This window comes from Hemiscyllium ocellatum, chromosome 16, assembly GCF_020745735.1.
Source record: "Hemiscyllium ocellatum isolate sHemOce1 chromosome 16, sHemOce1.pat.X.cur, whole genome shotgun sequence".
In the NCBI taxonomy this organism is placed as follows: domain Eukaryota; kingdom Metazoa; phylum Chordata; class Chondrichthyes; order Orectolobiformes; family Hemiscylliidae; genus Hemiscyllium; species Hemiscyllium ocellatum.
This window is the reverse complement of record NC_083416.1, coordinates 68,983,900-69,055,988: the sequence shown is the minus strand read 5'-3', so window position 1 is coordinate 69,055,988 and position 72,089 is coordinate 68,983,900.

Here is a 72,089-nt window from a genome sequence, read left to right as displayed (position 1 = left end):
CTCCCAATACCTCGACACGGTCCTGTCCCCTTTAGTCCAAGAACTCCCCACCTACGTTCGGGACACCACCCACGCCCTCCACCTCCTCCAGGATTTTCGCTTCCCCGGTCCTCAACACCTTATTTTCACTATGGACATCCAGTCCCTGTACACCTCCATCCCCCATCACGAAGGACTCAAAGCCCTCCGCTTCTTCCTTTCCCGCCGCACCAACCAGTACCCTTCCACTGACACCCTCCTTCGACTGACTGAACTGGTCCTCACCCTGAATAACTTCTCTTTTCAATCCTCCCACTTCCTCCAAACTAAAGGAGTTGCCATGGGCACCCGCATGGGCCCCAGCTATGCCTGCCTCTTCGTAGGATATGTGGAACAGTCCATCTTCCGCAACTACACTGGCACCACCCCCCACCTTTTCCTCCGCTACATCGATGACTGTATCGGCGCTGCCTCGTGCTCCCACGAGGAGGTTGAACAGTTCATCAACTTTACTAACACCTTCCATCCCGACCTGAAATTCACCTGGACTGTCTCAGACTCCTCCCTCCCCTTCCTAGACCTTTCCATTTCTATCTCGGGCGACCGACTCAACACAGACATCTATTATAAACCGACTGACTCCCACAGCTACCTGGACTACACCTCCTCCCACCCTGCCCCCTGTAAAAACGCCATCCCATATTCCCAATTCCTTCGTCTCCGCCGCATCTGCTCCCAGGAGGACCAATTCCAACACCGCACAGCCCAGATGGCCTCCTTCTTCAAGGACCACAGATTCCCCCCAGACGTGATCGACGATGCCCTCCACCGCATCTCCTCCACTTCCCGCTCCTCCGCCCTTGAGCCCCGCTCCTCCAACCGCCACCAAGACAGAACCCCACTGGTTCTCACCTACCACCCCACCAACCTCCGCATACAATGTATCATCCGCCGCCATTTCCGCCACCTCCAAACGGACCCCACCACCAAGGATATATTTCCCTCCCCTCCCCTATCAGCGTTCCGCAAGGACCACTCCCTTCGTGACTCCCTCGTCAGATCCACACCCCCCACCAACCCAACCTCCACCCCCGGCACCTTCCCCTGCAACCGCAGGAAATGTAAAACTTGCGCCCACACCTCCACACTCACTTCCCTCCAAGGCCCCAAGGGATCCTTCCATATCCGCCACAAGTTCACCTGTACCTCCACACACATCATCTATTGCATCCGCTGCACCCGATGTGGCCTCCTCTATATTGGTGAGACAGGCCGCTTACTTGCGGAACGCTGCAGAGAACACCTCCGGGCCGCCCGAACCAACCAACCCAATCACCCTGTGGCTCAACACTTTAACTCTCCCTCCCACTCCACCGAGGACATGCAGGTCCTTGGACTCCTCCACCGGCAGAACACAACTACACGACGGCTGGAGGAGGAGCGCCTCATCTTCCGCCTGGGAACCCTCCAACCACAAGGTATGAATTCGGATTTCTCCAGTTTCCTCATTTCCCCTCCCCCCACCTTGTCTCAGTCGGTTCCCTCAACTCAGCACCGCCCTCCTAACCTGCAATCCTCTTCCTGACCTCTCCGTCCCCACCCCACTCCAGCCTATCACCCTCACCTTGACCTCCTTCCACCTATCCCACCTCCATCGCCCCTCCCCCTAGTCCCTCCTCCCTACCTTTTATCTTAGCCTGCTTGGCTCTCTCTCTCTTATTCCTGATGAAGGGCTTATGCTCGAAACGTCGAATTCTCTATTCCTGGAACATTGTCAAGGCCCATATCCTTTTAAGTATCTAACGTCTGATATCATGTGAATTGACTTAGCAGAAGATGGTTATTTGTAATGTTGGGGACCACTGGGAGGAGACTGGAATGGATCATCCAGTTGGCACTTCTAGCTGAAGTTTGTTGTGAAGGCTTCAGCTTAATCTTTTCCACTGATGTGCTGGACTCTTCCATCATTGAGGGTAATTGTGCAGCCTTCTCCTCCAATGAGTTGTTCAGTTGACCACCAACATTCAAGACTTGATGTGACAGGACTGCAGAGCTTAGATCTGATTTGTTGGTTGTGACATCAGTTAGTTCTGTTTATTACTTGCTGCTAATGCTAGTTGGCCTGCAAGTAGTCCTGTAAGGTAGTGTCCCAGGTTGACACCTCATTTTTAGTTATGTCTGGTGCTGCTCCTAAAATGCCCTCCAGCACTCTCCATTGAACCAGGATCTAACCCCTGGCTTGATGGTAATGGTTAGTGGGGAATGTGCAGGGCCATGAAGTTACAGATTGTGCTAGAGTATGATTCTGCAGCTTTTGATGACACACAGCACCTCATGGATGCCCAGTCTTGAGTTTCTAGACCTGATTTAGCACGGTGGTACTGTCACACAATATGATGGAGCATATTCTCAATGTGAAAGTGGGATTTTGCCTCCACAAGGACTGTGTGGTAGTCACTCATAGCAATTCTGTAAGAACAGATGCATCTGCAGCTGGTATATTGGTAAGGATGAGATCAAGTATGTTTTGCTCTCTTGGTGATTCCCTGACCATCTGCTGCAGACCCAGTCTAGCACCTACGTCATTTAGGACCAAACCAGCTCAATTAATAATGTTGCTGCCAAGTCACCCTTAGTAGTGGACATTGAAATCCCCCAGAGTCTAGATTAGAATGGTGATGGAAAAGCACAGCAGTTCAGGCAGCATCCGAGGAGCAGTAAAATCGACATTTCGGGCAAAAGCCCTTGATCAGGAATACAGGCAGAGAGCCTGAAGGGTGGAGAGATAAATGAGAGGAGGGTGGGGGTGGGGAGAAAGTAGCATAAAGCACAATAGATGAATGGGGGAGGGGATGAAGGTGATAGGTCAGGGGGAGAGTGGAGTGGATAGGTGGAAAAGAAGATAGGGAGGTAGGACAGGTCATGGGGACAGCGCTGCCCACCCAGAGTACATTTTGAGCCCTTTTCACCCCAGTGCTTCCTCCAAGTGTCGTTTCACATGGAGGAGTGCTTGTAACCAGCATGAGGTTTCAAGCGGCTGCAGTGGGGACGAGACTGTCACACACCTTCTGGAATGTGCCTACGCAGAAGAAGTCTGGAGAGGAATGCAGTGGTGTTTGTCAAAGTTCGTCCCGAGTAGCGCCGTGACGCGGGACTCCGTGCTCTACAGCCTGTTCCCCACTGAGACGAATATCAACTGCGCCTGGAGGATCATCAACTCGGTGAAGGACACTCTCTGGGCGGTCTGAAACTTGTTGATCTTCCAGCTGAAGGAGTTGACCCCGACTAAGTGTTGCAGACTGGCACATTCCAAGGTCCCGGCTACATGTTGAGGGACTCGCTGAAGCTCGGTGCAGCTGCCGCCAAGGCACGGTTGGGAAAGACCACCGTGTAACATCTGCCTGCCTAAGAAGAACAGGGGGCCCATGCAGTCATTTGGGCTCTGCTGACGCCTCAGCTAAAAATGTAACCATACAGACCTGTAAATAGGAATGATTACTCTGTTTCAGTATGCAAAGAAATGGAATGTTTACATATGTATGGCATGTCCAGTTGTATAGATCATCAAAGTATTTTATGAATAAAGTATATTTTTGAAATAAAAAAACAGCATGAAGTTTTCTTGCCTATGACTTCATGGGGCCCAGACTCAAAGCTGAGGACTCCCAGGGCAACTCCCTTCTTCTGTATTGCCATCTCTGCTGTGAAGAAAAACAGTTTCTTCCCCAACACAGCTTCCTTCCTCAAAGATAATGTGTAAAGTGGGTGAGACTCGAGCCATGTAGGAATGATCTGACAGTTGGAAGACCTTTATCCCCTACTACAACTTTGTATTTTGTTGCAAGTCCTGGAAGGGAAGAACTCTTCCAAATGCCAAAACAAGGAACTATCTGACAGGATCTACCATTTTCCTCATTCCTATTGAGCCTCTGTTATGTTCAGCCCACTGCCTGAAGGACTGGCAACATGGCCAGACCAATCCTTCACAACGCAAGGGATAGAGCACATACAGTGACACTTGGTGTTTGTGTATTGAGGCTGCAGACATTGCTTGATGCAGCTGCACTCAAAGGATCATGAGAGCAACGTTTCCCCTTTTCTTCCCGTAAGCCTTGCCCTGAACCAATTAACCCACTGCCGAGGATAAAATTGCAAAAGGGCAGCTGGGCTCTTTTGTGCTTAGGCTCCTGAATGATTGTTTAGTTGCAGGGTAAGATGTAGGGGAACACAGTGCTCTATTAAATCCAGCCCAACAGGTTTTGGCCTTGAAACTGAATTGAATCCCAGCCAACTTTTGTGTGCAGGTTTGAGTTTAATAGCCTAATAGGGCGTGAGATGCAGTTAAATGGTATGAAAATCCAACATCCCTTGGCATATAAAATGGTGTTAAATTTCAACCACTGGATAGGCACCCTGGGTTTTTCTGGGCCTACAGAAATCTAAAGCATTAGCATATAAATTATTTGCTGCCTGAAATCCTTGCCTTTGTCTTTCGACAATTCATTGAGTTTTATGGAGTGCAATGAAAATCTCTCAACGAATTTCTCAGAGAGCAATTATCAGTCAATTATCTCAGATTTCCTTCACAGCTCAGTTGAAGAATGTCAACATTTGGAGTGTTATCACAATGTGATTTTATGCTGGAATATGATTCCTGCTCACTCCAAGATCTGGCAAAAGCCAAACAAGCTAAGGATTTTTTCTGTATTATTATGCACGTGCTCTCTAACACCTTCTGATGTTGACAAGGTTCCAAAAGTAGGTAAAAACATGACTGCAGATGTTGGAAACCAGATTCTGGATCAGTGGTGCTGGAAGAGCACAGCAGTTCAGGCAGCATCCAACATGCAGCATCCAAAAGCCCTTCATCAGGAATAAAGGGGTTCCAAAACTGCTGACAATTCTTCAATAAGCCAATCACTGGCTGGCATTTTCTCACCAGTTCGATAGTCCAGACCCCAGGCAACATCTGAGTGACCCAACTCAAGGAGAGAATGAAGAGGGACACAAAACACCAAGAAAACTGCTGATGCTGATAATCCAAAACAAATGCGGAAATTGATGGAAAATCACAGCAGATTTTCACAGCATCTGTGAAGAGAAATCAGACTTGGGGTGGCATGGTATCTCAGTGGTTAGCACCGCTATCTCACAGCAGCAGGGACCTGGGTTTGATTCCTACCTTGGGTGTGGAGTATGCACCTTCTCCCCATGTCTGTGTGGGTTTCCTCCCACAATCCAAAGATGTGCAGGTTAGGTGAACTGGCCTTGCTAAATTGCCCAGAGTTAGGACCATTAGTTAGGGGAGTGGGCCTGGGTGGTTAGCCTTCAGAGGGTCGGTGTGGATTTGTTGAGCCAAAGGGCCTGTTTTTATACTGTACAGAATCTAATCTTAATATTTCGGGTCCAGTGATTCATCTTTACAACATAAGGAACACATTTACAGAAGAGCAGGAGGTAGGGCAGAGTGGTGTGGAGTAGTGGCGGGGAAGTGTGCTGGTAGCACTGAAGAGTTAAGCCAGGAGGGAGAGCGGGGTGGTGCCAAAGCAAGCCTTCAGCTCTCTCCCCCTCACTCAAGCCTGAACATATAGCTCCCATTTCTCCACAAGGGCGACATGGTGGCTCAGTGGTTAGTACTGATGACTCACAGCACCAGGGTCCCAGGTTCGCTTCCAGCCTTGGGCGACTGTCTGTATGGAGTTTGCATGTTCTCCTCATATCTGCGTGGATTTGCTCCAGTTTCCTCCCACAGTCCAAAGATGTGCAGGCCAGGTGAATTGGCCATGTTAAATTGTCCATAGTTGTGGAGGAATGGGAGCTACCTCGTGGAGTTTTCTTTTAAAACATATTTGTGAGCACTGTTGGCTCAGCCAGCATTTATTCCTCATCTCTAAGTACCACAAAAAGGTGATGAGGAGCCATCTTCCTGAAACACTCCAGTCTTTGGGATTTAAGAACAGCTGTTAGGAAAGGACCTCCAGGAATTTGAAGCAGCAGTGGTGAAGGATTGGCAAACAATTCCAAGTCAGGACGGTGAGTGGTTCGGAGGGAACTTGCAGAGTGATGCTCCCATGCATCTGCTGCCCTTTCCTTCCTGAATGACAGAGCTTGCAGCTTTGGAAGATGCAATTGAAGTTTGGCAAGTTCCTGCAGCATGTCTTATATTTGATACATACTGCTGCCGGTATGGTTGGATGCTGGAGGGTTCCATTAGAAATCACCAAGACAATGAGTCATCCACAGTTGCCAAGGAGAGAGTTGTTATTGGTGAGCAGGAGACTAAGTTTATAGTGGGAATACTGAGTATCTCTGATATAGCAGATGCTGCTGCCTTCCTTATTATCTCTTGATTGCTGCTGTGCTGTTTCCTTCACTCCATATCATTCACACATCCCTACTTTACTTTCTTTCATTTCTGCCACTTTCTGTCGTTGATTTCTCCAGCTCCTGATGTTACTCGCTTGCTGTGTTCTCCCAACCTCCTGCTTGTCAACCTTGGATTCCAACATTTGCAGTTGTTTTGTCTCTAACTTCGCTCTTACTCTGCCTAAATCCTTAGACCTATAGCCTCCTGCCACTGGCCAGTTCTTGAAAATTAGCCTGCGTAAATATTTTGTACTTCCATTGTATTCACAAGAGGCCTTAATTTCCAAGTTACCTTTTGAGGATTTCATCCATTTCATCTAATTCTGTCCCCTGGAATATTCTAACATCACAATCTCCCCTATTTCCAGAATGTCCTCACACTATAGTGGCTTTTATGATTTCTCCACAGATTTATTGGCTTCATGCATTGACATGCACATCCATATACTACTATTTTAACTTGAAACCTGGGAGCTGTCTTTCTGTGTTTAAGGTGTGCAAAATTTATCTGCAATCAATATGTATAGATCCTGTCAAAAGTACATTTCCTGAGGCACAACAATCCTAATGTGTGGTTTTGACAGAAAAAAGACTATAACATATTTTGAGAATGATTCTACTGCTTCTCCCAGCTCTGTACTCAGCTATATCCATTTCTAATACTTTGCTTGTTGGTTGCATTTTACTATGGCATCTTCAAAGATCATATGCAGATCTATGTTTTTCTGGTCTTAAGCCAAAGCAATCTTGCAATGAGAGTTTTGAACAGTTTCTTAGGATCAACCACTCTCCCATTGACTGGAAGCTAAGTGCCAGCAAGGTCTGCTATGCTGAACTCTTTTCTGTAATACTGGACATTTCATTTCTGTTTAAAATCTTGTCACAAAAGAAGTTGTGACTAGATACGTCTGTATCTAAGTTGATGCTGTGGTGGGCGATATCCAAACTTTTCACTATACTCATTGACAATAAAAGCTATTCTATTCTATTCTATCCTATTCTATATACTTGTATATGTTCCAACATGCATACGTAACACACAAAGCAATGGCTAAGATCCTGAGGGGTCTTGACTGGTTAGATGTGCAAAGGATATTTCCTTTTCTAGAGAATCTAGAACTGGGGATGACTATGTAACAACAGGTGCTGTAGATTTATAAAAGAGGTTAGGGGAAACTTTTCTCACAGAAGCCTTTGGAATATTTTTCCACAAAAGATGGTGGCGCAAATTCTTTGGTCCACATCATGGCCCACATCAACTTTAGTATCCCAGCCAGTCTCAATCCCCTGCAATTTGCCTTCCGACAAAACATAGTGGACGTCATTTCCCTAGGCCTACACTCATCCCTGGGACATCTGGATAATAAAGACACCGATGTCAGACTCCTATTCATCGACTGCAGCTCTGCCTTCAATGCCGTAATCCCTTCCAGACCGATCTCAAAACACCAAGACCTAGTCTTATCTCTGCCCTCTGCAACTGGATTCTTAGCTTTCTGACCCACAGACTCTAACAATGAAGATAGACAAATGCACTTCCTTCAGGATAACACTCAACACTGAGGTCCCCCAAGGATGCGTTCTCTGCTCCCTACTGTGCTCCCTGTACACTCACGGCTGTGTAGCCAAATTCCAAACTAACACCATCTACAACGTTGTTGATGACACCACCGTGGTAGGATGGATATCAAACAATGAACGGTCAGAATACAGAAAGGAGATAGAGGGCTTGGTGTTGTGGTGCAATGATAACAACTTCTCAATGTTAGCAAACCAAAATAACTGATTGTTGACTTTAGGAAGAAAGGAGGAGGACATCCCCCCATCTACATCGATGGAACTGAGGTGGCGAGGGCCAAGAGTGTTTCTAGGAATTATGATAACTGACAATCTGTCCTGGACTTACCACATAAAAATGACTGGCAAGAAGGCACCACAATGCCTTTTCTCCCTCAGGCAGCTTTGGCATGTCCATTTGGCTTGTCCATAAGGAGCTTCATCAACTTTTACAGATGCACAATAGAAAGCGTACTATCTGAGTGTATCATGGCCTGGTGCGACTACTGCTCTGCCCAGGTCTGTAAGAACCTACAGAAAGTTGTGCGCACAGCCCAGACCATCACAGAAGCCAACCTCCTCTCCATTGACTCCATTTACACTTCTCCTTGCCACGGAAGGGCTGCGAACATCGTTAAAGACCCTTCCTGCCCCAGTAATGCTCTCCTACAACCTCTTCCGTTAGGCAGAAGATACAGAGGCTTGAACACATGCACCAACAGGTACAAGGACAGCTTCTTCTCTGCGGTTATTAGATTGATGAATGGACTTTGTAATTTCAAACAATGTTGATCTTGTTAATGTTCATCTTGGTTTGCACACCTCCTGCACAGCACAATTTGTATGCCTTGCTCTGTCTAAGCACCGTATGATCTGTGCTTCCTTATTTGCTATGATCTGCCCATATTGCTCACAAAACAAAGCTTTTCACACTTCTTGGGTATATGTGACTTCAATAAATCAAATTCTTGAATTTTCGAGTGCAGCTGGACAGACTATTGGTAAGTAGGTGGTGAAAGGTTTTCAGGGTTATGAAGGAATATGAATTTGAGGTTGGAATGAGATCAGCCATTCTCTTATTAAAGGGGAAGAGACTGAATAGCCTACTCCTGTTCCTTGTTCATATTTTATGCAGCTTCTGGACTTATTGCTTGTCACCACAACAAATCTACTTAGGTTTGCCTTTTGAAGATTGGAATTGTTTTCCTACACCTTCAGCCTCCATACATTGTGCCTCTGTTCATGCCAAAGCTTGACTGAAGCAGCTTTCTCATTCTCAGGTGGGTTAAAATAGCAGATGGGTCCTGGTGATGTCATCAGGACCCCATATGTGCATGTAACAAAGGGTCCTGTTGTCCATGCCTGAACTGAGCCATTCAAAGCCTTGGTGTCTTTGACGTTGTGATGATATTTTAAACTATTGTCTACTCCAATATCAAAACTGCTGACTTACACTTATGTCACATGGCCCAATTATACCCCTGCCTCTGCTCATCTGGTGCTGAAACTCTGCATTTGACTACTTCAGTGCTCTCCTGATCAGCTCCCATATCTTATGCCTGATATTAATTGAGTTTGTCAGAACCTCTGCACTCCGTATCCTAACCTGCACCAAATCCTATTCATCCACCATCTCGGTGCTTGCTGACCTACACTGGCTCCCAGTGTGACAAAACTTCCATTTTAAAATTCGCCAATGTGAAAAGAAAATGCTTTGAACATTCAGCAAGTCTGACAGAATAGGTGTTGCCTTTATGAGTGCAGGTCAAACTCACGTCCTGTAAATTTCAAAGCGGGAAATAACTCAAGACATTTGAACTTGATGTCCGCTGGTTTCCACTGGACATGTGGAATGTGAAAATCAAATTTTGTGCTGCCTGTGTAACAGTTGCAATGTAATTTTCGAGAACCTCTGTTGACTTGTTGGGCCAAAGGACCTGTTTCCACACTGTAGGGAATCTAATCTAAAAACTATTCAGATGATTCTCAGGAATAAATTGACTTTGAAATATAAAATATCCTTTGAAACAGAAGTTGTATTTATATCACCAACTTCTAGCACCACAGAAAAGCAGTTTTTTTGTGAGATGCCAATGTTGTTCTGGAAACAAAGACCGATGCAAGCAAGCTCAGATGTCAAGTACACAGTGCAATTGCCAAAACCCAACACCTTGGGAATATGGGGAAGTTAGTAGTCATATCTTGGGGACACTCTGTATCACAGAGGAAGTGTTGAATGTATGAGAATGCATGAAGGTGAATAAATTCCCTGGTCCTGAACAGATATATCCAAGAACACTGCAACAGGCTAGAGAAGAAATTGCAGGCATCCTGTCTGATATTTTTATATCATTATTAGCCACGGGTGAGGTCCTGGAAGATTGGAGGGGAGTGAAGGTTGTGCCTTTTTTCAAGAGGGGCTGCAAAGTAAAACCTTGGAACTATAGACCAGTAAGCCTAACATCTGTGATAGGTAAGTTACTTGAGAAGATTCTGAGAGATAAGATATACATGCATTTGGAAAGACTGGGTTTGGTTAGGAATAGTTAGCATGACTTTGTGCGTAGGAGATCATGCCTCACAAATTTGTTAGAGTTCTTTGATGAAGTGACCAGGAAGATTGACAAGGGCAGATTTTAGTAAGGTCTTTGATAAGGTTCCGCATGATAGGCTGCTTTGGAAGGTTAGATTGCATAGAATCCAGGGGGAGCTGGCAAATTGGATGCACAATTGGGAGCCTTGATGGTATGAAGCAGAGGGTAGCAGTGGAAGGATGCATGTTGGACTGGAGGCCTGTGACGAGTGGAGAGCATCAGGGGTCGGTGCTGGTCCCATTACTGTTTGTTAACTATATCAATGATTTGAATGAAAATGTACAAAGCATGATTATTAAGTTGACAGATGACACTAAAAGCTGAAAATGTGTTGCTGTAAATGCGCAGCAGGTCAGGCAGCATCCAAGGAACAGGAGATTCGACGTTTCGGGCATAAGCCCTTCTTCAGGAACCGGGCATAAGCCCTTCTTATGCCCGAAACGTCATATCTCCTGTTCCTTGGATGCTGCCTGACCTGCTGCGCTTTTCCAGGAACACATTTTCAGCTCTGATCTCCAGCATCTGCAGACCTCACTTTCTCCTCGCAGATGACACTAAAAGGCAGTATCATGGACAGTAAAGCAGGATATCAGAAATTGCAGCAGGACCTTGATCAGCTGGGGAAGTGGGTTGAGAAATAGCAAATGGAGATTAATATGGATAAGTGTGAGGTGTTGCATTTTGCAACGTCAAATCAGAATAAGAATTTCGTGGTGAATGGTAGGGTCTTAACCAATATGGTGGAACGGAGAGACCTTTGGGTTCTGGTAAAAAACAATGACTGCAAATGCTGGAAACCAGATTCTGGATTAGTGGTGCTGGAAGAACACAGCAGTTCAGGCAGCATCCAAGGAGCAGCAAAATCAACGTTTCAGGCAAAAGGGCTTTTGCCCGAAATGCCGATTTCGCTGCTCCTTGGATGCTGCCTGAACTCCTGTGCTCTTCCAGCACCACTAATCCAGACTTTGGGTTCTGGTATATAGTTCTCTGAAAGTAGAGTCACAGGTAGACAGGGCAGTGAAGAAGGCTTTTGGGACACTGGCCTTCAGTCAGGGCATTGAGTATAGAAATTGGGAAGTTGTGTTGCAGTTGTACAGGATGTTGGTGAGGCTGCATTTGGAGTATTATGTTCTGTTTTAGTCACCTTGCTATAGGAAGGATGTTTTTAAACTGAAAAGTTTGCAGAAGTAATTTACAAGGATGTTGCCAGGATGCAAGGATCTGAGTTACAGGGAGAGATTGGACAAGCTAGGACTTTTATCTTTAGTATAGGAGACTGAGGGGAATCTTTTAGGGTGGCATGATGGCTCAGAGTGGTTAGTAGTGCTGCCTCAGAGCGCCAGGGGCCCAAGTTTGATTCCTCAGGTGACTGTTTGTTTGTGTGGAGTTTGCACATTCTCCCTAAGTCTGCGTGGATTTCCTCCCACAATCCAAAGATTGTGGGAGGTTCAGTCAATTAGCCATGCTAAATTGCCCATAGTGTATTAGTCATTGAGAAATGGGTCTGGGTGAGTTACTCTTCAGAGGGTCGATGTGGACTTGTTGGGCCAAATGGCCTGTTTCCGCACTGTAGATAATCTAATCTATAGTTCTCCTTAAACAAATAATCTGTAAACATGACTTTTTTTTAATGAATGCCTTTATGCTTTGAACTGCACAACGCTAAAATAAAACAATATTTAATATTCCATTACCATATACCATGCATTCTGATGCTGTTGTTGCAACTGCCATTCACTTCAAATTATGATTATCTTGAAATTGGAGGACATTGCTACACAAATCCTCCTTAAAATTTAAGAAAAACATATGGCATCTCCTACATATGCAGTGATTAAATAAAACAAACAGTGAATGTGTTGTTTTTGAATCAATTTATATTTCAGCCATGAGTTTAAGAAACAAAATTGGATGATAATTTCTTCTCAAAAGTTGGAAACACCATGTTGTAATAAGCCACTAAGTCGTAAAAGAATGCGGTTTTCCTTTTGCTCAAAATCCGTTAATAAAATACTCTGAATTTTGAGATATCAGTGCATTTACAAATATTTGCGGGATTCAGGAGGAAAATGTTATGAATGACATGATCTGAGGGCTTCTTATATTTAAAGAAACAATTAGGTGTGTACAGCGCCTTTCTTGATCTAAGGATTTCCACAGTATATTACATCCAAATTTTATGGCCCTGAAATATTGTCATTGTTGTAATTTAGGTAAATATTGGTGTAATGTGCTTTGAAATGCCTGATGGTTGCAAAAGGTAGTATATAATTGTTAATTTTAGGTCAATGACAGTCAGTTTGCATCAGTAAAAATCCCACAAATGATATCGTAAACACATTGTGGCAGCAATGGGTATGAATCCTAGAATCCCTACAGTGTGGAAACACGCCCTTCAGCTCATAAATCTACACTGACCCTCCAAAGAGTATCCCACTCAAACCGATTCCCCATTACTCTACCTTTCCCCCTGACTAATGCACCTCATCTACACATCCCTGAACGTCAAGGGCAATTTAGCATAGCCAATTCACTTAACGTGGAATATGGGAAGAAACTGGAGCACTCGGAGGAAACCCACACAGACACAGGGAGAATATTCAAACTTCACACAGACAGTGATCTGAGGCTGGAATCTAACCTGAGTCCCTGGCACTATGAGACAGCAGTGCTAACCACTGAACCACCGTGCCATCATGAAATGGGTATGATCATAACATATCTGATGCTAGAAGTACAGAAAATGGGAGGTGGAGTAGGCCATTTCTCCCTTTGAACCTGCAATTCAATATGACCATGGTCAGTCATCCAATTGAGTATTCTGTTTCCACTTTCACCCATACCCTTTGATCCTTTCAGCCTAAGAACTATGTCAAACCCCTTTTTGAAAACATTAAATGCTTTGGCCTCAAATGCTTTCTGTGACAGAGAATTCAACAGGATCACAACTCTCTGGGTGAAGAAATTTCTCTGCATCTTAGTCTTAAATGGCCTGCTTCATATCTTTAGACTGTGATCCCTGGTTCTGGACTCCCCAGGAACATATGCTTACATGCCTAGCCCTGTTAGAATTTTACAACCTTCTATGAGAGCCATTCCTTATTCTCCACCTCATTATTCTAAACTCCAATGAATATTGTCCTAACTAATCCAATCCCTGGGTCGCATGTAGTGTGGGTCAAGAGGAGCAGTAATGTGTGGGTGGTTTAGAGGGGACAAAAGAGAGCAGTGATGAAGAGCAATGATGACAGAGGGCAGCAAGGAGAAAGAATTTGGTGGGGGGTGCTAACTGAAGGGAGTGGCAGTGAGAGTGATCATGAGTTGAGTGAATGTAATTGAGAGAGGGCATTGAGAGGTAATTGAGGCTTACAATTGTCGGGGGAAGGAGTGATTGAGAGAGAAGGTATTGATCGGGAATGCCCTGAACGTGGGCAGTCAACAGTTTTAATATTACAGCGATTGCATGAGGAGCATTCCAGCTTCTCGTGGATCCAATAGTCAGTGAAATATTGCTTTAAAAATATCAAACTCTTCTTGATCACGTTCCCAGCGCAGAGTCAGCTGCATTTGAGGTGGCCCCTGCTGATTTTCAAAGACAGCCACAAACGTAGACGGGGTCTCTCACAATTTTTATGTCGAAAGGATCTAATAACCTTTCTTGGGAAGCCAGAATGTCCATTTAGCTAAGTGCCCATTTTGTGCCTTATATAAGGGCAGCAGATTTCACGGCATGTTTTTAAAAATAAATAGGTTGAGAAATTTATTCTACATGGCTACACAGATGTTTACACATAAAGTCAGACTTACATGGTCCAAATCCAGCCAAAATAAATGGCATTGACATTGTGTTTGTCAGCATTCGTTGTACAATGTTTCTGAAAGCTATTTGTGTGAAGTTGGATTAATCTTCAATTCGGTCACAAAGCTTTGAGTGAAGAATCGGGCAATCTCGCACAAAGTTCTGATGGAGACAAATGTGTCATCTTTGGCTTCTGGGATTTTTGGTAATTATACATACATTGTCAGTGTAATTTATACCTATTATTAGTATGCAATAATCTGCCTTGTGTTATGTGAGACAAGTGCCTTTTTTGTTAAAACTCACTGGTGGTCTATTCTCCAATGCTAATCATCAGGCAGCTCTCTCGATTCAGCTTAGAAATGAAGAGTTTTGCAGCTCTTCTGACTCAGTGATAGTGTCCCTATCCCTGAACCTGCAATCTTGAGTTCAAGTTCCAGCCACTCCAGAAGGATGTAACAACATCTCTGAGCAGATTGATTTGGAAGTATCTAGGAATATCTAAGAGGACTCCTGATCTCTGAGATGAGGTTGGGGGAAATCAGAGGACTTCCTCATGGGCCTGTTCATAGGCTGGGCCAAACTGGCCAACAAAGATCCAGGCAGAGGACCATGGAGGGGGTTGTAGTAATCGACTATCTAGCCCTCTTCCGTGATTCTGTCCACACATGGGTGTCCATGGAGAAACAGAATGCAGAATCCTGAGGCCTTTAGTGGCCAATTATCTCCAAAGGGGCTGGATACATCACCACTTGTTACTTAATTTTCATAAGATTCTGTTGTGGTTCTATTTGTGCCTCAATCACAGTGCCTCATCAGGAGTTGTCTAATCTGCTCAACGTTTAAAGAAGAGTAGCAAGGAGGAGTAGAATACTTGTGACACTGTGGTAGCATCCCTACCTCTGGGCAAGAACGTACATGTCTAAGTCCCATTGGCCATGGAGGTGTGGCATAACATGCCTGAACAGGTTAATTAAAATAATTTAGAAAGGAGGAATGCTTGGACTATACCCCAACCACAAGCTGCCGGGAATAACCCAGAGCCCATGAGAGTAACACACTGACAGTGCTTCTCACATGAGAAATCTTGGCGTTGACAGAGGTGTGTACAAAAGCACTGTCGCTCTGGTTGTAGCCAATTAAGATCATCAAGGACTCATGGAAGTCATCCTTTTCTGAATGTCTTCATGAAAGCAGCTGGCATTTTGGAGATATCTGCTACAGATCAGCTGCTGTAAACCACATCAGGGCTAATCAGTGAGATCAGACTAATTGCTGATGGTCCGTCAAAATGCTGATCGTAGGTGAAAGAGCTTTTATCCTTTTCAAGTGAAGGTTACTGCAGTGCTTTGCAGTTTAGGAACGGCTTCAATGTGAAGACCTTTGCCAGTTCATTGGGTTGTCAGCTTCCTGGTATTGCATGAGCATTAAAGCAGTGGGCAAGGGTTTTTACCAACTCCAACTGAGCACCAGAAAGCTGCAGCTGGAACTGTGTACTGTACCCTCAGAAATCAAGGCCAACGTGAATGAGGAGCAACAGCCTGAAGAACAGAGCACCAGTCACCAGGAGGCCGGAGGAGACTGACGATGGGCACAAAGGAAAAGGAGACACTATCCTGGAAACAGAATGCACGAGTGGATGCGGAGTTAGCTGGAGCTGATTGAGATTCAGTGCGGAAGGATATTGCGAGCCTCTAGGCACTGAGTCACAGATATCAGTGCCCTCTTAACACTAACCCTTACATTAGCCATAACTTAACCGCTGCGACATCTCACAGGCATCTGCACCATTTGCCTCTTTGCCAAGACTAATCAAAACTTCAAATTCACAACTGATGGGTATCACAGACGCAAACGGCACTGAGCCCAGGGTCTAGGCAGTTCAGGTGATGCTGCCCAATCTTGTCCTGCAGGAGTCTCTATCATTGTTTTGGCCTCAGCTTAATATAGCCTTCCAGTCAGGTGCGGTCCTTCAGGATGGAAGGGTTCTAGAAGAAGACTAGGGCCAAGAGATAAGAAAGGAGGAACATTTGGAGAATGGGGGACATGGCACCTAACAGAGAGGTATCCCAGCTGCAAGGCAAGGTTGTTTTCTACTGCACCATCTAGAAAATGGCCTCCACTCCCTCTCAGTCTCCATTGCTAGGTCCAGATTAACATTGATCAGGTGAGGATTTCCTTCACAGGGATATTTCATTTTACACTGCCACAGTAAAATATTTTGATTTAAATCTTGTACCTCATCCTCATGGCCAGCAGCATCAATAATGGCTGTTGTGTATATCTAAGTTAAAAATCACACAACACCAGGTTATAGTCCAACAGGTTTAATTGGAAACACACTAGTTTTCGGAGCGACGCTCCTTCATCAGGTGATGAAGGAGCATTGTTCCAAAAGCTAGTGTGCTTCCAATTAAACCTGTTGGGCTATAACCTGGTGTTGTGTGATTTTTAACTTTGTACATCCCAGTCCAACACCGGCATCTCCAAATCATGTATATCTGAATGAGTGTCATGTTTCAATTTATTTTCAACCAACAGATCATGCTGTCCAGTTACATTCAGTCATGGATGGTGGTGGACAATTAACCAACTCACGGAGGAGGAAGTTCCACAAATATCCCAATTCTCAATGATGGAAGAGCACAGCATATTAGTGCAAAAGATAAGGCTGAAGCATCCGCAGCAATCTTCAGCCAGAGTGCTGAGTGGATGATCCATCTCGGCCTCCTCCAGTGATCCCCAACATCACAGATTCAAGTCTTCAGCTAATATGATTCACTCTATATGATAGCAAAAAATGGTTGAGGGCACTGGATACTGCAAAGGCTGTGGGCACTGACAACATTCCACAACAGTACTGAAGACCTGTGTTCTAGACCTGCTGCTCCCCTAGCTAAACTGATCCAGTACAGTTGTGACACAGGCATTTACCCGACAATATGGAAAATTGCCCAGATACGTTCCATACATAAAAAGGAGGACAAATTCAACCCCCAGGCAATTACCACCCCATCAGTTAGCTCTTGATCATCAGTAAAGTGATAGAAAGTCTCTTAACAGTGCTATCAAATAGCACTTGCTTGCCAGTAAACTGCTCACTGAAGCCCAGTTTGGATTCCATCAGGGACATTCATTATAGTCTTGGTTCAGACATGGATGAATTCCAGAGAGGAGGTGAGAGTAACAGCACTTGACATCAAGGCCATATTTGGCTGAGTGTGGCATCAAGGAACAGTAGCAAAACTGGAATCAATGGGTATCAGAAGGCAAACTCCCTGCTGGTTTGAGTCATACCTGACACATAGGAAGATGGTTGTGATTTTCAATTTTTGGACATCAGTCACCTCAGCTCTGCAAGAGTTCCCCAGGGTAACGTTGCAGGCCTAAACATATTCAATTCTTAGACTCATAGAGTCATAAAACCATACAATGGGGAAACTGACCCTTCAGTTCAATTCGATCATGCTGACCAAGTTTCCCATAGTAAATTAGTCCCAATTTCCTGCATTTGGCTTATATTTCTCTAAATCTTTTCTATTTATATGTCTATCCAAATATCTTTTAAATGTTCTAACTATACCTGCATCTACCACTTCTTTTGGCAGTTCATTCCACATAGAAACCATCCTTTTGTGAAAAAAGTTGCCCCTCAGGTCCCTTTTAAATCTTTCTCCTCTCATCTTAAAAATATGCCTCCTAGGTTTGAACTCCCCAATCCTAGGGATAAGATCTTTGCTATTTATCTTGTCTACACCCATCGTGATTATATAAGCCTCTATAAGGTCACCTCTCAACCTTCTATGCTGCAGTGAAAAATGTCCCAGCCTATCCAGCCTTTCCTTATAATTCAAACCCTTCTTTCCGGCAACATTCTAGTAAATCTTTATTGAAACTTCTCCAATTTAATAATATCCTTCCTACACCAAGTCTGGAACTGCCTACAGTACTCCAAAAGTGACCTCACCAACATCCTATACTACCTCAACATGAGCAATGAAGGCTAGTGTGCTAAATACCTTGTTAACATCCCTGTCTACCTGTGACACAACTTTCAAAGAACTATGTACCTGAACCCCTAGGTCTCTCTCCCACCATCATAAGGTCAGAAGTTGGAATGTTCACCAATGATTACGCAATGTTCAGCACATTCATGATTCCTCCAAAACTGAAGAAGTCTATATTCAAATGCACCAAGATCTGAACAATATCTAGGCTTGAGCTAACAAGTAACATTCATACTACACAAATGCCAGGCAATGACCATCTCCAATAAGAGACAATCTAATCACATCCTCTTGCCATCACTGAATTCCCCACTATTAACATTCTGGAGATTACCATTGACCAGAAACTCAACTGGATTCATCACGTAAACAAAATGGTCACAAGTGCAGGTCAGATGCTTGAAATACTGTGACAAGTAACTGACCTCCTCACTCCCCATAAGCCTGTCCCCTATCTATGAGGCACAAATCAGGAGTGTGATGAATATTCCCCACTGGCCAAATGGTGCAGCTTCAACTACACTCAAGAAGTTTGATACCATCCAGGACAAAGCAGAACTCTTGATTAGCACCACATCCACAAGCTCCACTCCCTCCACCACTAATGCTGTGTATACTATTTACAAGATGCACCAACTATCCTTAGAGAGCACCTTCCAAACCCATGACCACTTCCATCAAGAAGGACATGGGCAGCAGATACATGGGAACGCCATCACTTTCAAGTTCCCCTCCAAGCTGTTCACCATCTTGACTTGGAAATATGTCATTGCTCCTTCACTGGGTCAAAATCCTGCAAATTCCTCCCTCAGGGCAGCATGTGGACTGCAATGGATTAAGAAGGCAGCTCTCCAACATCTTCTCAAGGACAACAAGTGAGGGCAACAAATGCTGGCCAGCCAGTGATGTTCTCATCCCACAAGTGAATAAAAAAAATCTGACCTACCTCCATGCCTGTCCCTCTTATATCTTTAATTGAATAGGAATCATGACCCTTATTCTCCTGCTAACTCTGAACTTCAGCCTCTCACCAGAGGTGGGTAGCTTGCACAAAAACAGAGCATACTGTTGTTTCCAAACTCCCATGGAGATAATATTGCCCTGTCTTGCACTTTTCTTCAGTCACTTGTCTGCAATCAATGTGAGTGTTATATCAATCAGGACTCGTTGCTAATTGAGAAAATGATGTTTGAGTACTCTGTAAAAAAATCTCATGACAGTGAAAGCAAGGCTTCAGGCACAAGGTGCAGTCAAATATTCTTGGAATTTTGAAATAGAAGCAGAAAGTGCTAGAAGACAGGCTTTCTGAATACGAGTCATAGCAACTCAAAATGTTAATATGGGAGTTTCTATTTCCACAGATATTGCCTGACCTGCTGAGTTTCTTCAGCGCTATCTGCTTTGATTTCAGATTTCTAACATCTGCAGTACTTTGCTTTTCTATTCTTGGACTTCCAAAATGTTTTAGACCTTTAGAAACTTAGTTAATAAGTATCAATTTTCCTTGTTTCCATCTCCTAGACATTATTTGTGCCATTTGTGATCTGAACCTTTCTGTATAACTGTGCTGAAGTTGCTTTCATAGGTGAGTAACCCTCTTGCACAGACATGACTTTCTACCACAGTTTACATATATGTCAGTGGATGGGAGCAGGAGGCTGTGCTGCAATTTGCAGATCAAACAATGCTTAAGGCAGTAGTAATATCTGCCAGCTACAAATTGAATGCTGTCCAAAGAGAGAAGTCAGAAGGCCTCCAACACTGACATTTCAGGGCATAACCAGACAAACAAAATTTGATTTTTCTTTTGAAACTCCCCGTCCTTAAATCTTGCTCATCTCAGAAGCCATGGTTCAAGACTTCAGGTTGTGAGGTCAAGATCAACTCCAGACAGTTGAGCACAAAATCTAGTCCAACATTTCTGTGCAGTACGAGGGGGCAATCCCTTCAGCAGTTTTGCCTTTCAGGTGAGACACTAAATCCAGACCCTGTCTGTCAGCACAGATGAATGCGAAAGAACCAGTGGCACTGGTTTGGAAGAGATCAGCGGTGTTCTCCTTGCCAACATTTATACATTAATCAACATTATTAAAGTATTCAAGTCAAATATAGAAGTATAGATGCTGGAGATCTGAAACAAACAAAGACAAAAGTTTCTGAAGAAATCCAATAGGTCTAGCAACACCTCTGAAGGGAAAACAGAGTTAGCATTTCAAGTCCAGTGGCTATTTTCAGAACTGGCGATTACATTATCAGATCGCTATCACATTTGTGTGTGTGGGACCTGCTGTACGCCACTTGGCCATTGCTTGCATTACCACATTGACTACATCAGCAATGATAATAATGACAACAATGAAGAGCAAATTGAGAGACCAGCTAGTAAATAGTACAAAATCCTAAACTTTATTAACAGAGGTCAAGAATGAAAGCAAGCAAGTTCTGTTGGACTTCTGTCATGGCTACCAGGCATAATTTATTACAAGGTACCATTGAAAGTTCCTTCAGGATAAAGAGTCAAAGCTATTAACAAGAAATTACAGATATCAGGATTAAACCAAGTACCACTGATGATAAAGAATGTTTCTCGTAAGAAAATTCCTAAACGTCTCTGTAGGATACAACTGGGGACCATTGCTTAAGTTCCATTATTACTGAAGCAAACTAATTCACACTTGAAGTCAGGTCATAGAAACATTGAAACAGGAGTAGGCCATTCAGCCCTAATACCTGTTTCACCATTCAGTGACCAACAGCCACAACCATTTCTTATTTAGGTGGAGCAGAATTACAAAAGAATTTGGTGGCAAAAGAAGATTCGTGGTTTTTGGTTCTGAAGACATGACATTTCTAGCTTAAATAAACCAAAGGACTGTGAATACTGGAGATCTGAAACAAATAAATCTGAAACAAATAAAAACAGAACTTGCTGGAAAACTAAGCATGTCTGTCAGCATAGACTCATAGAGATATACAGCACAGAAACAGATCCCTCGGTCCAACTTGTCTGTGCTGACCAGATATCCTAGTGTTACCAAGTCCCATTTGCCAGCATTTGGCCCACATCCCTCCAAGCCCTTTCTATTTGTATACCCATCCAGATGCATTTTATATACTGTAATTGTACCAGCCTCCACCGCTTCATCTGGCAGTTCTTTCCATACACATACCACCGTATGTGTGAAAACGTTGCCCCTTAGGTCCCTTTTAAATTTTTCCTGTCTAGCCCTAAACCTTCGCCCTCTAGTTCTAGACTCTCTCCTACACCAGGGAAAAGACCTTGTCTATTTGCCATATCCATGCCCCTCATGATTTTATAATCCTCTGTAAGGTCAACCCTCAACCTCCAATGCTCCAGGGAAAACAGCCCCAGCCTATTCAGCCTCTCCCTATAGCTCAAAATCCCCAACCCTGGCAACATGCTTTTGAATCTTTTCTGAACCTTTTCAAATTTCACAACGTCCTTCCTATAGCAGAGAGACCAGAATTACATACAGTGTTCCAAAAGTGGCCTGACCAATATCCTGTACAACTGTAACATGGCCTCCCAACCCTTGTACTCAGTGCTCTGACCAATAAAGGAAAGCATTTGAGACGCCTTCTTCACTATCCTATCTACCTGTGATTCCACTTTCAAGGAACTATGAACTTGCACTCCAAGATCCTTTTGTTCAGCAACACTTCCCAGGAGCCGACCATTAAGTGTACAAGTCCTGCTCTGATTTGCCATGGATCGGTGCTGGGTCCACTGCTTTTCATTATTTATATAAGTGATTTAGAGAGAACATAGGAGGTAAAGTTAGTAAGTTTGCAGGTGACACCAAAATTGGAGGTGTAGTGGACAGCAAAGAAGGTTACCTCAGAGTAGAACAGGTTCTTGATCAGATGGGCCAATGTGCTGAGGAGAGGCAGATGGAGTTTAATTTAGATAAATGTGAGGTGCATCTGTGAAGAGAAGACAGAGCTCACTTCTGAAGAAGCGTCAGTGGATTTGAAATATTCACACTGTTTTCTCTTAGAATTAGAATTAGTTTTATTATCACGTGTACTCAAGTTACAAAAGAACAGGAATATAGTGAAAAGTGTACAATGTCGCCAACACACGGTACCAGCTTCGGTACAAAGTAACTCGGAACAATCTTAGGTACAGAAAAAAAGAAAATAAAGTAAAAAGTTACACTACATTACAACTATACATCTTATAAGCATAAATTAGGAAAATAAGAAGTAAAGCTAAAAAGATAGACATAATAGTCTTGTTTAGAAGGGCTTCCAAATGGTCTGACAGGGCTCCACCGATGCCTAACATCTCCTCTCCAGGCTCGTCCACCATCACTCTCACTCTGCTCTGAGCTCCTGGCTGCCTGCACTCCAGGCCACTGGCAGAAGAGAAAAAGACAGAGAGGAAAAAAAACACGAGAGATTTTTAAAAAAAGGAAGAAAAATGAAAAGGACTTGGCAGAGCAGATGAGCTCTGGCTGGAGTGTTCTACTCTGCTGTCATCTTGAATTTAACTTTCTCAGGTACCGCACACCTGCAGGGTTTCTCCAGCAGTTTCTCTTTTTATTCGTTATATCTCAAGCTGCACAGTTACTTTGCACTAGGCCTGTAGCTGTTTTGAACCATGTCTCACACTCTCTGCCTTCACTCTCCCACACCATGAGCTCTTAATCCAGCACTTTTACCAACTCGGGTGAGATTAATTAATCCTGATTGATTTCAGGTTGAAATTAATACAAGTGTTTCACTGCGCTGAACTATTTTAAAATGGATAGATGGGTTTGTTTAAATTCAGACTGGAGCCTGAGCCTGCTATCTTCTTTATTTAATTGGCTACATCACTCCGACCCTGACTGGCTGAGATACCAGAGAAAGCTGAACTCTCACCTGCTGAGCACGTTTCCTGAATTTCAACAAGCAGGCTTTCAAACTGAATGCACACATCGCGGCAAATTTTGTTGCCTTAGTCAGTTTGAATGAAGTCCCATTATACTTCGTAACTCTTTAAACATTATCGAAAGCTAAGTGTTGAATGTCCACAGTGAATTATCTGTTGCTTTGTCTCCTATCCCTGAAAATGCACTGAGCATGTTACAATTTCCTTTGTAATATACGATGCTCTGTTCCAGACACACTGTCTCCAAGAATAATGTTCACACTCATCTAATTTCTGCATTAATTGATGTCATATCGCTTTCTAAACATCTAATTTGGTGCTGAGATTCCAAGGAACCTGTTGTAATCTTGGCACCATTTTAACTTTGATCTGTTAGGGTGGAGTCCTTAGCAGCTGGTTCAGGGTGGTATCTACAGCAGGTGCAGGTATCATTCTAATGGGCTGAAGCCAATGCAGATCAGGGAAATTAAAAGGAAAATAGCATGTGCAGTTGTCTGTGCAAGGCAGCTTTTACAATAACACTGGGACAGAATATCCTTTTACACTCAATGAGTAGGTCATTCTACATGCGCAAGCCTAGCATCAGGAGGCTATTGAAAAAGATATTGCGCTTATATAATACTTTCAACATCGTCAGAATGTCCCAAAACATTTCGCAGGCAATTATTTTATTCATAAAATGCAATGATCGTTATTACAGAAGAAAATGTGGCAACCAAATTGCACAGAGCAAGGTTCCACAAATAGCAATTTGACCAGCCAATTTGTTTTGATACCGTTGGCTCAAGGGGAAATATTTGGCAGGTGCCTCGATTTGATCTTCCTCAACTAGTGTAATGGGATAGTTCTTATGGTGCAGTAATGGTTGTAGTGATTGCAATGAGGTCAGCCAGGTGGGTCTAATAGAATATGAGTTCCCTGATTGAGGCTGCTAATCTGGTCTAATCAGGGAGCCCTAGCTGATAGATTTAAACAGAAGCATCAGAGATTCTGTTCACTGCGAGAGCTGGCTCTGAGGAAGCTGGATCAGTGTCAAGCGCTGTCCATGTATAAATAAAGGGTGACTTGGTGATGGGATACCGGTCTCTGGGAATTTATTTCAGTGATGTCTCTACCTTTGGATCGGGAAACCTGGGTTGAAGTCCCACCTGCTCCAGAGGTGTGTAATAACGTCTCTGAACAGGCTGAGAAAGTATCTAGTATAGCTTTTTTTAAAAAGTCTTTGTTTTATGTCTTATACAGAAGATGACACCTCTGAGAATGAAACACTGTTGTGCTTTGGGAACACAATGTGAGGAATATTTTTGCTGAAAGTTACAACAGTCAGACAGGAGGACTCCCAAGTTATCGCCCAGTGTTCAAGACCAGGTATCTGAATTTAAATCGAGAGCTTACAAACTCCGAGACTAATGTAATACTCATCAGCTGAAGATGAGATCACATGAGACATTTAGACAAGCTCTTGAATGGCACGAGATCAGTGCAGGAAGTTTGTCAAAATACCACCCCACCCCACCCCCAGCTCAGGGATGCTTTAGCCAATTACAATGCCTGTATAGGTATAATGGGTATGGTCAACCAAATTACCAAATAGAACCTCGAGAAATGTATGTTGCATACGACTCCATAATGTATCAAGTGTAATTTACCCAGAGAACACTTGTTGAATAACTTAAATTAGTGGATATGGACACAGCAGTTAAAATAATTGCCTTGGATTTTCACAAGGCTTTTGAAAAGGTTTCACATATCAGATTTTTCAAGACTTTTAAGGCTCATAAAATTAACAGCAAATTAGGCAGGCAAATTAAAAGCAGCAACCCTGAAATTAAGAAACATAATGATCAATGGGAAAAGCTATGCCTGTAAGGACTAGCATAATTCTGAACGCACCTATTACAGGTGTTCTGCTACCTGTATTGTTTTACCATTTACTGTCAGGGGAAAACGTTGTGCCAGGTCACAATTATAAGGAAAGGCAAATACCAGCAAAAGAGATCTGAAATCAATTAAGCAGATTGATTGACTAAGCCATAGCATAATAGCTTTAATGTACATTAATGAGGAATACTGGCATTATGTATATGTGTATCTGACAGAGAGAGCTAGGGTGTAAAATTAAATTTCCTGTTTCGCTGGATATTGGCTGTCCACACGCTGAAACCATGGACAACTCAAGCTATGGTCCAATTTGCCTCCTGACCAATGAGATGAGATGTACTACTTAAAAAAAAAAATTACTTTCAGATCAGAAGTGTTTTTCTGGCCGAGAACCCACATACATCCAATCATTGAAAAACAAAACCAGCTAGCATGTATAATAATCAAGTTATTTCCATCTGTTTTACATTAATGCTGAAATTGAAGGTTTCACCCATCACAAGTTGTTTGTCGAATGGGGAAATTAGAATGTGCAAAAATGCACGTGGAATACGAAATGGTCTTCAAACCTTTCCATGTATCCTTGCTGAAGTTGAAAGCTTCATTTTAGTGAGTTGGTTTTTGAAAATCTTGAAGAATGATCTAATTTGAATAACCATAATAGCTTCTTACAAACTGAATCATTACCTCACAAGCTGCCTTTCAGGGTGATATTAATTATCCACCTTATGAGCCAAGTTCACACAGCAAGTAAGATCTTGACTATTGAAGAGGCTGTTACCAAATATGATCCTGCCAAAATTTCTTAACAAGGTTACCTTCAAAGAATGGAACAGGTGAACAATTGTTTGACTGTTAGTGCTGCATTGAAAGTATAATTCAAGCTAGGTGTACGTACCTTAAGAATAAGTTCTCTTCATTCAAATCGTCATTCTCTTCCACCCACCCAAATACCATGCCAAGTTACTCAGTAAGATACCTTCAAAGCTTTTATTCTTCACCATCTGCATTGAGACCCTTCTCTTTCTCAGTGATATCAATCTCCACCTCAATTCTTTATGCCTTCAATTCCCTGAGTTTGCTGCCCTCTATTTTCCCAAAATTTTCCCAGATTTCAATATCCATATTCCTAGTCACCCACTCAACATTACCATTTGGGTATATATCCCAGTTCTCACCTTATGATTGAGGGAAGGAAAGTGGACAATGTGGACAATAAATGCTAGTGTTGTGGAGAAAAACACCAGTCTCTGAGTCAGAATCGGTGTTCAATGGCAGAGTTTATTGCACAAGGAAATACCGGAGTTCCGGGGACAGAAAGACACCAAAAGCAGAGTGGTCAGCTGCGAGTCTTCTCTCAACCTGGAGCACACGTCAAGAAACGTTTACTCCTCTTGTGATACAATAGGTCAGTGATGAGATTATTGTCTTTATAACATGGTTTGTTCATGGCAATCATTGCAGAATTGTTGATAGTTTCAATACAGTCTTTGTCAGTTCCAGCACAGCCTTTGTTAATTTCCATGTGGTCATTGTCAGTTTCAGTATAGGCATTGTCAGTTTCAATGTCTGTGTGGAAGTCCATTGCTGTAATAATGGACGCTAATCACTCTTCTTGAGAAGGATGATTACTGCAGCCCTGGCTATTAACATTTTGTATTGAGTCCATATCAAGCTGTTAGCATTTCTGTCAAAGGTGTTTACTAGACCCAGACACTTCAGTGGGTAGTGTACGTTACTCACGTGAATTCTCTCCCCTACCCGCCTTAAACTAATCAACTGGGTTGTTATTGCATTGTGCTGCATACTGGTGGCCTCAGGCAGTGTCTGTATCTGCTCTGCTATTTCTCTCCATATTATGATCCAGTGGCCATCTTGTGTGTCACCTTAGCCAACTGATAGCTCAGCAGCCATCTTGTGTGTCAGTCAAGTTAGCCAACTGATAGCTCAGTGGCCATCTTGTGTGTTAGTGCGCCTAGTGTCACCCTGCCCTGTGCCGTCTCCCTCTTCACTAGCGTAGGCAGTGACCCCATATCTACTCCCTTTAGGAGAAGAATAGTTAGGTCCAAGTCTGATTATTTCTTTCTACCCCATTTGACACAGATCCTATATTCCCTCCCAACTCCACTTCCTTCTGTGTTTATTCAGGAACAAAATCTCTGCCTCCATGTCACTAGTAATAGAGCTTCCAAATTCCAAACTGTCTGATCTCCAGACTGTCATTCACCATGAGAATTCTTCAGCTATTGATCTGTTCAATCATACCCTCACCTCCACATTTGAGCCACTGGTTCCCACTAAAACCATTTCTTCACTTTATACCGGTCATTAAAGCTGGTATAACACTTAACTTCCTTAAGTCCAAAGGCTGCAGCACTGAAAATTTATGTTGAGCAATCTATTCATTAATTTATCGACAGATTAGGTTGAACCATACAAAGGATGATTAAAAATCCATTCACAGGACTTGGGCATCACTGCCTTGGCTTGCATTTATTGCCCACCTTTAATAACTTTCCCTTCCCTCCCTCATGAAGTCAGAACTGGGGATGTTTGCCAATGATCACACAATGTTCAGCACCATTCCCAATGCCTCAAATGCTGAAGTCTTTGTTCAGGTCCAACAAGATTTGGACAATATCTAGGTTATGGCTGATGAGTGGCACACAAATGTCAGATGATGACCTTCTCCAATAACTGACAATCTAACCATTGCCCCTTAACATTCAGTGGAGTTCCTATCATTGAATCCCCCACTATCAACATCCTTGGGGTTACCATTGACCAGAAACTCAATTGGACTTCCTACAAATACACAGTGACTAAAAGAACAGATCAGGGGTTAGGAATCCTGTGACGAGTAACTCATCTCCTTCAGCACCTTCCAAACAAAAGACCACTTCCATCTAGAAGGACAGGGACAGCAGATTCATGGGAACACCACTACCTGCAAGTACCCTTCCAATCCACTCACCATTCCAGAATTGGAAATACGTCACTGTTCCTTCACTGTCACTGGGTCAAAATCCTGGAATTCCCTTCTCAAGGGTATTATGGGTCAACTCACAGCAGGTGGACTGCAGCAGTTCAAGAAGGCAATTCACCTCCACTTTCTCAGCAGCTGTAACATTGTCTTCTGTACTCTGTTCTGTTATCCTGATGCACTTTGTATGGTATGATCTGCTAGTATTGCATGCAAGGTAATATTTTTCAGTGTGTCTCAGTGCATGTGACATTAATAAATTATATCAAAATCTAGGAATGAGCAATAAATGCTGGCCAGCCAGCAATACTCTTATCCCACAAGTGAATAAAAGAAAACATGCTGTGAAGTTTCTTATAAGAGGCCAGTTGACCCTTCTTGGCTTTCTCTTCCAAGAATTAAGAAGATTCAAAATGGTGGCGGTGTAGATCCAGCCCCCTCGGGAGTATCTTGAGAGCTAAATGGCCTGTGTGTGATTCCTCCTACAGCTGGGTCCCTCATGGTATCACCCGGTCACGTTGTGAGGAAGGGACACATGATGTGTATGCTATATTCCCTCCCCAATCCCATTGCTTTATCTTTGGCACTGAGGAGCCATGGCTAAGGCAATGGAGTGCAGGTACATGCACCTCTCCAGGAGAGCCTGTGAGTGCTGAATGTGCTGTTCATAGCAGCCACCATCCTATTCATGAGAGCAGCCAGACCAGGCACTAGTGGCAGCTGGCTGCCTGTAGCACAAGTGTCCTCCCGCAGTCTGAGCTGCGAGGGACATTTATTCTGATATGCCTGGCTGTGGTTCCTCTTCCTCTCTGTGCATATGAATGAAGTCCTGATTGCCAACACCTCCAGAATGTCTCCTGGCTGGAGCTGGGTAGGTGCCTGCTCTCTACGGTGCTCCGAGTGCCAGCGGGCTGGCATGTTTCTCCCTCAGCCAGCTCCGGAGAGCTGTCACAGCAAGGTTCTTGCCAGCCTCTGCTCCCAAGCTATCTAGTGCTATAATTCCCATCAGGATGCCAATATCTGAGCCGGTGAGGGGTGGATGATTGCAGTAAGATTGTCGTTGCTTTCTCCAGGGTATTCTCCCTCAAAGGTGGAGGAGATGGTGTCTGGCAGTCGACCATTTCTCCACTGATGTCTGCAGGTACCTGAAAAAAACGAGAGAGAGAGAGAGAGTTAGAGAAGGGATTGAGGCCAATGCTTAGAGCAGCATTCACTCTAGTTTCCTTTTCTTCTGCATTAACCTTCGAGGTTTGGCCATGATGTCTGGAACTAAAAGTTCAAGTTGCAGTTCACATTGGTTTTAAGTAATGTGCAGTGAATTGCCCAGACAGTGGGGTTAATGTGAGAGTTATAGTAGCACCAGGAATGGTTCTGAATTGGTTTGAGGGAATATGGACATCGTGACATCCCGTTCAGAGCAGTTCTGGTTTTCCCTTCCAAGGAACAGAATTCTTTCCTCATAGGAGGTGAGTAACTTGATAATAGGCACCTCTCCACTCGTCTGGGACCTTTCTGCCCTAGTGTGGGGTGTCTTCCCCTGGAATGAGGGAAAGGGAGGGATTGAGTGAGGGGATAGTGGGTGGCACAGATGTTAGAGCTGGTACAGGTGGCGGATAGTTGGTGAGGTGTCTCTGTTGAATAGCTCAGAAGTTATGCAGGGTTCATGGAGTGGAGCGAGTTTTGGGGGGGGGGGGGGTTGGTGGCAGTGGGGTTGGGAATGAAGAGCTATTGTGGAAAGATGTGTAAGGCAATCATGAGAGTGCCAGGTCATAAGCCTTGGTGGGATGTGGATGCAGTAACAGAGATAGAGTGAATGTGAGGTAGAGGTGAGCAGAGTGTGACACTTACCTTGCCAAAGCAAAGAAGGTCATTGATTTTCTTGTGGCATTGCTAAATGCTCTTCCAGACCATCATGGCTGCAATGACTGGTGGTGATCTTGTGTTGCTGGTTAAAGCACAGCAGATCAGGCAGCATCCAAGGAACAGGAAATTCGACGTTTCGGGCCAGAGCCCTTCCTGATGAAGGGCTCTGGCCCGAAACGTCGAATTTCCTGTTCCTTGGATGCTGCCTGACCTGCTGTGCTTTAACCAGCAACACATTTTCAGCTCTGATCTCCAGCATCTGCAGACCTCACTTTTTACTGGTAGTGATCTTGCCAGGGTCTGGTGTTGTGGTCTCCTCTGTCTATCCTTTGAGGAAAGATCATTTCTCATCTGCATCACCCCCTACACCAGAAACTCTAATTCATTGTTCAAGAAACCTGGCATTATGTTTCCCTTCTCTGACATCTTCTGCTTGAATGTCCATCCCTAGCAGTCATGATTTGGAGATACTGATGTTGGACTGGGGTGTACAAGGTTAAAAATCACACAACACCAGGTTATAGTCCAACAGGAGGCACTAGCTTTCGGAGCGCCGCTTTTTCATCAGGTGATTGTGGAGGTCACAATTGTAAGACACTGAGCAGGGCAGCTATGCAATGTCAATACTCATCCACTTGCACTGTGACTTTTTAAAGACTGCAAGGATGCCAGGGAATCTGATCTTTCACTGGATATCTTCTGGATAGCAAGTTGTTCTGTAATGGCCCATGCTAAGGTTGGAGATAAGAATCAGATAACAGTATCACCACAGGGATGGAGTCGTTAATGAGGCAAATTTAGTACGATATAGAGAAAGATCTTGCCAGGCCTTCTGGTGAAACGGCCTCCAAAAACTATGAAGCAATTGACACATAAACAAACCAAAAGGTGAGATTCAGCTCCTTATTTCCTTTCACCTGCACACAAAGATGTGTTTAGTGGAAGTTTCCATTTGTGACCCTTCTCAACACACTTTAGCTCAGTGAATGTTGAATCCAAGCTAACATAATAACACAAGCATTCAAGCATCTAGCACACAGAAATCAGAAGTTTTATTTGGCTTTTAACCCTCTTTCTTGTGAATTTGTGAAAGGTAGAACACAAGCATGTCTTTTGCCCAAGACTGCCTGTCTTTTAACTCATATCAAGTCCAAAGTCTGGACACAATCCACAGGAGATAGCTTTCTGCTGAGAGTGTGTAATCAGCTCTTCATTATTTCTATAGCTAAAGGAGGTCACAGTCTCATGTTTTGGAATGGCATCTCCTCCTTTGAAGTGTTATTATCTGAATTTCCACATCTCAGTTTACTCTTTGGTTGCAACATTCCATGGTTCCTCTTTGGGCTCAGCACAGTCCACAGTGCTGTTCCAGACAGCTGCTGAATTTACATGCTTAGTCAACTTCTGGCACAGGTCCAACCTACTCAATCTTTCCCTCTATAACCAGGACCAACCTATTCGACTTACTCTGGATTGTTTCTAATTGTAATCTTTGTTTTTCGGTCCCTTCATTTCTTATCTCCTCCAGCCCTACAAACCTATGTGACCTCTGCTGTCCTCAAATTCGAGTCCATTGTATTTTCCTGATTTTAATCACATTGCTGTCACTTTCAGCTGCACAGGCCTTAAGCTTTGGAATTCTCTTCTTAAATCTGTCTGCTTCTGCAATTGTCTTTTAAGGCACTCCTTGAAGGCTACCTCTGTGACCAGGTATTGTCCAACCATCTACATTTATTTGGCTTGGTATCAGATTTTATTTGATGTTCCTGTGAATGCCTTGGGTTGTTTTCACTGGCTTAAAATCATAATATAAATACAAGCTGATTAATATATAGCAGCGTTGTAATGTCCAAGAACATATCATACCATTACTGGAATTTTCCAGTTGCAATAAAGTTGAAATTGTCAATCTTACTGTCTTAACTGAATAAACCTCAAGCCACATGCAGGCATCTAGCCATGACCAGTTAAACATGCAAATCCAGGCCAGGACAGCACAGCGGCTCAGTGTTTAGCACTATTGTCGCATAATTCTAGGGACCTGGGTTTAATTCCAGCCTCAGGCAACTGTCTGTGTGGAGTTTGTACATTCTCCCTGTGTCTGTATGGGTTTCCTCCAGGTGCTCTGGTTTCCTCCCACAGTCTGATGAGGTGGATTGGCCATGCATAGTCAGGTTAAATTGTCTATATTGTCCGGGGATGTGCAGGCTAGGTGGGTCAGCCATAGGAAATGCAGAGGAAACTTGATTACCTGAACAAGATTGGTGAGCATTATCTTGTTTGGATAATTGATTTGACCTTAAACAAGGGAAGCCATACAGATCTAACATTTGTTTTAATCAATAATTTTGATGAGTCTGCTATTTAAACAAACTAATCTTTGCATTCTGCAAATTGCAGGTTAAATTGAGAAGGACTAAACCCTTACCATCACAGCATTAAACAAGGTCCTGAACAGTTTCTACAATCACAAGAGTATTTGTCAATTTCCATGAACTCAGGGTCGCGATATCACGCATGCGTTTACTTTCTCTGCCATTTTTTTCATGAACAGCCCAGCAAAGTGACAGGAATAAAGCACTTACTTTTGCAAAGGGCTCTGTAACTAACCCTGATGTAAAGAAAGAATCCAGTCCTTGTTGCTTGAGGTGCTTGCGTTTCTTTGTTTTTACCAGTATTTTCACATGTTCTTCAGAACAAGTATTCCAAATTCACTTACCTCTTTGATATAACTTTTCTCCGGAACCATAAGATCTTCTTCAGATAATCCGAAATTCAGATAATTGATATTAAGATAATTGAGGTTCCTCTGTACAGAGTTACAGGGATGGAGTAGGGGGCTGGGTCTGGTTGGGATGTGCTTTGGAGGGTCAATGTGGGTGTTATGGACTGAATGGCCTGCTTCCACACTGTAGGGATTCTATGAACAGGTTAGCAGTATTATTGGAGGACTGTTAATCCAGGGACCTAGGTAATGTTCTGCGCTCCTGGGTTCAAATTCTGCCAGGGTAGAGATTGAATTTAATTAAAAAATCTGGAAATATGAATCGACTGATGGCCATGAAATGATTGTCAGGAAATATTTATCTGGTTCACTAAAGTTTTTTAGGAAAAAGAGCTGCCATCCATACCTGGTCTAGCTTACATGTGGCTCCAGTCCCACAGCAATGTAATTGACTCTTAACTACCCTCTGGGCAGTTAGGGATGGGCAATGCATGTTTCCCTTGCCAGTGAAGTCCTCAGCCTATGAATGATTAAGCAAAGGTTGCTGCACTGATATTATGACCTGCTATAGGTGCATTGTTGGAAATCCCCACAGATCCAAACCTTTAGTAATCATTGAATTGATTAAATTTTCCCTTCAATTCGAGAACATCACTGTTAAATATCCTGACAAAGCTAAAGATCTTAATTAGGTGTTACTGGCTCTTAACAACGTACAGAATCATAATTATTAATGGGTAGCCTCCCTGATCCTGGAAAACAAATTTTATGTTTGTATAATGTTAATTACCCATTATATAATTTCCATAGCCTTGTAACATAATGTTTAAAAAATTGTTAATGAGATTTTACTTTCCAGTATTTATGGTCCAACCTTTCACTTTGTTCTCTGCCAGTTTATAAAATGTGACAGATAACCTGTACATTTCTTTCTACAGAAAGCAAGGTGAAAGAGTACAAGTTACTCATGTTGTTTAGTTGTATACAAGCTTGTCTTTGGCAAAGGTGAAAACTGGAATCCCATTTAATTGGAAGCTTTGATGTTGACCTTAGTAAACATTACTGAAGAAGGGCTTATGCCCGAAACGTCGATTCTCCTGTTCCCTTGATGCTGCGCTTTTCCAGCAACACATTTTTAAGCTCTGATCTCCAGCATCTGCAGTCCTCACTTTCTCTGAGTAGACATTAGTTTATCCAAACCTCTCCTAATTGTATCTTAACTTACACCAATCCTGTTCACCTGACAACCCAGTTCTCACAGCCTTGAGTGGGTACTGGTTGGCAAAGGGTTTGAATTTAACATTTGCATTCTCCTGTTCAAGTCCCTATATATCCTTGTCTTGCTTAACTCTGTAATCTTACCTCTGTAACCCCATCAACACTTGAGATCTCAAGGTCGTAATTTCCACCATTATATGATTATTGTTTATTGCTTCTGCAGCCAGGCCCCTATTTCTTGAATTTCCTGGATTAACAATTACTCAGCATTCTATTTCTCGTCCATATAAATTGTTGTTCCCTTTGAAAGTTGATACTCTTGCATTTGTCCTGCTGAGCAGGAAATGCACAGTTTCAACAGAATATCTCTATTCTGCAATACTGAAGTTCTAAACTAGCAAGCAACTATTTCAGGACGAACCTGGTGTATACTGACTAGAAAAATTCATTCCCTAAAGTAGGAAATAACGAAATGCCACCTTTGCAGAGAAAAGGTCGATGGCATTATGCGCATTTGTGTACCCAGAGGATAGTTCTTGTTCCAACTGAAAATCGCAAGTTGCAAACATACCTTTATCATAGCTCAATTAGCATTAAAAAATGATTATCTGGTCATTATCACACTAGTGATGTGCACATATTGGTTGCATGTTTTCTATATCATAGCAGTGATTACCATTCAAAAAGCACTTACTTGGCATAAAATACCCGTGAAACAGCTGGTGCCCATGAAAAGTTCTACATGAGTGCAAATCTTTCTTATTTTTAGTGTTTAATGACAATGTTACGGTTCTATTCTTCATGGGACATTTAGGCATAAAGATGTGTGTGCAACATGAAGCATCATGAATAGCCATGGTTTTGCTTGATCATCTCAATGAATTAGAAATAAGTTTACCAGCACATTTCATAACATAGCCAGGCTTTTCTTTTCACTCTTTCCTATATTCTTAACAAACTAATGAATTTTATTTCTGATTGTTAAGAAATATTGTAATGTTCTATTACATAATAGATACACTGAGCACCTTGCCTTACCTTTTATGTCACTTCATATGGTTTCAGATGGCAGCACCTGTTTACAAAAAAGTAAATCACTTCTTAATCACAAAATAATGGCCAATGTCAGTCATTGGCTTTTGTGAGTCTCAAGTCTTTGATGTCATCTTTATCCCATTTGCTCTCAGGTGATTTCTCAACTCAACTCACATCTTTTTCCCTTTTCATCCGTTTTTCTTTTCAAACACAGAAAAGATTAAAAAAAAGACAATTGTTTCAAAAGCCTGTCCAGTGAATTAGTTCCTCAGGCTCTTCATGCATTTGTTTCAATCTTCTGGACAGCGTAGTGTATCAGAATAAGGATCTCAGTTCATACTGAATGAGTCTCAGTGTCCTACAGTCACTGCAGAAAAAGAACTGGCAGCATTCCCAGTGTAGTTGGACATGCTGGTACAGCTCTATGCTCGCATTTTTTAAGGTTACAAAATGAAGGCACTGTAGCTTGCTGTCAGGAGAGATTTAAATGTTTACCCATATGTTTAATTGTCAAATGATCCTTTCATCTGTTAGGGCGTGTGGAGAGATATGCATCCACCAGCTCACATCGCTCAAAGCAAAATCAGCACTCATGCAGGTATGCTCTCTATTGTATTGTGCTCATTCGAATATTTGTTTTGCACCAGGCATGGCTGTGCCTGCAGTGACATTACCAGATCAAACATGTTCAGCTGGTGCTGACAGAGAGAGCTTTTTTGGACATTTTAATCTCTACATAAATAATGATGCAAAAGTTATATTTTCAGGCATCAGACTCTCCAGAAACATTTTCCTCTTTGTTAAGTTCCAAATTCACAATTGGCAGGGAGAATTATTTATATTTTAACAAAGTATTGCATATTACATAATAGCTACATCATGGAAATAAACTATTTAGTGGAATCTGTTACAACATCCAGCTGCTCCAGTCACCTTACATCCTCTCATCCTGTCAGCATATCCCTCTATTCCTATCTCCCTCCGCTAGCTTCTTGTTAAAGCTATCTATGCTATTCAAACACTCCACTTGGTATTAAGTCCTACATCTTAGCCACATCATGAGTGCAAAATTATACATTTTCTTTGAAACACTTAAATTAAAATGTTTGGCTGTGAAATTTTGTTCCTTCAAGGATGGAATTCATGTGCAGAATTAGATCAAAATTTGGGCACAACCCAACTCTATTTGAATTATTCTCCACTGATGCACCTGATACAGACCATTCTATTCAAGGAGATAAGGCAGTACATAAAGGAACAGTGTCTCTAGATCTGAGTGAGAAGCACTGGATTTGAGCAATACACCAAGACTTGCCAGTTTAGAAAGTGCATTTATAGAGTGGCTAAACAGGTTGACTGCCAGACTGTAAAACCTTCCAATAAGCAGGTGGTAAGAGCGAACAATTTCCTGTTCAGCTATACTGCAGGAAGCGTAGGTAACCCACTGTAATATTTTGCTCATAAGCATCAACCAATCCAATGGAAGTCATGACCAGCCCCTGGAAACAAAAGTAGGAGAAAGAAATGTTGGCAGAGATATTATATGCCATGGCTAGATGTTCTTTTGGCAGGTTGGGGGAAGTGGTGTGTGCGTTGTAAAATGGATCAGCCCTTTAGGCTACCACTCACCCCCAAGCTCACCCTCACAGTAAAGTGAGCGGATAGGTGGCAGACTTGGGAGCCCACCCATATATAAGTAAATGGCCTGGGCAAACGTAAGCAGCCTCTTTTTAAATATCTCCATGAAGAATATGGAAGGAAGGGAGATTGAACATTTAGGCACTGGCCAATAATTTTCCAGTCTTTCTCAGTCTCTGGGTAGTGTTGGAGCCCTGGAGAATCATGAATATTACAGTCTTGTTTAAAATGGGTGCAAAGTTAAGCCCAACATATATAGTTTAACCTCATTAGACTGTCATTGTTTAAATGGGATGCAAGCAAACTTTAAAGCACTGAAGCAATGAGTTCCTTGCAAATGAATGTTGAACCTTTAATTTAAGACTGTGCAAGCCATTGAACTTAACTCCGAGATTTAGATCTGAGATACAAGAGAAAGGTAATTTCCTAGTTAAAATCTACTAACTTGTGCATATGGGATGGAAATGCATTGGCTGTAACTTCATCTGTTTAGGTGATTGGTAGCTGTCAGCTGTTTGTCTGAGGTGTGTTAAGGGTGATAGATTTATGTATGTAGAAGTGAGTGTCAGATATTTTGAATAAACTTCTTTGTCACTAAGTTTTGTCTGGTATTTAAGAAGTCCATGTTTTTCCTGTATGCTGTAGCTTTCAATTTACTGGAGAGTTGATTATTAACAATATTGATTAATTCATCTAGTACTGTTTCTGTTTGAGTCCAAATGCCTCATTTATCTACACAGATACAAAGAAGTGCATTAATTATGTGACTGCATGACCTAATACTGAGTTCATAAAATTGAAAAAGTAGACCCCAAAAACCAAAACGTAGTCCATGAAAATCAAAAAATTGCTTCCAAGAAAATCTGAAGAGGAGCCCTTAAATAACAAAATATTTCGATCCCTTCTTGTAGGACTAGAAGGATCTGGGTGTACATGTGCATACAATATTGTAAGTAGTAGGACAAGTTGAGACTCATAATCATAGACTTGGAGAGGTACATGGCACAGAAAAAGACCCATGAGTCCATACTGGTCAAAAACAACCATCTAACAATGCTAACCCCATTCTCCAATGTTTGACCCTTTGTATGCCTTGGAGGCTTTGTATGCCTTGTCCCAAAGCTTTGGAGAATGGGTAATAGGCCATTTGGCATCATGGGCTTCATTAATAAGGCCAAAAAATACAAATCTAGTAAGTTATGTTAACTTATGCAGAAAATGGGTTTAATCTCAGCTGGAATATTGCACCCAAATCCAGGCACCACAATTTAGAAAGATATAAAAGTGGCAGAAGGACTGACCAAGAAATGATTCACGGAAATGGTTCAAGGAATATGGAACATCAGTTGTGTAGATAGATCGGAGAGGTTGGACTGTTTTCTTTAGAGAAAACAAGGCTGAGAGGAGATTTCATAATGTCATTTAAATTCATGAATGTCAGGACAGATAGAGAGAAATTATTCTCATTGTTGAAAGAATCAATACCAAGAGGACACAGATTCAACATAATCAAAAGCAGAGAGTGGTTAGCATCTGGACTGTAATGGCTACCAGTGTAATGGAAATTGATTTGATTGAGTCACTCAGGAGGGAATTGGATTATTGTCTGAAAGGGCTAGCCTGAGAAGATAGAGAATGATTGTGGATGAGTTTTTTTTTGCAACGTAAGAACTATGTTCTTGTGTCTTTTGATGCTATATCATGAGTGCGTTTTTTTGAAAGACTTGTCAATGAAAAGACAAAGTCAAGCACTCTTCAGACTTTAGAATAACATTGTTTATTATACATGAATACTAAAAACTGCAGTACATGCTAATCACAGATACATCAGCCTATGATTTATAGTTCCATTAGATAAGGACTAATCTATTCATGTGTTCACATCCACTTATAGTCTGGTGTAGTTTCTTCCAGAATGTTATATCTCCACCCACTCTGTGGTATTTATATTTAGTGATATGCAGCTCAGTCACAAGGTTGATTCAGGATCCCGATGCCCTTACATAACAAGAAAATGGGTGGCACGATGGTTCAATGTTTAGCACTGCTGCCTCACAGTACCAAGGACCCGGGCTCAATTCTAGTTTCGGGCACATTCTCCCCTTGTTAGCATAGATTTCCTCCCACAGTCCAAAGATGTAAATGTTAGTTGAATTGGTCATGCTAAATTGCCCATAGTATTCAGGGATACATATGTTAGGCACATTAGTCAGGGGAAATGTAGGGGTGAGGTTCTGGGTGGATTACTCTTCAGAGGGTTGGTGTGGATTTGTTGGGCCAAATGGCCTGTTTCCACACTTTAAGGATTCTTAAAAAAAACGATGAATGGCCTCCGACTGTGCTGTAACCATTCTGTGATTTTTTTGTCTTTCTGTTAATGTAATAATTTTGATTTGCAGTGACATAGAAACATAGAAAATTGGAGCAGAAATAGGCCATTTTACATTTCAACCCTGCACCCCATTAATTACGATCATGGCAGATCATCCACCTCAAATACCTGCTGCTACCTTTTCCCCATACTCTTTGGTCCCTTTAGCCTAAAGTACTATGTCCAACTCCTTGAATCATATAACGTATTGGCCTTGATGGCTTTCTATTGTAGTGAATTCCACAGGTTCACCACCTTTGGTGAAGAAACCTGTCCTTGTCTCAGACCTAAATGATGTAACTCTTATCCCTCAACTATGACTGGACTCCCCCACCATTGGGGATATCCTTCCTGCATTTACCTGTCTAGACCTGTTAGAATTTTATACATTTCTATGTGATAACTCCTTATTTTTCTAATGAATACAATCCTAACCGACTCAGTCTCCCGTCACGTTGTCAGTCCTGTCATACCAGGAATCGGTCTGGTACGTGTCTACGACACTCCCTCTATAGCAAGAACAGCCTTCCTCAGATAAGGAAACCAAAACCACAGTCAACATTTCAGGCATGTAATAATTTAGACAACGGTGGCACAGTGGTTAGCACTGCTGCCTCACAGCACCAGAAACCTGGGTTCAATTCCCACCTCAGGCAACTGTCTGTGTGGTGTCTGCACGTTCTCCCCGTGTCTGTGTGGGTTTCCTCCGGGTGCTCCGGGTTTCCTCCCACAGTCCAAAGCTGTGCAGGTAAGGTGAATTGGCCATACTAAATTGCCTGTAGTGTTAGATGTAGGGGAATTGGTCTGTGGGGGTTGCTCTTCAGAGGGTCAGTGTAGACTTGTTGGGCTGAAGGGCCTGTTTCCACACTGTAAGTAATCTAATAATATAAAAAAAAGTTAGTTGAATTGGCCATACTAAATTTTAACTTTACCAGCTCTTGGTCTGTACCATAGAAAATGCCATACTCAACTTTTCTTGGTTTTGTGACATCTAGAATGGGCAAGTTTGGCCCTGACACAAGCAATAGCTTAGGAATGAACTCCTAAATGGAATGCAGTGTTTCAAGAAGGCAGTTCAACAACATTTTATTGAGGCTATTTGCTGTTGGTCAATAAATGCTGGGTCTTCCAGTGATGCCCACACCCGAAACTTCGACTTCCCCACTTGCTGATGCTGCCTGGCTTGCTGTGTTCTTCCAGCCTCCTCCCTGTCTACTTGTGATGTCCACACCCCATGAGTGAAGTAAAGAAAAGGAAGAATGTGCAGTGACAAAGTGATTTTGTTGTCTGTGTGCAAATGAATGGCAGAGCTTAAGTCACAGAGCCCAGAGCTGATCGGATTATGTGGTGTTTCTTCCCTCAGTACACAAATTGTTTAATGTTTACAAAATCATTATGGGAAAACTTTGGTGGCACCTCTAACAGCAATAGGAGCATTAAATTCATGATAAGCATTTATCACTGAAAGCAGCAATGGTGGGGGCCATCAAATTCCATATTTGTGTGGTAATCTTTGAACAATACAGCCCAATTCTGAATGAAGAAAGACTTAAATACATGCATTTAGATAGCATTTTATGACCTCCAGATGTCTCAAAATGCTTTACAGCTCGTGATAAGCTTTTGGAGCATAGACACTATTGTAGTGTACACCAAAAGATGCTGCAAACTGCAGGAAGTGAGATTTGTAACAGTAGCAGACCCTGCTAATCCAGCAGAACAAAGGTTGTGTTTTGACTAATTGAAATGGGTTTCTGTTTATTCAATGGAATTGTGATTATTCTAGTTTGCAGTGCTTGACTGATAAGCAGCAAAATAATGTTCAAAGAACCCAGAATGTAGTTGCTTCATCACTAAATAAGGACATGCAATAATGATCAGATAACACAATTAATATTAGACTGTCAATCAGGTGCAGCAGCAATGCTCCCCCAGCCTTGCTAACTGATATACTATCCGGAGAGCTGCTCTGCATGTGCTAAGATAACAAAAACCTTGAGTTCCCTTAAAGCCTATGGGTACCATCTGGCTACAGTGAATTTCGTTGGTCAATTTCGTTGGTGAATTTCCCTCTGATTCTCAATTAGTATATCACCCAGGATAGCAGAGTCTGTCTCATGTTAATTTCTTAGTTGCCCTTGGAATGTTCAATGAGCTGGCGTTCAATTGCACTGCCTGATAGCAGATAATTCTGTTATCACTTCTTCTTATTTACATTTGTAATCCTCAACAGCCACTTGGTATCAACTGCAAAAGCACTGGCAATTGGTGTTGTGATGTGTAATGTTACAAATTGAAAGCCACAACTTTGGCCCATTGAAAGAAATGTTATTTTTCTGATTTTCTCTCCCCCTTTTTGAAGGTGACAATGTATGTTAGCTCCGAACGTTCTATGTGGCCTAGAGCACTATGCGTTTTTTGGCATCCAGAGACTGAACTATTCTGCAAAGAGGTGATACCTCTAAGCCAAGGTTCAGCTTTTTCTTCTTTGGATACCTAAAAAGTTGACAGCTGATTCTCTCGTCCCGTGACTGGGATTAAAGGATCATTTCAGCACAGAGAATACAATAGTGCTGACTAAGGGAAACAGGGGAAAGCTGCTGTGAGCCAATTAAGTGCCCAATTGGCACTTAATACAGCAGGCATTCCTGAAAACTGATAACACCGAGGTCTCACCAGCTCTCTGGCCAGTGGGCAAGGTCTTCATCACCTGGATAAAGTGCCACTTGGAAAATGCTGCAAGTATGCAGTGTGGCCAGTGCACCTGTGAAAACCATAGCAGAGTTGACAGTTTGGTTTGATGAGCTGAATTGGACTGTAGAGTCTGTTTCCATGTTGTACATCTCTATGACTCTATAACTGGTGGGGATAGAGTGGGTTTTCTGGTGACTTTTTCAGACACGGCAGTACTTATAAAATCCTGCCTATAACTTAACCAAAATTTCTCTTCTACATCCTGATCATTGTTTACCCAGTAACCAAAACCATTAGGATGACTATTCACTAACTATAATGTTGCTGTTTGTTGGTTCTCTGTTTGACCTGAATTTAACAAAGTTTGGAGTCTGTACAATTCCACCACTCAAAGTCTCCCAAAATAGCGTGCAAAATACACTGGGCTTCCAGTTCAAACAAAATCAATATGTAGTAAATGATTAATAAAGAGTGATTGTGTAACAGATCAAGCACACAATTAAACCAGGGCCTCAGACCAAAACATTAATTAAACAATTATGAAAAGTAAGCAGCTGTTTTGACAGTGAAAAAAGTGACAAATGTAGTCGTGAAGAGGAGACTCAAATAACTGTGACAATAACATGTACTTAACAACAGATTAATGTCTTTGCCCATCAATCAAGAAATTAGATTACATTTCATACAGTAACTTTAATGAAATTATTCTCCAATTTACCAATTGTGCTACAACTGAACAAATTCCTGTTCATTGTGCCTCAAGTTGTCAGTTCTACTCTGACCTAGATATCAACCAGGTTACACTGCTAATGAAAATGATAGTGGATATATTAACTGAGTACCTCACTTGTAATCCAATTGCATTTTCTGTGCTGTTTAAATGTGACACTTAAGAAGCCCTATGCATTTTAAACATGTCATGTACTCCATTAACTTTGAGAAGTACATATAGTGGCCAGAGTAAGGTCATACAACTCACACATTATACTGTAAATGGATCTGATTTCACTAGAGTGGACCACTGTGCAGAGTGGTGCACATTGCATCACCTTCTGAAGGGCAGCTAGCAATGAACAATTAAGCTGGCCCAGCCAGCAATGCCCACATCCTGTGAATGAATTAAAAATAAATCAGCAGATAAAATATATTCAAAAGAGACTTAGTTAAAGTCTGTCAAATTGTCAGGTTCTAAAAGATGAAACTACTTGTGTTTATGATTTTCCACACTTCCCTTGACTTACAAATGATTTAAATGAGTAAGTAGTTAACAAATATAACACCACTATTCTAGTACAGGTCAGTTCACCAGACATGGGGAGAATACTGAAAACTTTTAGTAATAAAGTCTTAACAATGCACTTAGAAATTCAGAGTAAGATCTGGCAAAAGGGTGGCATGGCAGCTCAGTGGTTAGCACTGCTACCTCACAGCACCAGAGACCTAGGCTCTGATTTTATGTTCTCCCTATGTCTCCCTGGATTTTCTCTCAGTCCTCCAGTTTCCTAATCGATCATAATCATCCAGGGTGCTGTAGCTTTGGATACCCAATATTTATTTATCGTGGATATTTACTATCTAGCTTGCATCCTATTCATTCTTTCTTAGGTCTCACACTTTTCATGCATTATTCTATCCACAAGAATGCATTTCCAACTAACCCACCACCCAATCCAACCTCACTACATTATTTACTCTCTCAGTCAGGAAATTAGTTTGATTTCTGCTCAGGTCAAGCCCAGCTCTTCAGAACAGCTTTCTCCTTTGTCAAGAGTGATACCAATGTCTCAAAGATCCAAACCCCTCACTTCTTCACCATCCCTGCAGCCATTTACTTCCTGATCTGCCTTTATTTAAATGGTGAAGCTCAAAGCAGAGGTAATATTTCTGAAATTGCTATACTGGAGACTGTATATTTCAACCTACTCCCTAATTCCTGCAAAACAGAGCAGTGATAAATGGTTGTTTTCTGGACAGAAGGAATGCATATTGTATATAACACATACATGGTTACAAAAAGGTTACGTGTATGGAATGAGCTGCCAGAGGAACTGGTGGAGGCTGGTACAATTACAGCATTTAAAATGCATCTGGATGGGTATAAGAATAGGAAGAGTCTAGAGGGATATGGGCCAAGTGCTGGTAAATGGGACTAGATTAGGTTAGGATATTCAGGTGGCATGGACGAATTGGACCAAAGGGTCTGGTTCCATGTTGTATATCTCTATAGAGACACTCTATGACGCACATTAATTCTGCAAAGCCTTCATGTTGTCCCTCCTTACATGCTTTAACACCAGCTCCTCCATGATCACCACTTCAGTTGTTGTGAGCGACTCTCTATGAATCATATTAGAGGCAGAACAATGAAGTTCTGCTAGATTGGTTTCTAGGTGAGAAGGTGGACCTATCATGAAAAGCTGAGTCAAATGGTTGGAGGCCCAATGGAGTTTATCAGTGAGGTGCTCAATAAAATGTAAAGGTTCTGAAGGAACTTGACAGTGTAGCCAACAAAGGTGGTTTCTGGGGAATCTAAGGTAAAATCTAATGGCACATTATTCACTTAAGACCAGGATGAGACACTTCTTCACTCAAACAGTTATGAATCTTTTGAATCACTGCCATAAGGTGGGTGTTGATTTCCTTAATCAAGTGTTATCAAAGCTGGAAGAGGCAGTTTTTTGACCTGTCAGACAATCAGAGATATCGTTTTGATTACGGGGGAGATTGCGATTCCAGATACTTAATAGGAGCAGTCAATAATTTGTAGCAATTTTCTGATGACTTATTGAGAAGCAGCAGTCCAGGTATGATGCATTAGTTAATTAGGTAAGGAAAGTATATATACGAGCTAGGACAGATGAGAACTCTTCATTGATCCTGAAGCCATTTTGGAAAGTGGATGAGTATGAGCAGCAGACACCAACAGTTGAACAATACGTTTGGTGACAATCCTTGGTCGCAATAGTCTTTGTTCTTCCCTCATGTTATTGTAAAGGAACCCCTCGGCTTCTCCCAAGAAGATGGCGAGTTATTGCCTTGGATCCTCTCTCCCCATCTATCCCTGTTGATATCCCTTATTTTGGGGACTGGTTGTCTATGCTTTGACAAGCACCTGTCTAAACTCTCTTGACCAATGACCATGGGCAATTACTCATGATGTAGGATAACCATCATCACCCTGCCCACCTCTATTTCAAGGTTATTATTACATTTCTTTTAAGAACAAAAACATGTTATTTTTCAAAACACTATGGATAACAGGGTAGAGTGGTGCTTGATAGATCTTTGATGTGAGTTATGACTTGAGTGATCCTTATAAAGATTAGATTAGATTTCCTACAGTGTGGAAACAGACCCTTTGGCCCAACCAGTCCACACAGACCCTCTGAAGAGTAACCCACCCAAACCCATACACCTCTGACTAACACACCTAACACTATGAGCAATTTACCTGACCTGCACATCTTTGGACTGTGGGAGGAAACCCACGCAGATACAGGGTGAATGTGCAAACTCCACACAGACAGTCACCCAAGGCTGGAATCGAATCTGGGACCCTGGTGCTGTGAGGCAGCAGTTCTAACCACTGAGCCACTGTGCCACTTTTGTTTGTTTTCATATGCGAGTTTATACTTACAGAAGTTTACTATAACACTCAGTATAGACAGAAAACCAGCAAATCTAAAATACTGAAAGAATTTCAATTTCTTACACTGGGGAATGGGAAAAAATGGAATTGGGGACAGAGGATGAGGTATGATTGAATTGATTGGCAGAATGAGGCTCAGGAGACCAAAATGACATACTTCAGCTCCTATTTCTTATTTTCTTATGTTTCTATTAGAAATATTATCAGCAAAATGCAGCCTCACTGCTCCCAACCTCTGCAAGGTATGGATGTTAGAGTGAGCATCACATAGTTCTTGAAAACTTTCTCTCCCACTCGACTGCTCCATGCCAAAGCCACAAATGGATTAACACCTGGTAACTTTGAAGTATATATGTGTATCCATAGCAAATCAGGTGGTGACACCTACATTAGGAACACAATGTTGGCCCTGAGCTAGGTTAAGCATGCACAGAAAAAGGGTTTCCCCCAGCACTTCTGCATTTGATTTTGTTTCATCTGAAACTATTCAAGGAACTGTTAACAAACATTCCCTTTCCATGTAATTTCTCTTCATCGTGCATCATTTGAACCAGGACCACAACCCTGCTCCTCTTCAATGAGATCCTACCAGTGGGCTGAGTCAACATTGGAAGTTCCCAAAGTGTTCACATGTCAACCATGGGATGCTAGAGATGACAGCAGTGCCACTGAGTGAAGGTTGACAATTAGGCTGTGAGAAGCACAAATCAGCTTGGATTTCTAGACTAGATAAAAATCAAATACTCACGTCCATAAAATATACAGATGGCAGGTAAACTTACTCTTAGGCTTAGCTGTCCTGTTCATCTTCTATGCCATTACGTGAAAACCTGAAAAGAAACTCTTGGTTGAATTATCTGTTTCATACTCCTCCCATTGTGTGGTCATGTTGCTGTAGCATGGATCACCATGTTCAGCAAACTTGGGAGGAAAGTAATGGAAATTTGGCAGAATACTAAAGGTTTTAAAACAGAATTCAGGGATTTGGATCAACTGTCTTCTTCTTAATTCTTATTTTTTCTTAATCCATTGTTCTCGTGTTGCCTCTTCTCTCCCGAACTCAGTGACTTACTGTAATATAGACTCATTGAAGTTAGCAGTCCTGTGTTAAATTCACCTAATGTATTTCTTTTTAAATGAAAAACTAACAATAAGAATAAATCAGAAACTGCTCAGGGAAAAAAGTGAAGATGTGATCGGCTGTATTGAAGGTTTAGTGTGAGCATTACATCGAATCTGATTTCTGTTTTGATTGCCTGGTGCCAGAGACAAAAATTCAAGTGAGAGTCTGGTGGTGTGCAGATGTCCAAAGTCACAGAACCACGGAAGCATTATGGCATAGAAAGAGGTCAATTGGCCCACTGTGTCTGCACCAGTCTCCAAATAAACATGATGACTTTGTACTATTCTCCTGCTTTATCCTGATGTCCATGCACATTATTTTCTATTCAAACAATCATTAAATCCCTCCTGCATGCTTTAAATGAATATATCATCATCACACTTCCACATATTTCAGTCCGGATCTAAACCACTTTTGGAGTACAAAAAGACATTCCTACAGCACGTTTGCTAGTTTTGCAAATCATTTCTTGGAAATCTCTTCTGCACTCTCTCCAATGCATTCATATCCTTCCTATTGTGAAGTGCACACAATTGTGCACTGTGCACCAGCTGAAACTAAATGTATCCTTGTTCTTGTACGCCATGCCCCTAGTAAAGAAGCTCAGGATACTGTATGTGCTATTTACTGCTCTCAGTACCTGTCCTGCTAACTTCATTGATCTATGCAGATTATACTCTGTTCCCGCACCCTCTTAATTATTGTGCTCCCTATTTTGTATAGTCTGTCAATTTCCTTCCTAACAACATGCATCACCTCACACTTCTTCATGTTGAATTTCATCTGCCGTTTATCATCTCGCTCCACCAATTATGTTCTTTTGGAGTTCTGCTCTGTCCTACTCAGAGTTTAAATTGCTTCCAAGTTTTGCATCATCTGCAAACTTTGAACTTATCCCCTGCACACCAAGATCTAGACTATTAATATCTATCAGGAAAAGCAAAGTCCCAATACCGTTGTCTTAGTGAACTCGACAAGAAACTTTCCTACAGCTTGAAAAATACCTATTGACCATTAATCTCTGTTTCCTATCATTCAATTTTGTGTCCAGGTGCTACTGAGCCTTTTAGTCCAATAAGCTATAACTTTTTTCAAACGTCTATTGTATGGAACTATACTGAACGCCTTTTGAAAGTCCATGTACACCACATCAACAGCATTACATTCATCTTATACCCAAAAAACTTCCACAAGTTATTTGAATATCATTATTTCTTTAGAAATCCATACTTTTCCCAATCCACCTATGTTTCTTCATATGATGACTAATTCTCCCTGGAATTATCCACAATGGGTCGAATGACTGTGATGATCCTTTGGGACCCAGGGTACACTTCTAGCCACTTTACAAATGCTCCATGACTCACCCAAGCCTTCCATCCACAACACCCCAACACCCCACCCCCCATATATACAGACCTGTAAAACTACATTGATGCCCCACCCTTACCTATCTGAATGTCTTTCTGATTTGTTAACAGTGTTCTATAGCTGCTAAACTTTACTGTTAGATATTTACATTTAGTGCTTGCACTTCATGATCATGAAAAATATTTACCCGTTTCAAAGCCCACCTTCAGTATCGGACGTGAATAGGAGCACTTTGTTGTATCACATTTTGGGTTTTTGAGGTTTGGCAATTGAAGACTTTGGTGTAGCATAACAGGCTATAACTGATGATTAGGATGTTCTTGAAGATTCCAAATAGCTTATTTTGTTTTAAATAAGACTGTGACATGAGCTGGAAATAATCTTGCAATAATACGCCTCAGGCACACTGCTCTCAAGTCTAGGCATATAGAGAGGTTAGAGCACTTGAGGAATCAGCTTCTATACAGCATAATGGTACAAAACATTAAAGAACACCATTGATAGTGGGAACACAGGTGTTATTGATCTGTGCGGATGAACTTGTAATCTGAGTACTTTAGAGAGAGCCAGAGCAGAAGCCTAGCTTTTTCTTACAAGAGGGATAGAAGAATTGTTTTTAACTCATTCAAGGAACATGAGCATCACTGCTAAAGTCACCACTATTGACTCACCCCAATTGCCATTGAGTCATAGAGTCATAGAGATGTACAGAATGGAAACAGACTCTTCAGTCCTACCCATCCATGTTGACCAGATATCCCAACCCAATCCAGCCCCACCTGCCAGCACCCGGCCTATATCCCTCCAAACCCTTCCTATTCATATACCCATTCCAGCTGCCTTTTAAATGTTGCAATTGTACCAGCCTCCATCACTTCCTCTGGCAGCTCATTCCATACACGTACACCCTCTGTGTGAAAATGTTGCCCCTTAGGTCTCTTTTATATCTTTCCCCTCTCACCCTAAACCTATGCCCTCTAGTTCTGGACTCCCCGACCCCAGGGAAGAGACTTTGTCTGTTTATCCTATCCATGCCCCTCAATTTTGGAAACCTCTACAAAGGTCACCCCTCAGCCTCCGACGCTCCAGGGAAAACAGTCCCAGCCTGTTCAGCCTCTCCCTATAGCTCAAATCCTCCAACCCTGGCAACATCCTTGTAAATCTTTTCTGAACTCTTTCAAGTTTCACAACATCTTTCGGATAGGAAGGAGACCAGAATTGTGCGCAATATTCCAACAGTGGCCTAACCAATGTCCTGTACAGCCGCATCATGACCTCCCAACTCCTATACTCTGACCAATAAAGTAAAGCGTACCCAAAGGCCTTCTTCACTATCCTATCTACCTGCGACTCTACTTTCAAGGAGCTATGAACCTGCACAGAAGCTGGTGATGAGCTAACTTCTTGAATGGCTACACACCATGACGTGTCAGTACACCCACAGTTCCATCAAGATTTTGACTGAACAACATTGAAGGAATGGTGCTATAGTTCCAAGTCAGGATGGCACGAAGCCTGAAAGGGAATTTGGAGATGGTGATGATCCCATTGCATCCCTTGTGCTTCCAAGTGATAGAGATCGTGGTATTGGAAGGTAATTTTAAAGGAACTTTGGCAGTTGCTGCAGTGTATTACGACATGGTGGTGAACCCCTCTGCTAATTAAACCAAATACCCAGAAAAGCTCACCTCGCGTCAGAATCTGTTAATGTATGAGTGACAGAGAACTCCCAACTTCTACTATTTAAAGGAAAGAACATATCAATTTATTCTTTAACTCTAAAAGTGAACATTAAACAACTATTTAAAACTGTAAGCCTCCTTTCTCTTAACTGCTTGTTATCTACCTCCAACTCTATAACAATATATGTTCCAATAAACGCCCATATTAAAATTACATCAACTTAATTTTCAAAAACTTACAGCGGCTGTCATCTCCAATGTCTGTCTTCCCCTGGCTGTAGATCTCCCTGGGCTGTCTTTGGTCTTTTGCTGAAAAAATGTTTCATATGAAAGGGTACCTTTGATAGAGAGTGTTTTGCTAGCAGTTACTCTCTCTGGCTAACTCTCAAAATACCTGCTTCTTTACACCCCAAACATCGGATCGTCTCATTGGTTCAATGTTGCCAAAAACAATAAATTCAAACTTGATTGGATTTTAGTATCCTGGGGCATAGTTTAAACTGATTGGTTAGATTTGAATGGTGGTCAAAACAAATGAGGCATCTAGTTTACAGCCAAACGTTACATATTTTCAATTCTCTAGTACATTCTTAGACTGCTAGTCAGTCACATGATAGGTGCCCATAGGCTCTCAGTTCAAAGAAGCCTTCTCTCTCTATTAAAGGTGCAGTGCACATCTTCAAAAGTCAGGATGTTATGAAGCCTGAAAGGGAATTTAGAGGTGGTTGTGTTCCCATGCATCCCTTGTGATAGAAGGTACCAGTGCATCTGGTAGATGGCATACACTACTGCCACTGTGCATGATTGGTGGAGGAAGTGATTGTTTCAGTTGAGGTGGCAAGCAAGCAGGCTGCACTATCTTGGATGTAGAATGTTGTTGGAGCTGCACTCATTCAGGCAAGTGAAGAGTATTTAATTACACTGCAGTTTGCAACTCATAAATTGAGTTTTATTGTTAACTCGTGGGATGTGGACAATGCTAACTAGGCCAGTATTTATTATTTATCCTCATTTGCCTTTGAGAAATTGGTGGCCAGCTGCTTTTTTGAGTCGCTGTAGTCAATGTGCTGTAGGTAGACCCACAAAGCTGTTGAGGAAGGTGTTCTAGGACTTTGATGTAATGGCAGTGAAGGAATAGTGATATAATTCCAAGTCAGGATGGTGAGTGGCTTGGAGGGAAACTAGTGGGTGGTGGTGGTCCTATGTATCTGCTGTCCTTAAACTTCTAATGATAGTCATCATGTGTTTGAAAGTCATGGTGGATTTCTAATGATCTTTGATAAATTTCTATCGTATATCTGGTAGATATTATACACTTCTCCTCCTGAGGATTGCTGGTGGAGGGAATGGATGTTTATGGATGTGATGCCAACTGAATGGGCTGCTTTACCCTGGATAATGTCAGCTTCTTGAGTGTTGTTAGAGTTGCACTCACCCAGGTAAGTAGGGAATAATCTATCTGATTTGTGTCTTGTAAATTATGGACAGATTTTTGGAGTCAGCACATGAGTTACTTACTGCAGTATTCTTAGCTTCTCACCTCCTCTTGTTTTGATATGGTTAATCAAGTTCAGTTTCTGGTCAATGGTAACCTTAGGATGTTGACAGTGGTGGATTCAGCGATGATAACACCACTGAATATCAAGGGCAAGGGTTAGATTGTCTCTTATGAAAGATGGTCATTGTTTGGCACTTGTTTGGCACAAATGTTACTTGCCACTTTTCAACCCAGGCTTGGATATTTCCAAAGACTTATTGCATTTGCACATGGGCTGCATATTTGATGAGTTACAAATGGTACTGAACATTGTGCAATCATTGGTAAATATCCCTTTTGGACCTTTTGACGGACAGAAGGTCATTGAAGCAGCTGAAGAGGACTGAACCTCAGACACTATCAGAACAAATCCTGCAGAGAATCCTTGGAGCTGAGATGACTGACCTCCAATAACCACAACTATGTTCCTATGTGCCAAGTATGACTCCAAACAATGGAGAGTTTTCCTCTTTATTCCCATTGGTTCCTGCTTTGCTAGAGGTCCTCGATGCCATACTCAGCCAAATGCAGCCTTAATGCCATGAGTAGTCACTCTCAACTCACAAGTTTTAGAGAGACAGGAGGTAAGTTATTTACTGCAGAATTCCCAGCCTCCTCTGATCTTCTCTAACTGCCAGTGTATTTGTGTGCCAGCCTACAGAAGGTTCTTAGTCAATGCTAACCATTAGGATGTTGATGGTGAAGAATTGGACTGTCAATGGGAGATGGTTGGCTTTTCTCTTATTGGACTTGATAATTGTTTTGCACTTAAATGTTACATATAAGCACAAAGTAGTACAAAATATTACTTGTCTCTTATTAGCCCAAACCTGAATGTTGTGTATTTGGCCCAGCCTGCTTCAGTACCTCAGGAGTTGGAACAGTTGAAACTGTGCAATCATCAATGAACACCCCATTTCTGACCTTATGTTGGAGGAAAGATCATTTATGAAGAGGTTAAAGCTGGTTGCGATTAGTCCACCATTCCATGGAATTTCTGCAGCAACCTCGTGGGTTAAAAGGAATGGCCCCAACAACCACAACCACTTTGAGTTGTCATCTATTTTCCTTGACTTTAGTTTTCTTAAAGTTCCTTGGTGAAGCACTTGGTCAAATCCTACCTTATCAAAGCAATCACTTTCACCTCACCTCAAGACTTCTGACATCCACCTTTGGACCAAAGCTATAATGAGGTCTGGAGTCAGGTGACCCTGGATGGATTCAGGAGTTAGGTGCATCATACTGAGGTCAGTCATAAAAAAGTTTGGAAAACATTTCAATTAGTGATGTAAGGGACAGATGCTGAAATGCATACCTAATTGGAAGGGCACAATATATGTGAGCAGGCACAACTGAAAAACCACACACCTATATGTAACTAATGTTCAAACCACGCTGCAAATGCCACAGAAATAATGATTGACAGGAAAGAATTGTTTGATCCATTTAACCTGTCCCACGCAATAGTGATGTTTTATGCTTCATAATACATTCACCATCCACTTTCCCCCAAAACCTGAAGAGTAATCCACCCAGACCCATTCTCCCTGACTAATGCACTTAGCTCTCTGGGCAATTTAGCATGACCAATTCACCTAACCTGCACATCTTTGAACTGTGGAAGGAAACTAGAGAAAACCCACGCAGACACAGGGAGAATGTGCAAACTCCACACAGGCTGGAATCGAACCCGGGTCCCTGGCGCTGTGAGGCAACAGTTCTAACCACTGAGCCACCATGCCTCCGCATGTAGGATACTCTTCCAAGGGTTGGTGCAGACTTGATGGGCCAAATGACCTCTCTCCACACTATAGGGATTCTATGTTTTCTATGTTCAATTTTAAAACCATGTGAGTTCCTGATAGAGTCAAGAGAATCCAGACAAAGTTTGGACAAGTGAGATCTTGAGAATTTGTCTCTGGTCTTCTTAAGAATATGAATCCATTTCACAAGATGTAACCCTGATAATCCTTTGCAGTCCACCGCCTCAGTGACGCTTTTTACTCTGAAACTTTTAGTGTTTTTGTTTACATTTTTTGTTCATTCACATCTTGTGGAGATCACTGCTTAGGCCAGCATGTATTATCCATTCCTAATTATCTCTGTGAAGTTGGTGGTGAGCTGCCTTTTCGAACTGCTTTAGCCCTTGGGATGTGGTTAGTTTTGGGTTCCAAATTCTGACCCAGCAACAGTGAAGGAAAAGAACTGCAGAACATGTCATTGTAGTTTGTGGAGGGGACTTAGATGGTTACTTTTACGTCATTCATCCTCGCAGAAGCTAGAGAAAAGCGCAATCTATTTGATTATGTGATGACCATTCATTTAATAATATATATTATCATGCATTTCTAATTTATTTCCTTTCAGTTATAAAGTGTTCATTCCAAAAACTGGCCTTCAACATATTCACAGGGCATAATTGAACTGGTTTCCAGTTGTACTGAGATACTAAAAGTCGAAGTTCTAAATCGGAGAAAGGCCAATTTTGACGGTATTAGGCAAGAACTTTTGAAAGCTAATTGGGGGAAAATGTTCACAGGTAAATGAATGGTTGTAAAATGGGAAGCCTTCAGAAATAAGATAATGAGAATCCAGATAAAGTATATTCCTGTTAGGGTGAAAGGAAAAGCTGGTAGGTATAGGGAATGCTGGATGACTAAAGAAATTGAGGGTTTGGTTAAGAAAAAGAAGGAAGCATATGTAAAATATAGACAGAATAGATCGAGTGAATTCTGAGAATATAAAGGAAGGAGGAGTATACTTTAAAGGGAAATGAGGAGGGAAAAAAGTGAACATGAGATAGCTTTGGCAAATAGAATTAAGGAGAATCCAAAGAGTTTTTACAAATACATAAATACAAAAGAGTAACTAGGAAGAGAATAGGGCCCCTCAAAGATCAGCAAGGCGGCCTTTGTGTGGAGCCGTAGAAAATGGGGGAAGATACTAAATGAATATTTTGCATCAGTATTTACTGTGGAAAAGGACATGGAAGATATAGACTGTAGGGAAATACATGGTGCCACCTTGCAAAATATCCATATTACAGAGGAGGAAGTACTGGGTAAAGGTGGATAAATCCCCAGGACCTGATCAGGTGTACCCTAGAACTCTCTGGGTAGCAAGAGAAGTGATTGCTGAGCCTCTAGCTGACATATTTGTATCATCGATAGTCACAGGTGAGATGCCGGAAGACTGGAGGTTGGCTAACGTGGTGCCACTGTTTAAGAAGGGTGGTAAGGACAAGCCAGGGAACTATACACCAGTGAGCCTGACGTCGGTGGTGGGCAAGTTGTTGGAGGGAATCCTGGGGGACAGGATATACATGTATTTGTAAAGGCAAGGACTGACTAGGGATAGTCAACATGGCTTTGTGAGTGGGAAATCGTGTCTCACAACCTTGATGGAGGTTTTTGAGGAAATAACAAAGAGGATTGATGAGGGCAGAGCGGTAGATGTGATCTATATGGACTTCAATAAGACGTTCGGCAATGTTCCCCATGGGGGACTCATTAGCAAGGTTAGATCTCATGGAATACAGGGAGAACTAGCCATTTCAATACAGAACTGGCTCAAAGATAGAAGACAGAGGGTGGTGGTGGAGGGTTGTTTTTCAGAATGGAGGCCTGTGACCAATGGAGTGCCACAAGGATCGGTGCTGGGTCCTCTACGTTTTGTCATTTACATAAATAATTTGGATGCGAGCATAAGAGGTACAGTTAGTAAGTTTGCAGATGACATCAAAATTGGAGGTGTAGTGGACAACAAAGAAGGCTACCTCAGATTACAACAGGATCTGGACCAGATGGGCCAATGAGCTGAGAAGTGGCAGATGGAATCTAATTCAGATAAATGCGCAGTGCTGCATTTGGGAAAGCAAATCTTAGCAGGACTTATACACTTAATGGTAAGGTCCTAGGGAGTGTTGCTGAACAATGAGACCTTGGAGTGCAGGTTCATAGCTCCTTGAAAGTGGAGTTGCAGGTAGATAGGATAGTGAAGAAGGTGTTTGGTATGCTTTCCTTTACTGGTCAACATACTGAGTACAGGAGTTGGGAGGTCATGTTGCAGCTGTACAAGACATTAGTTAGACCACTTTTGGAATATTGCGTGCAATTCTAGTCTCCTTCCTATCGGAAAGATGCTGTGAAACATGCGCCCGAACCAACCAACCCAATCACCCCGTGGCTCAACACTTTAACTCCCCCTCCCACTCCACCGAGGACATGCAGGTCCTTGGACTCCTCCACCGGCAGAACACAACTACACGACGGCTGGAGGAGGAGCGCCTCATCTTCCGCCTGGGAACCCTCCAACCACAAGGTATGAATTCAGATTTCTCCAGCTTCCTCATTTCCCCTCCCCCCACCTTGTCTCAGTCGGTTCCCTCAACTCAGCACCGCCCTCCTAACCTGCAATCCTCTTCCTGACCTCTCCGCCCCCACCCCACTCTGGCCTATCACCCTCACCTTGACCTCCTTCCACCTATCCCACCTCCATCGCCCCTCCCCCTAGTCCCTCCTCCCTACCTTTTATCTCAGCCGGCTTGGCTCTCTCTCTCTTATTCCTGATGAAGGGCTTATGCTCGAAACGTCGAATTCTCTATTCCTGAGATGCTGCCTGGCCTGCTGTGCTTTGACCAGCAACACATTTGCAGCTGTGATCTCCAGCATCTGCAGACCTCATTTTTTACATTCAGAAAAGATTTACAAGGATGTTGCCAGAGATGGAGGATTTGAGCTATAGGCAGAGGCTGAACAGGCTGGGGCTGTTTTCCCTGGAGCGTCGGAGGCTGAGGGGTGACCTTATGGAGGTTTACAAAATTATGAGGTGTATGTATAAGGTAAATAGGCAAATTCTTTTCCCTGGCGTTGGGGAGTCCAGAACGAGAGGGCATAAGTTTAGGGTGAGAGGGGAAAGATATAAAAGAGACCTAAGGGGCAACATTTTTTTAAAGCAGAGGGTGGTGTGTGCATTGAATGAGCTGCCAGAGGAAGTGGTGGAGGCTGGAACAATTACATCATTTAAAAGGCAGTTGGACAGGTATATGAATTGGAAGGGTTTGGGGGATATGGGCCGGGTGCTGGTAAGTGTGACTAGATTGGGTTGGGATATCTGGTCGGCATGGATGGGTTGGACCAAAAGGTTTGTTTCCATGCTGTACATCTCTATGACTCTATGACTTGCAGCCTGGCTTCATGAGATTTTGAACGTGTATCAGGTTAACAAGTTGCAACATACTTGGCTAGAAAAGAAGAATAAGCAAAAAAGAACAATAAACATTGCAGTGTTCTCACCCTGGTCATACACTAAACTGATTGTTTTTGCAGGCTAAAAAAAAAATCTCCCCAACATTTAATAATGAAAGAGGAAGTATTCCTCTGTCAGACCATACATTATTTGTGAAGTATTAAGCAATGTCAACAAACACAAGGCCCTCAGCTGAGACAATGAAAGTCGTTGTGTCAGCAAAAATGGGCAGGCCCTCAAACTGAATCAAATTATCTTTGGTGCAGCCCATCATATTGACAATTCTGCTGTTTCGGCATTAATTAATGCAAGCAATTATTTCAAGAGTTCTCTACTCCATCTTACAAGGTATAGCTATGCTGCAGCTTATCTGTGTATCTGCCCCCCCAACCCTCCTTATCAATGAACAAATACATCAGTTCATAGCTGGCAGAATGAAGAAAGCTTTGCAGGCTTTGATCCACTTATAACTATGCCCAAAATTGCAGTGCTATAGGAAGTCCATGTTTAAATAATTTATTTTTTGTAGCAGTTAAAATTGCTAAAAGGTGCATGAGATTGATGATTACAGAATTTACACACAAGAAGGCTATTCGGCCTCTTAGGCTAATTTAGATTTGATTTTTTGGATTTGATTTGACTTAGTATTGTCACATATACCTCGATGCAGTGAAATGTTTTGTTTTGCATGCAATACAGGCAGCTCATATCATACAAAGTGCATTAGGGTAATAAAACAGAGCGAGGAATACAATGCAACGGCTGCAGAGAGGGTGCACAAACAGTGAGAGCAACATTAAATTAAAAATTTGAGAAGTCCATTCATAAGTTTAATAACAGCAGGGAAGAAGCTGTTCTTAATTCGGTTGATCAGTGAGTTTCAATGAGGTTGGAAGAGATGGTAAGCGGGGTGGGAGAGATCTTAGATTATGTTGGCTGCCTTTCCAAGGCAGAGAGGAGTATGGATGGAGTCAATGGATGAAAGGCTGGCTTGTGTGATGGACTGGGCTATGTTCACAAGTCTAGTTTCTTACAGTCCTGGGCCGAGCCATTGTCGTACCAAACCATCTTTCCCCATATCCTCTATGATTTTTCACTTTCCATTAATCACTGAGTTTCTTCTGAAACATTTATGTGAGAGTTGGCCATGCCAATTGTCTGGCCAAAGCTGGACCACGTTATACTAAACTTATTCCATACAGTTTTGCAGCATTACCGAATTAACTGAGTGTAATTAACTCAAATTTAAGAAGTTGTGATTGTTAAAAGGTCGTAGAGTCATAGAGTCATAGAGATGTACAGCATGGAAACAGACCCTTCAGTCTAACCCATCCATACCGACCAGATATCCTAACCCAATGTAGTCCCACCTGCCAGCACCCAGCCCATATCCCTCCAAACCCTTCCTATTCATACACCCATTGAAATGCCTCTTAAAGGTTGCAATTGTACCAGCCTCCACCATTTCCTCTGGCAGCTCATTCCATACACGTACCACCCTCTGTGTGAAAACGTTGTCCTGTAGGTCGCTTTTATATCTTTCCCCTCTCACCCTAAACCTATGCACTCTAATTCTGGACTCCCCGATCCCAGGGAAAAGACTTTGCCTATTTATCCTATCCATGCTCCTCATAATTTTGTAAACCTCTATAAGGTCACCCCTCAGCCTCCGACGCTCCAGGGAAAACAGCCCCAACCCCTTCAGCATCTCCCTGTAGTTCAAACCCTCCTACCCTGGCAACATCCTTGTAAATCTTTTCTGAACCCCTTCAAGTTTTACAACATCTTTCCAATAGGAAGGAGACCAGAATTGCAAGCAATATTCCAACAGTGGCCTAACCAATGTTCTGTACAGCCGCAACATGACCTCCCAAATCCTGTACTCAATACTCTGACCAATAAAGGAAAGCATACTAAACACCTTCTTCACTATCCTATCTACCTGCGATTCCACTTTCAAGGAGCTATGAACCTGCACTCCAAGGTCTCATTGTTCAGTAACACTCCCTAGGACCTTACCATTAAGTGTATAAGTCCTGTGAAGATTTGCTTTCCCAAAATGCAGCACTGCGCATTTATCTGAATTAGACTCCATCTGCCACTTCTCAGCCCATTGGCCCATCTGGTCAAGATCCTGTTGTAATCTGAGGTAGCCTTCTTTGTTGTCCACTACACCTCCAATTTTGGTGCCATCTGCAAAAAATAATATTGGAAAGAGGTGGGAATAGAGTTTCATCCGTTATAAAGTGACAAAATTAGTTCCAAATAATTGTCAGCCTTCATGAAATATGAGCAAAGACATCCTAATTAAAGTAAAAAAGAGACACAATGTCAAATTAAGAAACAGAATCTCAGCAAAAGATTCAGAAAGTAGAGTCACAGGTAGATAGGATAATGAAGAAGGCATTTGATATGCTTTCCTTTATTTTTCAAAACATTGAGTACAGGACTTGGAAGGTCATGTCACAGCTGTACAGGACATTGGTTAGGCTGCTTTTGGAATATTGCATGCAATTCTGGTCTCTGTCCTATCAGAAGGATGTGTAAAACTTGAAAGGGTTCAGAAAAGATTTACAAAGATGTTGCCAGGGTTGGAGGATTTGAGCTATAGGGAGAGGTTGAACAGGCTGGGGCTGTTTTCCCTGGAGCATCAGAGGCTGAGGGGTGACCTTATGGAAGTTTATAAAATCATGACGGGCATGGATAGGATAAACAGACAAGATTTTTTCTCTGGGGTGGAGGAGTTCAGAACTAGAGTGCATAGGTTTAGGGTGAGAGGAGAAAGATATAAAAGAAAATAAGGGGCAACTTTTTCACATAGAGGGTAGGTGCGTTTGTGTCATGAGCAGCCAGAGGAAGTGGTGGAGGCAGGTACAATTATAGCATTTGAAAGGAGGGGTTTAGAAGGATATGGGCCAAGTGCTGGCAAATGGGATTAGTTTAGGTTGGGATGTCTGGTTGGCGTGGATGAGCTAGACTGAAGGGTCTGTTTTCCATGCTGTACATCTCTATGACTCTATGACTATATGTCAGCAGGGAAGTGCCCGATCTTTTGTTTAAATGCTGTGTATGTAGTTTTCCAGTTTGATATTTCAGGACATCCTGCCCAGTGGACAACAGTGCACTTCATCTATTAGTTAAATTGTGGCTCATGCCATTACCTATACAATGCATGGCTACCACAATCACACATTGTGGTTCAGGGTTCTACTTCTGGATCTCATTTGGATTTTTTTTGGGGGTATCAGGAAGAAATTAATAAGGTTTCATCTTTCTAAAAGTAACTGCAGCCATTCTGGTAAGTTTCTCCAAAGCTGATTTTATTGACACAATTACACATACATTTTTGAAGTAGTATAGTTCTCTGTGGTTCAGATTTTTGCTGTTCACTTTTACGAAGTACAGCAGATGACTGTTGATGTCACTTTTGCATTGTTATCTCCTTATGCCGCACCTTGTATTCTTGGGAATCAAGTGTTGAAAAAGTACTTAGTGCCCTCCCAAGCTGATTTTTTTTCTCCAAATTGAAAATTGTGAATATGTTGCAGTTATAAACAAGGTTTATAAGTAATAAAGGCCCTGTGCATGCCAATGGACAGCACAAGGTGTCTGCAGGTTTTTCGACAAGATATAACATAGATATAGGCCTGGCCTCTGTGAAGCAAAACGTCCTCAGATATGTCATAGTATTAAGCTTAAAAATGATATTTACAAACCAGCTTGTTAAGAGTTAATTATTAAGGGTTAATTGGACATGGTAAAAAGCAATTGGATGAAAATATAAAACAAACTATTTTGGTTGGAAGGTAACCATAATGAGCTTTGCTGAAGTTGGGAAAGGACTGTTGTGCAAAGACATAGAGGCACCTGGACCTAATTTTTTTTTTCACAAAGGGATGCTTTGGAAGAGTATTCAGAGATGCATGATATTGATACTGGGGAATTTTTCCCAGCTGAAGAGGATCTTTTACCATCAGACTGGGGTTTGCAAGACTGGCACTATGGACGTTCATCATCAGACTGGGGCTCACAGATAATTGCCATGGAAATTGAGGTAAAACTTCAAGTGCCAGCATCACCCAGGAGTCCCCAATGGGCAGAAGGCAGTGAAGCTTACTAGTTGAATATGTCTAAAGTAGTTTAAGCTAATAGATTTGATTCATTAGGTAATCCAAGATGGAGGATGGGAAAAGTTTCTGGCTGCAACAGGCAGTTCCTTTTTTGAGGTGTTGGAGGTGATTTCCTCGAATTCCAGGAGCAACAATTACCATTTTAAATGCTGTTGCAATTGTTTTGGAACATTGAAGAAAAAATAGTCAGAACAACAGCACTTTTGAAGGGGAGAGGAACAGACAAAGGCAGCACATGGTGAAGTCAGTGTAGGAAAGCGAAAAAAAGAAACCCACACTGCTCCCTGACAAAGCAGTGAACCTGCGCAATTACTGCCGTTGCTATTTGAATTCACGTATCGCTGACCATCGGAATGCATCTGGGAAAATTAATAAACAATGAAATTCACAACTGATCTTGAAGAACCTGTTTGGGAGTTGTCACAGCACAGAAACAGATAAGTAAATAGTTTTAAGTGTAGCCTTACTGTAAGTCTGCAATGGTGAGTAGAGAGGGTTCTTTTTTGATTATATGTTCGATTGAGGTATGGTTCTTGATTAAGCTTAAAAATATAAGCCATGAGTATTAAGTTAGCCTGGAGTAGTGTTTTGTAGAGGAGTAAGACAATGTTATTTTCTTGGCCCAAGATTGAAAGAAGCAAAAATGGCCTTTAGTAGAGTGATATGCTCTTATTGTCAGATATGGGAGTTTAGGGAGACTTTACATGTTACTGAGGATTATATCTGCAATAAATGCTGTTGGTTGTGAATCTTATCAGATCAAATGGAATTGTTGGAGAGATAGTTAGAGGCAATGAGGAATGTACAAGAGCAAAGGGGTGTGATGGATGGCAGTTATAAGCAGGGAGAAAAGCCGCAGATACAGTCACATAGGTGGGTCAACTCCAGGGAAGGTAAGAGAGTAGATAGGTAGTGCAAGAGTCTTCAGTGGCTACCCCCATTTCAAACAAGGATGCTGTTTTGGAAAATGTAGGAGGTGATGGATTCTCAGGGGAATGTAGCACGAACAACCAAGTTTCTGGTATTGAGACTGGCTTTAATGCAATCAGGGGTAGGTTGGGTTCTAAGAGATCGATTATGGTAAGGGACTCTCTAGTCTGAGGCACAAACAGACGTTTCTGTGTCCAGCAGCGAAAAATCAGAATGGTGTGTTGTCAGGATCAAAGATATCTCATAGAGGGTGCAGAGTGTTCTCAAAAGGGAGAGGGCCCAACAGGTCGTTGTACAAATTGGAACCAACAACATAGGAAGGGAAAAGGATGAGATTCTGAAGGGGGAATATAGAGAGGTTGGCAGGAATTTAAAAAGGAGGTCATCGGGAGTAGTAATATCTGGATTCCTCCCGGTGTTACGAGCTAGTGAGGGTCGGAATAGGTTGATAGAGCAGATGGATGCATGGTTGAGGAGCTGATGTATGGGAGAAGGATTCACATTTTTGGATCATTGGAATCTCTTTTTGGATAGAGGTGATCTGTAAAAGAAGGACAGATTGCACCTTAATTGGAAGGAGATTAATATACGAGCAGGGAGATTTGCAAGAGCTGCTCAGGACGATTTAAACCAGTAAAGGTTTGGAGGGGGCGTGTGTAAGGTGGACAGTGGGGGTGGTGGGACCAGGGAGATAGTGAGGAAAGAGATCAATCTGAGACTGGTACGGTTGAGAAAAGAAGCGAGTCAAACAGTCAGGTCAGGCAGGGACAAAACAGAGAACAAGTTAGGACTGATAAATTAAACTACATGTATTTCAATGCAAGAGGCCTAACAGGGAAGGCAGATGAACTCAGGGCATGGTTAGGAACATGGGACTGGGATATCATAGCAATTACAGAAACGTGGTTCAGGGATGGACAGGCCTGGTAGCTTAATGGTCCAGGATACAATGCTACAGGAAGGGTAAAAAGGGAGGCAAGAAAGGAGGTAGGGTGGTGTTTTTGATAAGGGATAGCATAACAGCAATACTGAGGGAGGATATTTCTGGATATAAATCTAGGGAAGTTATTTGGGTTGAACTGAGAAATAAGAAAGGGATGATTGCTTTAATGAGATTGTATAATACAATCCCTAATAGTCAGAGGGAAATTGAGAAACAAATTTGTAAGGAGATCTCAGTTATCTGTGAGAATAAAAGGGTAGTTATAATAGGGGATTTTTACTTTCCAAACATAGACTGGGACTGCCGTAGTGTTAAGGGTTTAGATGGAGAAGAATTTGAAAAATGTGAACAAGAAGATTTTCTGATTCAGTATGTTGATGTACCTACTAGAGAAGGTGCAAAACTTGACCTACTCTTGGGAAATAAGGCAGGGCAGGTGACTGAGGTGTCAGTGGGGGAGCACTTTGGGGCCAGTGACCATAATTCTATTAATTATGAAATAGCGATGGAAAAGGATAGACCAGATTTAAAAGTTGAAGTTCTAAATTGGAGGAAGGCTAATTTGATGGTATTGGGCAAGAACTTTCAAAAGCTGATTGGAGGCAGATGTTCACAGGTAAAGGGACAGCTGGAAAATGGGAAGCCTTCAGAAATGAGATAATGAGAATCCAGAGACAGTATATTCCTGTCAGGGTGAAAGGAAAGGCTGGTAGGTATAGGGAATGCTGGATGACTAAAGAAATTGAGGGTTTGATTAAGAAAAAGAAGAAAGCATATGTCAGGTATAGACAGCATAGATCGGAGTATACTTAAGAGGGAAATCAGGAGTGCAAAAGGGGAACATGAGATAGCTTTAGCTAATAGATTTAAGGAGAATCCAAAGGATTTTTACAAATACATTAAGGACAAAAGGGTAACGAGGGAGAGATTAGGGCCTCTCAAAGATCAGCAAGGCAGCCTTTGTATGGAGCTGCAGGAGACAGAGGCGGTACTGAATGAGTATTTTGCATCAGTATTTACTGTGGAAAATGACATGGAATGGATAGAATGTAGGGAAATAGATGGTGACATCTTTAAAAATGTCCATATTACAAAGGAGGATGTACTGGATGTCTTAAAACTCATAAAAGTGGATAAATCCCCAAGACCTGATCAGGTGAACCCCAGAACTCTTTGGGAAGCTAGAGAAGTCATTGCTGAGCCCCATGCTGAGATATTTGAATCGTTGATCATCACAGGTGAGGTGCTGGAAGACTGGAGGTTGGCTAACATGGTGCCACTATTTAAGAAAGGTGGTAAGGACAAGCCAGAGTACTATAGACTGGTGAGCCTGACATCGGTGGTGGGCAAGTTGTTGAAGGGAATCCTGAGGGACAGGATGTACATGTATTTGGAAAGGCAAAGACTGATTAGGGATAGTCACATGACTTTGTGCATGGGAAATCATGTCTCACAAACTTGATTGAGTTTTCTGAAGATATAACAAAGAGGATTGATGAGGGTAGAGTGGTAGACATGATCGATATGGACTTCAGTAAAGTGTTCGACAAGGTTCCCCATGGCAGACTCATTAGCAAGGTTAGATCTCATGGAATACAGGGAGGATTAGCCATTTGAATACAGAACTGGCTCAAAGGTAGAAGACAGAGGGTGGTGGTAGGGGGATGCTTTTCAGAGGAGACCTGTGACCAGTGGAATGCCACAAGGGTCGGTGTTGGGATCCATCATTTTTCATCATTCATATAAATGATTTGGATGTGAGCATAAGTGGTATAGTTAGTAAGTTTGCAGATGACACCAAAATTGGAAGTCTCATGGACAATGAAGAAGGTTACCTTTGATTACAACAGGATCTTGATCAGATGGGCCAATGGGCTGAGGAGTAGGACATGGAGTTTAATTTAGATAAATGCGAGATGCTGCATTTTGGGAAAGCAAATCTTCACAGGACTTATACACTTCATGGTAAGGTCCTTGGGAGTGTTGCTGAACAAAGGGACCTTGGAGTGCAGGTTCATAGCTCCTCAAAAGTGGAATCACAGGTAGATAGGATAGTAAAAAAGCATTTGGTATGCTTTCATTTATTGGTTAGAGTATTGAGTACTGGAGTTAGGAGGTCATGTTCCGGCTGTACAGGACATTGGTTAGGCCACTGTTGGAATATTACATGCAATTCTGGTCTCCTACCTATTGGAAAGATGTTGTGAAACTTGAAAGGGTTCAGAAAAGATTTACAAGGATGTTGCCAGAGTTGGAGGATTTGAGCTATAGGGAGAGGTTGAATAGGCTAGGGCTATTTTGCCAGAAGCATCAGAGGCTGAGGGGTGACCTTATAGAGGTTGATAATGTCATGAGGGGCATGGATAGGGTAAATAGACATGTCTTTTCTCTGGGGGTCGGGGAGTCCAGAATTAGAAAGCGTAGGTTTAGGGTGAGAGGGGAAAGATATAAAAGGGACCTAAGGGGCAACTGTTTCAAGCAGAGGGTGGTACGTGTGTGAGGAAGTGGTGGAGGTTAGTACAATTACAACATTTAAAAGGCATGTGGATGCGTATATGAATAAGAAGGGTTTGGAGGACTCGGCAAGATGGCGGTGATTCTGTAGGACTGCTGTGGACAGCTCTGCCTAACAGTCAAGGCATACCAGTGTTTTTTGCCATCCCTGACCAACTTATGCGGAGGAATTGTTAGCTTAAATTTTACAGAACACATATTTGTTAATATTTGGGAGTGGAAAGGAGGCCAAAGGGAAAAGGAGTAAGCAAACAGCAGCAGGGAGGACTCTCCCTTGCAGCACCAGGCATACCAGAGACTGCAGCAAGAGTAGCCTCTCCTGAACCCCCCGGGGACCTGACAGACTCACAGGAATTGGCTGCGGGGATGGAGAGACTTACCTTGAAAGTTGCAGCTGCGATTGAGGAGATCCGTTGGGGAGATTCGTGCCCAGGTTCAACCTATCGCATCCATGCTGCAGAAGCGTGAGCAGGAGATCCAGGGCCTTGGGGAGAGGGTCGAGGAGGTGGAGGGTCAAACTAAGGCCTCGGAATCTGTGACGGAGTCCTCATCCAGTCAGATCCAGGTGCAGGAGCGAGAGGTGCGGGCTTTGCGAAACCACATCGACGACCTCGATTTGGAGGATAGATCTCTGAATTGTTGGGCTCCCTGAAGGTGAGGAAGGTGAGCAGCCAGTCAGGTTCTTTGAAAGCTGGCTGCCAAAGTTTTTGGGCCTTCACATCGAGTCCAGCAGGCTACAGATTGAAAGGGCGTATCGGGTTACAGTGCAGCGCCCCCGCTCAGTCCTAGTGCACTTCCATTCATATAAGGACAAGCAAAATGTCATAGACGCTTCCAGATCCCTGGGAAAAGATCCGCAGGCACTGCTGTACAAGGGGTCAAAAATCATGTTTTTTCCAGGATTTTTCAACAGCTGTAATTCAAAAGAGGAAGTCCTTCGATGAAGTTAAAAAGAGGCTGAAGAACCTGGGCATCCAGTACTCCATGAGATACCCCGCTGTACTTCATTTCAGTTATGAGGACTCAGTTTATCCATCTGACTCGGCAGATAAGGCTAAATACTTTGTGAACACTTTAAAATAGACAGATTGGCCTGAAGAATATAGTTAATGTTGTTCTCTTTTCTATCTTTCCCCATTTTTGTTTATTTTTCCTTTTTTTTTATTCCTTTCTTTCTCCATAATAATTTCCTTTTTGGAAAGGGGGGAAAGATCCTTGGAATAAGTTGTTCCTATTTTTTTTAATAACTGAATTTTCTGATGGGAAATTTTGTGAATGTTCTTTGTTGTCTCTCCCCTTTTTTTTGTTTGTTCTGCTTCTCTTTTAGTCACAAATAGGGGTGACATGAAGCCAAGGATAAGTGGAGTGCTCATCCTGACTTGGTCTTTCTTTCTGTTGATTTAAGGATCATCTCCTTGTTCTTTTTTCTGGCCTAAGGCTGGGGCACAGTCTAAGTTTGATGGAGCTGTGAAGGGGGGAATGGGTAGGTGAGTGCCCCGTATGGGCAGGGGGAAGAGTCTTCCATTCAAGGTTGTATAGTTGGTTTTCTTTGTAGTTTCTTGGTAGTAATAGTTGTTTTTAGTTATGGTAAATTAGTTTTTGTATGTATAGTTTTTCGATTCTATGAGTCTTTATTTACTTATGCTCGGCGCTTTTTAAGCAGGGTTCTCCCTCCGAGGGGTTCAAGGGTCTCTGAAAGGGGATATGGCTAAGTGTCTTATTAAATGGTCATTTGCTTGTTAAAAGGAAAAAAGTGCTTTCTAGCCTTAAGAGGGAAAGGGTTGATATCACTTTGCTGCAGGAAACCCATCTTGATGATGGTGAACACCTGAAATGACAACAGCGGAGTTATGACTGGGTATTCTTTTCAGCCTTTACTACTGAAAGTAGGGGAGCGGTGGTACTTATCCAGAAAAATCTTCCATTCACATTATTAGAGCAGGTGAAAGATGAGCAGGGACAATTTATGATACTTAAAACCCTGATACATGGGGAGGAATATGGCATTTTAAACATCTACTGTCCTCTGGCGCATCTCTTCAAATTTTTGATTAGTGCTTTCTTTAAGTTGAGTTCTTTATTTTTATAGGGGGGGAGGATTTTAATTGTCTTTTGGATCCGACTGTGGACAGGATGCCTTGTGGGCCCCCAACTATTTCTTTGCAGGCCAAGCAGGTGGTTGATTTATGCGAGGAGTTGGGGCTGGTGGATACTTGGTAATGTCTTCACCCTACTTCACTTTTTTCCAAACCCAAATAAATGTCACACAAGGATTGGCCTATTTCTGGCTCTCTCGGCCCTTCTGGATTCGATTACTTACAGTGTGGAAACAGGCCCTTCAGCCCAACAAGTCCACACCAACCCGCCGAAGCGCAACCCACCCATACCCTTACATTTACCCCTTACCTAACACTACGGGCAACTTAGCATGGCCAATTCACCTGACCCGCACATCTTTGGACTGTGGGAGGAAACCCACGCAGACACGGGGAGAACGTGCAAACTCCACACAGTCAGTCGCCTAAGTCGGGAATTGAACCCGGGTCTCAGGCGCTGTGAGACAGCAGTGCTAACCACTGTGCCACCGTGCCGCCGACAAATTATGTGTTAGGAATATAATTAGGAATATAGCTATCTCTGATCACACGCCAGTATATTTGGAGGTCAAGGCCAAGAATGAAAGGCTAGGATTGCAGCACTGGCATTTGGACCCTTTTCTCCTTAAGGCTTCCAAATTTGTGGAATACCTTTTGAAGGAGTTTCAGGAACTCTTGACTATCAACTCAGGCACCACTAGTAGTCCGTCCATTAATGGGAGACTGCTAAGGTATTTGCTAGGGAATTAGCTATTTCCTATTCAACTCACCGGAAATGACAGCAGGAGGAACAGCAGCGTCTACTTGAGATGCAGTTGAAAGCTGCGGAGGCAGCACATTTTGTGCGGCCTTCAGTGACTAAGCTACAGTGGATCATGGCCCTCCGAGCTGCCTTGAATTCGATACTGACACAAAACACAAAGAAAGAACTTGCTTTTGCTAGACAGAAGCTGTTCGAATATGGGGATAGGCCAGGGAAGTATTTAGCGTACCTGACTAGGAAAAAGCATGCTCCCCAATCCATTACTGCAATCAGAGTCAGCGCCGGGTCCTTACATACGATGCTAAAAAGATTAATGAGGCTTTTTGGAGCTTTTACTCTGAATTGCATCGGTCTGAAGGTTGCGAAGACAGGACGCCTAAAATGGAGACCTTTTTTAAGAACCTGGACCTCCCGGGGTAACCTTAGAACAGGCCTCTCTCCTTAATGCTCCCTTGACAGTTCAGGAAATACAGGAGGCAGCTAGGCAACTTCAGAGTGGAAAAACGCATGGCCCTGATGGTCTTCCGGGTGAGTTTTATAAGGAGTTTATAGGGATTCTGTCAGGGCCATTGTGGGAGATGTACAATCACTCCTATATGCATGAACGCCTACCACCATCTTTGAGAGAAGCTAATATTTCCTTAATTCTTAAGAAGGGGAAGGTTCCTGAAGATTGTGCCTCATACAGATCCATCTCTCTATTAAATTCAGATTTCAAGATTCTGTCCAAGGTCCTGGCGCTGAGATTGGAAAGGATGTTGCCCCATATTATTAAAGAGGACCAGACAGGCTTTATAAGGGGCCGTAGTACCTGTCAGGAACAAGTTGAATCTTTGGAAACAGTAGAGACAGATGACACTGCCAATCCGCAAGGCGGCCAGGTCTGTCAATCAAAAGTTGACGTGGAGGCAGAGCGGAAGAGTCAGACATCGCACAGAGCCGTGGGAATAGAGGACTCCATAGTGAGAGGAACTGCCAGGGGTTTTGTGGCAGCAGGCGGGACTTAAGGATGGTGTGTTGCCTGGTGCCAGGGTTAAAGACATCACAGACAGAGTGCAGGAAACCCTCAAGAACGAAGGTGAAGAGCCAGAGGTGATGGTACATGTCGGCACAAATGATGTCGGGAAGAAGAGGAGGAACATACTACAGCGGGATTTCAGAGAACTAGGAAGAAGGCTGAAAAGCAGGATGTCCAGGGTGGTTATCTCCAGTTTGCTTCCAGTTCTTCGGGCTGGTGAGGCCAGAAACAGGGAGATAATGGACTTGAACGTGTGGCTGGGGAACTGGTGCAGGAAGCAAGGATTTAAATTCTTGGATCACTGGGGTATGTTTTGTGGTAAGCATAAATTATACAAGAGAAACGGTTTGCACATTAATAGGTTGGGGACCAGCATTCTGGCAGGCAGGTTTGCTACTGCAACAGAGCTGCATCTAAACTAAGTAGCAGGGGGGAAACGAACTGGATGTTTAAGAAGGAAATTGAAGGGAAAGTTAGAACAAGGGAAGTCAAGAAAGACAACTGTATCAACGAAGCAAAAAAACTCAAAAAGGGATCATGCTGTAAGGTTGAGTGGAATAGGAGTTGATGGGAAGGATGAGGACAGTAACATACTATATATGAATGCACGAAGCATTAGAAATAAGATGGATGAGCTTGAGGCTTTTTTGGAAATTGGCAGATACGATATTGTGGGCATAACTGAGACGTGGCTTCAAGTGATGAAGCCTGATGAAGGGCTAATGCCCGAAACGTCGAATTTCCTATTCCTTGGATGCTGCCTAACCTGCTGTGCTTTAACCAGCAACACATTTTCAGCTGTGATCTCCAGCATCTGCAGACCTCATTTTTTACCCGTGGCTTCAAGTGGACAGGGCCTGGGAAATGAATATTCAAGGCTACACGTGCTATCGTAAGGACAGACTGACGGGCAGAGGCGGCGGGGTGGCCATGTTGGTGAGGGATAATAGTCAGTCCCTTGCGCAGGGGGACCTAGAATCAGGCGATGTAGACTCAGAATGGATAGAGCTGAGAAATTCTAAGGGTAAAAAGACCCTCTTAGGAGTAATCCACAGGCCCCCAAACAGTAATCTGGATGTAGGGTGTAAGTTGAATAAGGGGCTGAAATTGGCCTGTCGCAAAGATGTTACTACAGTTGTTATGGGGGATTTCAACATGCAGATAGACTGGGAGATTCAGGATGGTATTGGACCTCAAGAAAGAGACTTTGTGGAGTGCCTCCGAGATGGATTCTTAGAACAGCTGGTGCTGGAGCCTACCAGGAAGAAGGCAATTCTGGATCTGGTATTGTGCAACGAACCAGAATTAATCAGGGACCTTGAAGTGAAGGAGCCATTGGGAAGTAGTGACCATAATACAATAAGCTTCAATCTGCAATTTGAGAGGGAGAGGGTACAATCGGAAGTGACAATATTTCAGTTGAATAAAAGGAACTATGGAGCTATGAGGGAGGAGCTGGCCAAAGTTCAATGGTGCAATATCTTAGCAGGGATGACAGTGGAGGAACAATGGCAGATACTTCTGTGTATAATGCAGAAGATGCAGGATCAGTTCATTACAAAAAGGAAGAAAGATCCTAGGAGGAGGCATGGGTGGCCGTGGCTGACAAGGGAAGCTAAGAAACATATAAAGTTAAAAGAGAAATGTATAACATAGCAAAGATAAATGGGAAAACGGAGGACTGGGAAGCTTTTAAAGAACAACAGAGGATTATTAAGAAGGAAATACGCAGAGAAAAAATGAGGTACAAAGGTAAACTGGCCAAAAATATAAAGGAGGATAGTAAAAGCTTTTTTAGGTATGTGAAAGGCAAAAAAATGGTTAAGAATAAAATTGGGCCCTTGAAGACAGAAACAGGGGAATATATTACAGGAACCAAAGAAATGGCAGAAGAATTGAATTGGTACTTCAGATCTGTGTTCACTGGGGAAGACACAAGCAATCTCCCTGAGGTAACAGTGGCTGAAGGACCTGAACTTAAGGGAATTTATATTTGCCAGGAATTGGTGTTGGAGAGACTGTGAGGTCTGAAGGTTGATAAGTCCCCGAGGCCTGATGGTCTACATCCCAGGGTACTGAAGGAGGTGGCTCGAGAAATTGTGGATGCGTTGGTGATTATTTTCCAGAGTTCGATAGATTCAGGATCAGTTCCTGTGGATTGGAGGGTGGCTAATGTTGTATCACTTTTTAAGAAAGGTGGGAGAGAGAAAGCAGGAAATTATAGACCAGTTAGTCTGACCTCAGTGGTGGGAAAGATGCTGGAGTCTATTATAAAGGAGGATATTACGATACATCTGGATAGTAGTAACAGGATAGGTCAGAGTCAGCATGGATTTATGAAGGGGAAATCATGCTTGACTAATCTTCTGGAATTTTTTGAGAGTGTAACTTGAAGATGGATGAGGGAGATCCAGTAGATGTAGTGTACCTGGACTTTCAGAAAGCTTTTAATAAAGTCCCACATGGGAGGTTAGTGAGCAAAATTAGGGCACATGGTATTGGGGACAAAGTACTAACTTGGATTGAAAGTTGGTTGGCTGACAGGAAACAAAGAGTAGTGATAAACGGCTCCATTTCGAAATGGCAGTCAGTGACCAGTGGGGTACCGTAGGGATCAGTGCTGGGACCGCAGCTTTTTACAATATATATTAATGATATAGAAGATGGTATTAGTATTAACATTAGCAGGTTTGCTGATGATACTAAGCTGGGTGGCAGGGTGAAATGTGAGGAGGATGTTAGGAGATTATAGGGTGACCTGGACAGGTTAGGTGAGTGGTCAGATGCATGGCAGATGCAGTTTAATGTGGATAAATGTATGGTTATCCACTTTGGTGGCAAGAACAGGAAGGCAGATTACTACCTAAATGGAATCAATTTAGGTAAAGGGGTAGTACGAAGAGATCTGGGTGTTCTTGTACACCAGTCAATGAAGGTAAGCATGCAGGTACAGCAGGTAGTGAAGAAGGCTAATAGCATGCTGGCCTTCATAACAAGAGGGATTGAGTATAGAAGCAAAGAGGCTCTTCTGCAACTGTACAGGGCCCTGGTGAGACCACACCTGGAGTATTGTGTTCTGGTCTCCAAATTTGAGGAAAGACATTCTGGCTATTGAGGGAGTGCAGCGTAGGTTCACGAGGTCAATTCCTGGAATGGTGGGACTACCTTACGCTGAAAGACTGGAGCGACTGGGCTTGTATACGTTTGAGTTTAGAAGACTGAGAGGGGATCTGATTGAGACATATAAGACTATTCAAGGATTGGACACTCTGGAGGCAGGAAACATGTTTCCGCAGATGGGTGAGTGCCGAACCAGAGGATCCAGCTTAAAAATACGGGGTAGACCATTTAGGACAGAGATGAGGAGAAATTCTTCACCCAGAGAGTGGTGGCTGTGTGGAATGCTCTGCCCCAGAGGGCAGTGGAGGCCCAGTCTCTGGATTCATTTAAGAAAGAGTTGGATAGAGCTCTCAAGGATA